Here is a 72,089-nt window from a genome sequence, read left to right on the forward strand (position 1 = left end):
GATGACCACTAGCTTTTGACCAAATATCTTGCTAAAAAAATAAACCTTTATTTATGAAAGTCTGCCCTTGCTAAGAACATGTTACACTCGCTAACTACAAACTTTAATTTTTTTTTTCAGATTTCAAAAATCTGCTGGGACACGTGCCTATACACATGCATGGGTGGCACGCATGTTACAAGCACACTTATGCTGTTTTCAAGACCTTTGCTGACCAGAGACCAGTTCTAGTGGCCACAGTCCTACCATTAATTTAGTAATTGAAAATTGCAAACTGATCTCATATCAGTGGATTGGAGTGTTTGTGTGATGAACTTGGCAACTACCTATCAAAAAAAAAAGTTACGAAAGAAAAAAAAAATACATATCATCTCTGAACTAGGATACATATCAGGAAAAAAATGTAATTAAAAAAATAAAATGAAAATAAAAAATAACATTTGAACTGGGGGGGGGGGGGAGGGGGCACTGGGGTGGCCAGTAAGATTTCAGGGGGGGGGGGGGCGTTTTTATTTTCGCGGGGAGCTTGCACATGCATGCACAAGCATTATTTATTAAAAAAAAAAAAAAAACAGGGGGCCCCACACTAGGACTTGAAACGGGCCCCCAGATCGTTAAGGCCGCCCCTGTGATAATGACAGGACTGGACTCCTACAGTACTAAAGACGACAGGGCAGTCATTTTCAACAATGAACATTGTGTGCACTGCCTCACACACAAACTCTCAGTTCAACCAAGTCCACAAACAAAAATATAACAATTTAAAAAAACGTTTTTCTCTTACTAATGCATGTTGCTTTGTGGGACTTACTTTTAGCATGGAGAGAGCTGAAGTGGCGCCGAAGATTTGAAGCCTTGAAATGCGCAAATGTCTGGCATATAAGGCAGAATGGCCTGCCATAACGTTCAACAAAAAATATGAACTCTCCCACTCTGTTTCGGAGCGAACTTGACACAAATAGTTTACTCACGGAAAACCTCCCTCCAAGCTGAGCGGGCAGTTTTATGTTGCGTCCGCACCAAACGTTTGCGAACGTTATGTTGCGTCCTCAATTAAACATTTGCGAACAGGCATACACATAGGGCCTACACATTAATAAAATAAAAAATGAAATAATAGACAACATGTAAAACAAACGTAAGAGCCGCATGAAACATTTGCGAACATGCACACACATAGGCCAACACAAAAAAAAAGTATAAAAAAAAAAAAAAATTATAATCACATAATTTGATATGAATTGAAGAGCCGCACGAAGCTGGGCAAAGAGCCGCATGCGGCTCGCGAGCCGCGGGTTGGCCACCCCTGATATAGTGCCTTTCCCATATCCAGCAGAATAAAAAGGCCATTCAATGAATGGAAAATAAAGAAAATAACTAGATGAAATCTGGATCGAATACAATGTCAATATGTGTTCTTACTTTCATTACTACATTTATTATTACTTTTCCTACCTGCCATTTGTCAGTGGTTGTTTTGAATTTATTTTTAGTTTCACCTGGTAAGGTAAAATGACCTGAACCTCCTCAAGAAAGAAAATAGATTTAGCCTTACGTACATCACAAATAAAGGAACTGTCCTACATTGCTTGATAACTACAGAATGGAATGTTCAAGAGAGTGGGTTTTCCAGAATATGTATGTTTGTTTAGTGAATGTTGTAAAAAAGAAATAGAGAGAGTATATTAACATGTTGCACTCTTCAGCCCACTGGTTTGAATTTCCCCATGTCCGCAAAATAAGGAAAACTTCTGCCATCTTGTGGAATATGGGGGAAGAGAGTCCAATAATTTAACCTACAAGGCACAAGCTATACATGCATATGAGTTACAGATATAACCAACCGTATTCCAGCACTTTACTTTGCTTTCAATAGTTAAAACTAAATACTTCTGATCTTCAAGCTGCATTTGTTTCTTTCTGATAACCATTCACCTTAGTCAGTGACATATTCTGTTTGATCCATGTCATATAAACAGGTCTAATGGAAAACGTTGTGTATGAAGGCAAGTGAATGAAATGTTATGAGTTATTTTTATTTGCGGATAGAATGTTATTTGTGCAGAGGCAGCTGCAGACATTAATTAAGAAAGAGTGTCCAGTAATATTGTGACAATCCGGGAAGAACTATGTGGTGAGACTACAAGCTCAATATTCCATCAGATGTTGAAGACTGTGCCATGTTTGTCAATCCTGGGCTCTTTGATACCACTGTGGTATGGTGTTGATCTTCGTATGATGAAGAGAAAGTCAACCTCTTAGACGCACCCTTATAAAAGCTTATACTTTTGCAAAGGGGAACTGCACTGAATAGCGTGTGGCCAAGTACAAGCCCTCAGCATTGTTGTGACTGATCAGCTGGTAAGAACATGCTTCAAATGTAGCTATACAGGGGGAGTGTACAGGCAACCAGAGTGCTGAAGTCTTGAGTGTTTAAAGCACACAGATTATTTGTCAGTGAAGGGAACTCATCAACCCTGGAGCCTTTGGAGCTGTAAGTAATGAGGATGGAGATGGGCCACCAGGAAGATGGAATTACGATTTAGAATGCAATTCACGACGGGAGAGAACCCTGTCTCAAAGATATGGTGGCATTTTCTTCCTCCTCTTCCTCTTGCCAGTTGACAGAGACATATCCCTTTGCTGTTGATTTATCATACAGAAGATCTTCCAAGTTAAAGGAGTTCTATTATCATGACTTTGAGGGTGTATTCACACTGGGAAAGTCCGCTAGTTCACTTGCTTTGGTCCAGACCAAATAGAGTTTTGATTTTTTTTGTTTGGTGTGGTCCACTTTCATATTGCCCCTTTTGCAAGTGAACCAGCATTACGAAGCAAAACCACACGTGATCTGAGGTTATTCATTCATTGGACAGACATTCTGGGGTGGAGAGAAGCAGGAAGCACGAAGTTAAAACTGCGAAATATATATCATTGATATAATATGGGGTTAAAAATAATAAAATGGCCTACATCTAACCTATAAATAAAGAGGAAAAACATCAAATTGTTGTTGTTTCATATGGTTATAATATGTAGCCCTATGTCAATGCCACGTTATGTGGCTTGTAGCCTACAATGTGAAACATAATTTGTACTGTATTGTTGGTGCTGGACGCGCGTCACACGAGAAGAATAGGCTCAAGCTGACACTCAGCTGATTAAGCTGTGTATCAGCTGGGTCGGCGCAGTTCAGCTCCAAACTGACACGGGGATAGTATTGACGGTCCCGTACATGGGAAGCAAAATAAAAACACACACTTCTTGCGCAGCGTGAACCTGTTGGCACTGTGCGGGAGACGCTCCCCTCTCCTTCATCTGATCGCTGAACACATTCAGCATTTTTACGCGTCCTCTCGATCAAATGTAATATATTGTTCTGGGCTCCCGGTCAAACCACAACTTATCGTCCTAACAATGGCGACAACAACACTTTCCCATAATGTGAAGCTGACGGCTATTTATTAAAAAAGAAAATAAAGAAAAGGCACAGTGCCTCCTGCATTTGGGTCGGATCGAGTCCGGACAAATTCACACCACAAACGAACTGCAGCAGAGTGCGTTTTGAAGCGCATCGAGACTACCACTTCAGCTGGGTCTCGGAGCGTTTGTTTGGTCCGCCCCCGAGTGCGATTGCTGTATTCACACCTGCCTGAAAGATGCGCACCGAAGGCAGAAGTGCATCTGAGTTCGTTTCAACCGAACTAAACACGGCATGTGTGAATACACCCTGAATGTGTTGAATAAAGTACATGACAGGACAAAAAACCCAAGCCAATTGTCTGAATTATATACTCAGCTCTTCTGCATTCATCTACAGTGAATGTTGTAAAGCCTAATGTAAAAACTAAATGCAAATTATCTAATTGCCGTTATATAAATAGAAAAGAGTGACCGTTTAAAATCAGCATTGCAGATGCTTACTGCACAAGGCTAAGTGATGTGCCGCTTATAGCTTTATTATAATGGAGTAAAGGCTACAAAACCAAAAGCTTAAAATATCCTTTTTAAGACTGACAAAAGAGGAACCTTTACTTAAAATGTGTGCCGTATTCATACAGCTCTTTATCTTGCACTACATTATTGGAACTGGTGTTGAGCAAAGATGCCTGGGCTGCTCTGGTCTGCAGCCCAGAAATAATAAAATTAACCAGAATACAGGGTACCCATTTCACCCACAGCCTTTCTTAGCAAGCACCTAAAATGGCAAAATACACAATCCTTACGGCAATTCCTACGTAGGGAATATGCCAATACAATAAATGTGAGTTTCACAATTACATCACCTTCACTGCTGTCTCTTACACATCCTGCCAAGAGTTTACTGTGATTTATAGGCACCACTGGTCCATCAGCATTGCAGTGGCCAGGCGAGATGCATCCCATATATCCAGGCAATCGCAGCTCTTTGAGCAGACATTCTCTATAGCAATGATGAAAAGGTGACAGAATATGGAGTATAAAGTGGGATGAAGTGTCATGCAGCTGTAATAGGATCTGATTGCTATAAATGTGCCGAGGTTAGAGCTCTTGAGACTATATAGAAGCAAGTATGTCAATAAAAACATTTAAAAAACGTATTTCTTCAGAGCAAGAAAATATGACAAATCCAGCCGATTCTGCTGACAGAATGACTTGATATTTTTTAAATAACTCCCGACCAAGCCATCAGCTTACCTTCAAGATCAAATTCTGCTTTAATTGTATCATAAGTATCTCTAACTAGTAGGGCTTGAGAAGAGCACAATGTTCTCTACACCCTTGTGATGTATTTTTTTTACAATATACACTCAACAAAAATATAAACGCAACACTTTTGTTTTTGCTCCCATTTTTCATGAGATTTTTCTGTCCACAATAAAAGGCCACCCTGAAATGTGCAGTTTTGTCTCACAGCAAAATGCCACAGATGCCACAAGCATTGAGGGAGCGTGCAATTGGCATGCTGACAGCAGGAATGTCAACCAGATCTGTTGCTTGTGCATTGAATGTTCATTTCTCCACCATAAACCGTCTCCAGCAACTTCGCACAGCCATTGAAGAGGAGTGGACCAACATTCCACAGGCCACAATTGACAATCTGATAAACTCTATGCGAAGAAGATGTGTTGCACTGCATGAGGCAAATGGTGGTCACACCAGATACTGACTGGTTCTGAGTCCCCAGACCCCCAATAAAGCAAAAAAATGCACATTTCAGAGTGGCCTTTTATTGTGGACAGTCTAAGGCACACCTGTGCACTAATCATGATGTCAGATCAGCATCTTGATGTGGCACACCTGTGAGGAGGATTGGATTATCTCAGCAAAGCAGAAGTGCTCACTATCACACATTTAGACAGATTTGTGAACAATGTTTGAGAGAAATGGTACAATTGTGTATCTGGAATGAATTTTAGATCTTTAAGTCCATCTCATGAAAAATGGGAGCAAAAACAAAAGTGTTGCGTTTATATTTTTGTTGAGTGTAATTCAATCCTGTCGCCCTTTGTAGTGAAAATGAAACAAAATGAGTGACTGGCCGCTGCCACCAATGTTCATGAAGCTTTTGGTGTGATCACAGGACTACAAGTAGGCCTATTACAAATTGCAAGCTTTCTTTTCTGTTCTTTCAACGTGTAGTCCCACACGCAAAACATGCTGCCAGTGACTGAAGCACAGCGGGGCTGGGAAGCTTAAGTTCCCGTGGCTGCGTTACGCCAGTTAAATGTTTTTAATGTGAAGCGGAAGGAAATGTTTGAATTAGCAGTAACTTCACTGTGCACTACAAATAGTTTTTCCATGTGCCAATCAGTATAATGATAGTAAAGAGTGTGATTTGCAACACAATGAAATAAACAATATTGCATAAAACGAAGCGATAGACGTTTTATTTAGTCAGACGATATATATTGTCCTATCCCACAGCCTTACTTACTAGTATAGTAGTTTCAATATAGATTTTTATTATTTTGTTGGTCTTCATTAATTACCTCGTGTTTTTTGTAAATTGTGTGGATTATTACAACAGCAACACTGAAATTTCCCTTCGGGGATAAATAAAGTAACTCTAAATTCAACAATCAGAAATCAAATATCAAAACTGCCAAGCCATCCATTCAAAATCTCAATCAGTCAGACCATAAAGGCATGACAAAGTTGTAGTAAAGATTAATAAGTGACTTAAATACATATTACCGAAATCTTTACTAATGGGATAACAGTAATGCAGAGCTCATGTACTGTATGACAACAGTAACACCTCCTGTCAATGTAAATTTCAATATGGCTGCAATTAGGTTACTTACTATAAGACACGCTACAAAAATCTATGAAAGAAGCCTTTACTTCATTCAATTTAAACATGTGATTAACGTTAACCTGTCAAATATTTCAGCTGCAGGGACATAGGTCTATTGAATAGTAGCATAATGGTAATGCCCAAGGTCTCTGGCAGCTTGCCTGGATTTTTTATATTGCACCTTATCCATAATAACCAAAATGGCTTTGTTAAGTCATTGCATGCTACAGACATAATGAGAAACCATGTCAACATTTTGATCCTAATAATGCTAATCAGTCATTCAAACTTTACCCTTTACTCCAATATAAACAAGAGGTTCTTGTGGGTTATCAAGTTAATTTTTACCCTTCCATAAATAACTCATCGCAACAGCAAACTGTATTTTACAAAACCTTAAGACATCTATCCCACACTTACCATGTGTTGTTTATGAAGTTTTAACTATATTAACCATATTTTTGGGGTATGAATTCAACTGGTTTCTCAGGTTCTAGGGGCATAGGAGTTTTACTATCCAAACTACAGTATGTATTACTTCGAACATTTTTGGGAATGTGCTTTAGAGCACAGGATGTTCACATACATGTTGACTCACACTCACAAAGGGAGGCATGTATTTAATCAAGATGAATGTCCTCCAATGTTGTTTTTTTTAGATCCTGGCTTAATTTGTTCAGCCCCAAGAAAATCTGGAAGAGGCTATCATGGACAGATTTACACTGCTGTAATTAGTTACAGCTTATTTTTAAATAGTTAAACTGCAGACATTTTCCAACAAACCATTTTGTCCTGCATCCATAACCCTTTTCCATCTAATCCTTTTGAGTAACCAATACTCAAAAAGGCCAATAGCTTATTGGGACACATTATTTCTGATAATTTAAAGCAAGGCCTTACTGTGAGTGCACCTAGGGAAGCCCGATATAGAATATATTCTCTCCTTGTTGAAGAGTGAGTGACAAGGCCTCAGCTGAATAACTGTTGAGGTTTCCCTCAAAAGAGCAATCTACACTACAGGGAAGAAGGCCAGGCTGTCTAGTTAGCACCTCTGTAGCAGCTCTCTGTGGTTCCTCATGACTGGAATGAAAGCTATGCAGCATGACATTTCATCAATATAAGGAGGGTAGGCTGAGGGGGTTTATTTCCTAATCCAGCTGGTTTATGTGGGCTCAGGCCTACTCAAGAGCCTATTCAGATGCATTAGAGGAACTGCAAGTGGAAGGACAAGCATGACAGGACACTGGCACCATTTGGACTTTGTGCTAATAGATTCTATGAATGTCCTGTTGAGACCGACATGTCCGCTGTGTCAGAAGCCTGTATTCCCATTTATTATTAAATCCACAAGCAGTTTCCATGGTGTGCCATTTCGACCTTTGGTGATACTGTCAGACAAGTTTATACAAAATCAGTATTTTGTTGGGACACATGGTGTACGTTTGTGTGTGGTGAAATATTGGTTTGCCCTCAGGTTTAAAAAGTGGTGTTTGAATTAGCTGGGGGATTCAGATTCTAATAAATATTTTAAATTACACATTTGCCACATGAACGACTCTAATGTGATTCAAACACCAGAAAATTATATTGTTGGATGGATGGCACGAGGTAAGCCTGTGTTGTTTGCAAAATAAAAAAAAGGTTGTATCCTGTGCACAGCTATTTTAGGATATCCGAGATTCAACTTCACTTTTTCTGCCTCTGCTGAGCTGAATGGTAGTAGCCTATGAGCATGCTAACATGTTTATGCTAGGCATCATGTAAGCAAGGTGACATGCTTCTGGGGATCATGGATGCGTTTGTCACACTTGCCATAACAGTCCATTCAGTAGTTGCCATCTGGATCAAAGTGGTGGATCAATGAAACCACAGACAGACAGACCAAACAGCCTTGCCATTTCTTGAGCCATGCTGCTAATGTGACAAAAACAAACTGGTTTCTATGGAGAGAAAATAACAGAAATTAAATATAGTTACCTCCCATAAGGTAATTAGATCAGAAACTGCAAAAACAAAGTAGGTTTAAGTCAGCAATGGATGTTTATCACCTGCTCTTTAATGTAAGTATTTTCTTATTTATGGCACACATTACACATTATAAAATCAGAACATGTATACACTTTGAACTGTTATGTGATGATATAATGGTGATTTTGGTTCTTGACCTTGAGACCATTGCTGCCCTGTTTATCATTTGATATTCCCTCTTCGAAGACACAACTGCAGCGTAAAGCACATAAATGCCATAACCTTGATTATGTAATATGCTGTAATATAAGAAGAACACAGCAGACAAGGGGATTAGTGCCTTGTTCACAACATTTGATCTTCAATAGCAAGGGTGGGGTTCAATTCAGAATCAAACTGTGGAACCGTGTACAAGTTCAATAGAGTATGACTTGCACATTCTTCTATTAGATCCAGTCAACATTAATAGCAATCCCTGTCTAGGGCTGGGCGATATGGACCAAATCTTATATCACGATATAGGTAATTTTATATCACGATATGGATATATATCACGATATAGTATTTGTCCTTTAAATTCAATGGATTACAATAACCGTACTGAACTGTAATCACATTAGATTATTTTCATCTTTTGCTTGGAACTTAAATTTCCATACAAAATAAAAACTGGTGCAAAATACCACATCAGTCTGGCTTTAGTCAGTCAGTGCAAAATAAAAATGACAGCATCAACCAAATAGCCTACATTTTCCAATTGATAGTAGCCTATATCAAAATATTGAAAGACTTTAATTTTCCTGAAGTATTTGCTCATCTTCATTTAAAAAAGCTGTCAAAATTAACTAATGAGCAAATGTCTGGTAATACTTTAACTCCAGCTTCAACACAAATAATATTTTCAAGTTTGACATGTTTTAAAGTTACATAAAACCAGCCTTGCTGGCTGTCTCCAACAATAACAGCACGGGGGTGAAGCCCCGAGTAGATGCTAAATATGTCATTATTAGCCAGCTAGCTCACGAGAGCTAACCCATGTAGTTTGCGGCTTAAAACAAGCCAACTCTGCGTCACGGCAACAGCACGCTGAAGCAGCAAGCAAGTTTCCTTTGCCCGATGACATTTTTGACCGTTAATACCAGCTGCTCTGCCACCATGACACGGAGTTGGTTTGTTAACTGTAGTGATGGCGCACCGGAGCTATAGCTAGGGAGAGAAGCTGTATTGCAGCCCAGAACTCTGCTGCAGAGCCCCCGTGTGGCGCGACGGTGTAACTGCAGTGTAACTGTAGGGACTCGGAGGGACAGCTGCCTCCCGCTTATCCATGCTCCCGCCACATGAACTTTTTTTCTCCTCGGTATAAACGGTATGGCCAAATCTCTCCCGGTAGACAATTTCATATCGTCCACGATATGATATCGTCATATCACCCAGCCCTATCCCTGCTTCTTCCCCCACCTCCACGCCCCATGCTCATAATGAAATTCCCAGAGTTTAAACAGCTCCGGGTTCTGAATGTTTGATTACAACCAAGGTAAAAGCTAAAATGTGTATATATATTTTACAATATTAAGCAATTTGCCTGTATTTTCAGCAATTAAGAATCTACTACAGTTATACATGAATGGTATCTGCAATGTGGTATCTGTAAGAATAAGACACAACTCACACAAGATGAACACAACCATCATACAACTGTTCTGTGAAAGTTGAGTACAGTGTCATCAGTAATTACTGCAGTGAGATATACACTTCACCACCAATGTGTCATTGGTAGCCCTTCCCTCTCCCTCAGGCTATTCATCCTTCTTTACCTTATCCAGTGTCCGCACCATCCAACCACCCAGCCCCCCTTAATAATAACCCTCCCACTTTGAGTATCAATCTGACTACACAGAAGAAGGATCTCCTTGACAGTCACCGGTCTAGGAGAGAGCTTGCAGGCAGCATAATCAAATGTGTTTTCCCAAAGGATTTAATATCTAGTGATACCCAGGAAGCAGTTTTTACCACATCTATAAACCAGACTGGGAGTCTCAGTCAGAGTGAGGACAAAGCTGTAGACAGGTAAACCTTTCTTACTCTCTGTTTGTTTGGCTCCTTGTGTGACCAAGGTTACATCCTGATGGGTCAGCCTTTATTTATTTTTGATATAAACATGGATTACAGTTTATGAAATGGTAGAAGTAGGACTTGGGGGTTTAAAGGAAGCTCTTGAGAAGAACACAGTTTATATTTAAAAGGAAGATTGGACCAAATAATTGATTTAAAATGCGTTTGTTTGTTCTGTACTGCAGGCATGGTGGTATGATGGACAGATTATGTCTGTTTCTCTGGTTTGTTTCCTTTTATTACTCTCTATTTTCATCCATGATAAAAACACAAGCTTGTTCGACATTGTATGAATTGATCATTATGCCTTTATATATGAACAGATAAAGGAAATATTCTGCTGTAATAAAGACAAATATTGCTCTTGCCTCTTGCTATTTTCCTTTCACAATCTCTCCATTTGACAGGTTATCATTATATTAATCATTGGTGTACAATGATTGTTGACAGCATCTTATTCTGAACATTTTAAATTCTCCACAGAATCTTAGAGCAGCAATAGTCTGCAGTTATGCTCTGTGCAACCATATGAAGTTAAGACTAACTATTGCTTGAGAGCTGTGCAACATCAGTGTTTGTCCTGCCCTAAATATGACTTGTCCTTTCAGTGACCAGTCTTAATTCTTAAAGACCTCAGATCTGTCCTGAAAACAACAACAAGCATCATTTTTGTAGTAAAAAACTGCTAAAATCCCCTTATGAATACAATTGTAAAGACATCCAATATAGCCAACAGACAACATCTCAAAAAACCTTTTCACTAAAAGTTTTTAACTGCAGTACCCCGTTGAATCAATATATTTTTTTTTTATTATCCATATGCACACATGGAATAGGGAATAAGGATTCCCTAGGGAATAGTGGGGTGTTTTGCAGCCCATTATATGTAATTATCACAGAAAATATTGTAACTGTTTTGAATGTTTTTTTTTATTTTTATGTCATTTTGTATGTCATCTGTCCAAGGATTGTTTGGGGTGTGGGGTGGGTGGGGTTCTAAATGTTTTGTATGTTTGTTAAAAAAAATAAAGATTTCAATAAAAATCGTTTATGGAAAAAAAAAATATATATATATATATATTAATAGATTTACCTTTTGACCTTGCTTAACATATAATCCACAAACCATAGATAAACATGGGTAGATACACAGTAGGGCTGGCAGATCTATACAAGTAAATCATGTATACATTTATAGGAGTTTAATCTGACTGTCAACTTCATAGCAATATATTTGATATATTCAGTCAGTACAGAAATTAGGGGTAAAAAACAAAACAACAACAACCTTAAATGAGTCGGTCCAGTTGCGCATACGCAGGCTTTTAATAGTACAAAAATGCACCACACAAATCTTTTTTCAAGGTTTGCAGTGAAAAATTAGAAAAAATATTTTTTGTCATGTTTTTGATCTCTGCTTGCAATTTGATTGCACTCGTGGGGTCCATGTGTGCAGGGCCGGACTGGGACAATCATTCAGGCCGGGAAATATACAGTAGTGCAAAATAAAGCCCCAGACAGGCCACTTTTTAAGCAGGGGCCTATATACAGGTGAAACTCGAAAAATTAGAATATCGTGCAAAAGTTCATTTATTTCAGTAATTCAACCTAAATGGTGAAACTAATATATTATACAGACTCATTACATTCAAAGTGAGATATTTCAAGCCTTTATTTGTTATAATTGTGATTATTATGGCTTACAGTTTATGAAAACCCCAAATTCAAAATCTAAGAAAATTAGTATATTACATAAAATCAATTAAAAAAGGATTTTAAATACAGAAATGTCGGCCCTCTATAAAGCATAATCATGCATATGTACTAAGTACTTGGTTTGGGCCCCTTTTGCACAAAGTATTGCCTAAATGCGGTGTGGCATGGATGCTATCAGTCTGTGGCACTGCTGAGGTGTTATGGAAGCCCAGGTTGCTTTGATAGTGGCCTTCAGCTCGTCTGTATTGTTGGGTCTGGTGTGTATCATCTTCCTCTTGACAATAGTCCATAGTTTCTCTATTGGGTTCAGGTCAGGAGAGTTGTCTGGCCATTCATGCAGAGTAATACCATGGTCAGTCAACCAGTTACCAGTGGTTACAACTCTCCTGACCTGAACTCCATAGAGAAACTATGGACTATTGTCAAGAGGAAGATGATACACACCAGACCCAACAATACAGACGAGCTGAAGGCCACATCAAAGCAACCTGGGCTTCCATAACACCTCAGCAGTGCCACAGGCTGATAGCATCCATGCCACGCCGCATTTAGGCAATAATTCATGCAAAAGGGGCCCAAACCAAGTACTTAGTACATATGCATGATTATACTTTATAGAGGGCCGACATTTCTGTTTTTAAAATCCTTTTTTTATTGATTTTATGTAATATTCTAATTTTCTGAGATTTTGAATTTGGGGTTTTTATAAACTGTAAGCCATAATAATCACAATTATAAAAAATAAAGGCTTCACATATCTCACTTTTTATGTAATGAGTCTGTATAAGATATTATTTTCACCTATAAAGTTGAATTACTAAAATAAATGAACTTTTGCACGATATTCTAATTTTTCGAGTTTCACCTGTATATTTGGCAGATTCCGTCCACCATACCTCCATCCTGAACACATGTAAATAAAGGCAAAAACTAAAATGAAAATTAGATGACTCACTTTAATGTGTATCTGTTATCTATCACATACTTTTTTTTGTTACTATAATGGAATACAATGACCTTTTGTATCCAAATTGGGCCTGCATAATACCATTACGTGTCATCATTAATAGGGGTGTAACAAATACATGTATTCATATTCGTACCGAACCGCACAGGCTATACAGTACCGAACTGCACCGTACCACAATACGTAGTTATGGCGTAAATAGCGTCAAGATGACGTAAATATGCTGAATGTAACAGACTTGATTTGATTGCGGTGCGGAACTTGCACTTTTATTTGAGAAGTATTTTATTTATTGGAGACCATGGTTGTTTGCGGCAGTATCTTCTTTTCTATACTGAAAAATACCTTTAGGCTGCAATTGTACAGTTAATGCTGCACAGTCTTTTTAAAAATGTTCCTCTTAACTAAGAACCGTACCTTACAGAACCGAACCGTGACTTAAAAACCGAGTTACATACTGAACCATGACTTTTGTGTTACACCCTAAAAGAGATCCTATTATACTACTTTTCTGGTCTTCTTTTCTTGTTATAAACTGCTATAGAGCAACCTGACATGAATCACATCACAAAAAACTATGTAGATTTTCGGGACACTCTTCCTCTTACCCTAGCGAGCACAGCAGTCTCTCTCTACACACTGCTTTGAGCTTCTCCGCCCCTCCCCCCCCTGCTGCAAACCCCACTCCGTTGTGATTGGTTACCTTCCTTCCAGCAGCAGGACATTTTAAGGAAGGTGGGGGCATGCAGCCGGAGCTTGCCTGAGCGGCAGCATTACCATATATGGAAACATGACAGAAACGACCCCAGCGTGACAGACACAACCTGGAAATTTGAACAAGTTCGGCTCGACCGGCTGCCATAGTTTTTAGTGCTCTGCATAGCCACCCCTGACGGTCAGCAGGGAATACGTCGAAATGCATGTACGTAATTACTTGATATACTCTAGTATGGTTAAACATGACTATAAATCATTATAACAACGTTTATATGTCATAAAAGTCGAAAAGTATCATAGGTCCTCTTTAATCATAATAACCAAGGTTTTTCCTGCATAGAGAAAATTTTGGCGCCCGCCAAAGCGGATTTATCCAGCGCCAAAGGAAAATCAGGAGCGCCAAAATGATAAATATTGAGAATAAATATAGCCATTTAAAACCTCTCCAAATTCAGCCCAATTTGAGTCATCCTTCTTGAGGGACTGGGCAATAACTTGAATTTAATTTTCGATTACTATTACGGCTTCCCTCAATCATGAAAACAAAATAATCATAATTAAACTATCATTGTTCCGCACGCCGGGGCATGCAGGCTTTTAAATGCAGCGAACCCTTTCAGCCGAGCCATGCGCTCGCTCTGCCCCTCCCTCACCTGAAAACTTCAGACTCACAACAAACTAAAATAATGTGCAAGATATGTCACGCGACATACTCGACTGAGAGAGAGAGAGAGAGAGAGAGAGAAAAAAGGCATGTACGACCTGATCTGCACCTCTAAACATCCCGACCAATTTGTTTATTCACTTTAAGTCGAATCATAGTGGTCTATGATTCTATTACCAAGCAATCAATGAATGGAAATCAGGAAATGTAAAGCTCTTTGACTCCTGCCACAACTGTCAACACTACAATGCAACTGCCTATCCACCCTGCTCCTTGACGTAAATAAATCATGCTCTTACATTTAATGCTATCAAAAGACGTGCCCTATCAACAGCATTTACAACTGGTTATTTTTATTTTGACATATTTATTTTATTCAATTATTAAAAATATGTTTCACTTATTTAGCCTATTTCTATTCTCCCTGTTTTCAGTTCAATTAGACCTTTGTTTAAAGTCCAAAGTCATGGTGTTATTAGAAAAAAACCTTGTTAAAAGTAAAATAAATGCATAATGTTCTTAAATCAATGATTAACTGTCTTTAATAATCGAGGTAAAACAATGTGATTACTCAAAATAATCATGATTATGATTTTTTCATAATCGACCAGCCCTACCTTCTTGCAATTTCCATGGTTTAGATCAATTAGAAACAATAAGTATTAAATAGGTAGGCCTAGTCATTATTAGTATTTTGACTTCATATCTACAGGTTGTTTATTGTGATTTCATAAGCGTCAGTGAGCTCCATGGTTACGCAGTGATTGACAGGCTGACTCAAATGCTCTTGAGCTGGACAGAAACTACCCTCTCCTTAACCCCACACCCCTCTTAAAATACACAAACCGTTTGCCTTTACTGTTGCACAGTCGCGACTCCAAAAAAAGTTGTCGCGTACTGACCCCCCAAAGGCCCATTCTGAGCCAGGAAAAACCCTGACCCATCAAAAGTTAACCACACCTGCTAAAAACATATTTTACATGATTTAAAATAGTCTATCTTATATGAATAAAACATAAAAGCATGTTTTGTACCTTCAGATTGCTGTGAAGTAGCCATAACACTGTATGATACAGGCAGGCACAGCACTTCCGATATAACTCGGCTATATCAGCTCACCAGAATTACACTGTGTCAGTGATCAGCAAAGGGAAACAGAATCTTTCGAAAGTTTCACTAGATTGACACATTTATCAATCCGCTAGAATGCACACACCCGATCGCCCGAGCAGGCCAGGCCATCGGGAAACATCTACAGTATGGTAAATCAGACCCACTTTTTCCCCCTCTGTGTCTATGTTTGTGCAAACAGCGGGGTACTGTGCCTGCTTCAGGATATGCAGCACAAATGCGCCACAGAGATCAAGCAATTTTTCAACGTTTGCAGTGACAAATGTGAAAAATGGCTATGCCAGTGTCTGGCCAATTATATACTGAGGGGCCATGTGATATTTCAGCATGATAGGTTAACCCGTTGAGAAGAAAAATTAGGAATGACACACAGACTGTCTGACAGACTTTCCTCTATTTATATAGTTAGATAAATAGTTAGATTGTACTTATAATGCAAAGGAACATTTCTGTCTGGTCATATCATTGGTACTAATGGTTTTGTTCACATCTATTTGCAGGTTACAGGTTCCATTTGACAGTTAAGTCTTGGCAAAATGTGGAAAACGGACAAGAACGCGGGTCCCAAGACCAGCAAACGAAGTACAGTACTGCAGTGCCTCTTTTCTCGTCAAATAACTTAATTTTCTGCTTCGTCCTGTTTGATGTCACTGATTTAAGCAAGAATAAATTGGCCTGGTGTCCATCTTTACATACATAAAATTATGCATTAGCAGATTGAAGCAAACCATTTAACAGATTAGGACAGATAGTGTGAAATTTAGTCTGTTGTCTTGTGAAATTGAGTCTGTTGTCTTATTTATGTTTGATTTTCTGAACGTAAATATATTGATTTTTTTTAAAGCAAGCATTCTTCTCTTTTTTTTAAATGTTTGTTTACCTTTATGTAAATTCTTCCATTCGTAAAGATAAATCTAATGGAAATGGATTTTACAAACTGCTATATCACTAAATATTTTTCTGCAAGGCTTAAAGTCACATTATTCATATCTTTATAAGTTTATTCCTAAATAATAAAAGTAAACAATTATGATTAAGCTCCTATTCTGTAGGTACTGCTGCATTGTTTTGTAAAATAATTCATCACATTGTATTACAAAACTATTTGGCAGTGATTATCTGTAAATTGGGCAATTGTCATGAGCAAACTAGTTTAATTACCATCTAATAAACTGTGTTAAAGTAAATTCATCATTCAAAGTGGGAGAAAATTAGCTGCCATTTATCCTGTCAAAGCATAACATGACATATTGCTGGAGTCAATGAGCAATTTAGAAGGTCGAAAAGCACTCCATGTTGTAGGGGAGAACGGGGTAAGTAGGCACACTTTTTACTCTAGTGAGAATTGCTCATCACCAAAACATCTGTCAATAGCCATTCCTACATTAAATTGAAGCTTAAGGTGTTGGCTAGAAATATGTGTCTCTCTTTTTTTCCAACTTATTGTAATGAAGAAGTAATTTACCATCAAAGACACTCTGACACATTGTGACAACCAACCCCATCAAGGGGTCGGTTGTCACACACTATGGGGTTGTTTGTCACAATGTTATCTTAATGGGAAAAATCTTAAAAAGAAGGCAAGGAGGCAGAACCAAATTTGAATGTTTAATTGCATTGTCAAGTTGACAAATAGGCCTACATAACTTAATGTAGCCTTGGCAGCTGGTCTAGTTTGGGATGCACTGGGTTGTTTTGATTTTGTTGCCCTTTTTTCTTTTGCTTGCTAGCTGCCTTTTCCTGCTCTATTCTTTCCTTCTCTGGGGTGTCAGTGAGGATACAGCTTGACAATTTCTTTCGTTATTGGGTTCCTTTTCTGGCTGCAGCCTTGAGATAACATGTGACAACCAACCCTCCAAAAAATTTGACGACCAACCCCAACTTGAATTTCTTGCTAGCATCAAGGCCAACAACCATCTGACAACTAATTAGCTTGCTAACCACAATCTAAACTATAGTTCACCCTTCACACTTTCTGAGGGTAACAAGTGTTTTGTTATAAACCCATTGTGTAAAAGCCTAGAAGAAAAATACTGAGAAGCAAAATATTTTGAATTTGACATGAAAAACACAAAACATCCTCTCACCTGAAATGCAGCTGTCTTCCTCCAAGGAAGTCTATGTATGTGACCTCTGATCCCAATTCTGGACCTTTTTTATATCAACATTTCAGAGCTAGCGCGCTCTGGTGGCGAGATATAACGAATGTGACATCCAACCCATGTGACAAATTACCCCGTTCTCCCCTATATATTTACAGATTGGTAAATCGAGGCAGTGGCTTTGAAACATTAAGTGTTGTGTTGCATTATCAACATAAGTAATGTGCAGGCTTCAACAATACTTTATATAAAAACTAAAGAAATATTAAAACATTTTAAACTTAAAAATTAAAGTCTGGTCCATCTATCTATTCTAAAAAGCCCTATAATGCTTAAACAAAATAACATGTTAATGGTAGTTGCAATTAAATTAAAATAAATAAAAAGGTATTTAACTGGATTATTAAGTCTATACCTTAAACATGTCATCCTAAGGCTGTGTTCCTGCTACCAATATGGGAAAATGACTGAACATGTATTTGTTTACTTTGGCTACATGTGAAAACTATGCAATACTCATAATGATTAAAGAGATAAAGAGAGTTTGCCGCTGAATGTGCAGCTCCCTTTGACTTTAGAGAGCTTAATCGCAACATAAAAACATTCACTCCAACAACATAATAGACAGTATCTCCATTAAGTTGTACGTTTCATGGGAACTATGCGCATTATACTGTAGTTTTCTCAACTCACAAGCACTTCAACAGCCAGTTGACTCAAGTTCTTCTATAACAGGCTTTTCTGATAAACTGAGGATGTGAGAAAACATCCCTGGATTAGGGTTGTCTTCCTGCTGCCCTTTACTGTGATCATCTGTGACCTTCAAGCTTCCATGAGCTTTCTGTTCCTTTGCTTTCCAAACTAAGTCTGACAGGGTCTTTGGGTTAGCCAGGGTGTACAGATGGGTTTTGAGCCTTGATTTAAAGGCAGAAATGGAGGGGGAATCACATGTCAGGCGGCCGTTGGTTCCACAGCTAGTGCAAAGTAAATTTCTGAGAGTTGTGCCAGTGGCATGGCTGTATACGCTGGTCACCAAAAAGAAAGTGATTGTCTACAGTAGCTCAGAAGAGACTGACATCTCCATTCCACTTAACGACACCACTGATGAGAGTTCAGATGGCCAGAAAGATGATGATGGTTTCTTTGTCATTGTGAGCTTTGCAGGTAAAACCACCTAGACCTGCTAGGCCTTGTTTAAGAAAATTGACCTTCGATCTTTTTAAAATATTTACTTTAAATAAACCTTAAATAAGTAATTGTCTAATGGATTTTTCTTGCTTTTCAGTTTATGAGATATATCGATGGCAAAATGTACTAGGGCCCGACCGATATACACTCACCGGCCACTTTATTAGGTACACCTGTTCAATGGCTTATAAAAACAAAAAGCTAATCAGCCAATCACATGGCAGCAATGTAATGCATTTAGGCATTTAGATGTGGTCAAGACAATGTACCGAATTTAAACAATAGGGAAGAAAAGGGGTTTAAGCGACTTTGAACATGGCAATGTTGAGGGTGCCAGGAGGGCTGGTATGAGTATTTCAGAAACTGCTGATCTACTGGGAGAGAGAGAGAGAGAGAGAGATATATATATATATATATATATATATATATATATATATATATATATATATATGTCAAACGATTAAAATTTTAATCAGATTAATCACAGGATTCTGTGGATTAATCACGATTCATTTTACCATTCGAAATATGCCCGAAAAATTCGAATTTTCTCTGTATGTTGTTGTGTGGAAATATAAATGACAGAAGGTGGATATGTACATTTAAAATTACTATGTTTATTAATTGAAAATCCAAACGATGAGTTTTAATACTGAAAATACATTTAAATCAAACTAAAATATATAGGCCTACCTACCAAACCATAATTCAATTGGTCTGTCTCTTTACTATGTCTTTGGGCAAATATAAGATAGGCTATAGAATGCCATTTATTTGGTGAATCTATAGGTTGTGCATTCTTGAATACAACTTGATTACAGTCCGCGGTGTGTGTGTGTGTGTGTGTGTGTGTGTGTGTGTGTGTGTGTGTGTGTGTGTGTGTGTGTGTAGTGCGTGCGTGTGTGTGTGTGTGTGTGTGTGTGTGTGCGTGCGTGCGTTTGTACGCGCGACCACGTCCTAGGGGACTGTTCATGTGTGCCAGGAAGCAGACGTTAAGTTGATGTCTGACCACACACACCGCTGAAAACTGCAGACGTTTGTGTCCTCGCGGGCTCTGAACAGAGCGGACAATGTTTCTCCTCCTGCTGCTTCGACATCAACTGCCACCCGCGGCAGTTGAATTTATATACTATCAATGCCCCCGACACAGACGTGGCCGTTAGCAGTTTAAAACACGGCACGGGCTAACGTGCTGCTATGTTTGGCTGCGCGCAGCTACTGATCCTGGTTCAGCCACAACGTTAGAGTAGCCTCGTTTGAGCAGGAGCCGTCTTGCTCAGACCCTCGCAATTATGACGCGCGTCTTGCTGAGTGCACAGCAAAAATGCTGTGCACTCAGCAAGACCAGCGTCTGCGCAGGTCTTAGCTAGACGGCTGCCTCTCAAACAAGGCTAGTGACTGAAGTGCAGAGCCGGTGGGATGTACGGGGCGGATCATTCTGCACATGCGTTAAATGCGTAAAAAAAAATTGACGCCGATAATTCCAGAAATGAATCACCCTGCGTTAACGCGTTAATTTTGACAGCCCTAGTACATATATTTCAGTATGTTGTGCATCCCTGGCAATACAAACTTTGGATCTGGAATAAATTGTTTAAGAAATATAGCTTTCGGAAAAAAAGTTGTCTTGTGGCACAACTTGCCCCCGGTGTGGTGTAAGTTGTGCCACAAGAGAGAATACCATGGGGTAAATTGTGTCATTGATATATATATATCATAAACTGTAATGCAAGACAAATCCATAAGACAATTACTTATTTAAGGTTTATTTAAAGTAAATAAAGTAAATATTTTGAGTGAGTTTTGAGTTGACTTTTGACTGAGTTTATTTAGTCTAAGATGCTGATGTTTGGAGGGAGGGAGTTCCAGAGGGTTGGGTGCAGTTACATAAAATGCGTAATGTCTGAGTTTAAAAATGCGTCATGTCACTTTAGACATATTTGTAACACTTTCTTTTTTTTAGATAATGCATATTTCAATAAATAAAAAGTTCCTGTACACCTATCGACAGTAACAAGTATTTATAGGGTTCAAAAAAGTACATTTTCTCAATATATATTTTGGGGATAAAAAATAAAAAAAACGGACGATTTAATAGTTATCGTAATTTTTCTCTGAAAAGCATCAGCACTCAAAAATCCATATCAGTCGGGCCCTAAAATTTACACCATGATATTCTCTCCAAAGGCACAACTTACCCCGCACCGGTGGCAAGTTGTGCCACAAGACGTATTTTTTCCGAAAGCTATATTTCTTTAACAGCTTATTTCAGATCCAAAGTTATTGTTGCCAGGGATGCATCACATCCTGAAATATACATACATATATTAGTTGGAGACTTTACTGTCAAGGCCTCACTTTAAAGTAACTTTGAGTAAAAGTGGCAAAGCTCCCCCCACTCTCCCCTATATATATCCCACTCAATTACTTTGGTTTGTTTCTCTCTTAATAAATACTTGGTTGCTGGTACCAAACTCCAGAAATGTGTTTGCCGCACACATATTCAACTAAACTGAAGCTTGCACAGACTTGCATGCATTAGATCTTGGTAGGTAGTCTAAATGTATTGTGTGCCTCAAAGGCAGGAAGTCTCTCTTTCTCTCTCACATATTTTAATATCTTAAAGCTACCATCCACTCATGTACTTTTTACTGATCTAGTGTCATTTCCTCTCACCCAGATTTCTCCCTCGTTCATCAATACATTCAACGTTTTAATGAGGTGTCTGGCAACAAGACAGGTGAAGTAAAAGCCGTCTTATTTTCTGGTAGACATAGAAGTGTTTTGAGGTCTCCATGCACCACTGTACTGTTTGAATACAATGCTGACCTACATTGAGTATTATGAATTTTATACTAAATATTGAATAATACATTAGGTATTATTGACTGCTGTGTCTGTTTGTGACATGTCTTGTCATTGTGTTGATAACCTGAAACATGTATTTACTACCATGTCAAATCAGTCGGCCTCAGTTACTTGTATGACAGGGTGGCGGTTTTCCTATGTCAGTCCTTGTCATAATAATCATTAATCAGGATTAATGTTGTTCTTCATCGACTACTCTGTGATCCTCTATCTTTGCACATGATAAGAAAAAATCTGCAGCAAAACAGGCAGGCACGGGATCACAAAGTGGATTTTGTGCACTTCTGTTTAAATTGCTTATGTGACTTACTGTGTATAGTGTATTCATTTATCTTTGTGGGCAACATATTGAATATGTGTACTAGAGCTGAAATGATTTGTGTAGTAGTAGCAACAAAAATGGAGAAACTGATTCATTGATAATGGAAGTGATCGTTGATTGCATTAATTATGTGAAAATCTATACATGTGCTATGGTTTTGTATCAGAGAGTACGTAATAGTGTGACACTTATACATGGCAGTATCAGCCAACATGCAGCTGTGTGCAGTATTTCCTTTAAGTTTAGTTTCTATCAACACAGACACACAAAAGCATCACTGGGAAAACATTTGTCACTACTGACATCTGCTGGTAGCAAAAAATTATTCTGCACTCCCTACCCAGTGAAGTATTTCAGTGTAAAATAGATTTTTGTTTAGTTTTTAATGTTAGCTTGTACTTTACAATGCTCAAAATTAACTGATATTAGTTTTATTCTTGCTGGCTTTTCCTTAGCTGCCATCCGAAGAAAATCTAAGACCCCTGGAGTAATGATCACTCAATATTTAGTAGACATACCAGATGGGAAAAGCACCCCAGATTTCGAGAGTGGACCACCACCAGTGACTATCAATGCAGGTAGGTTTTAATATAATACAGCATTACAACTGCATGCCAATACATGACTGGTGAAAGAAAACATGATTGGTTGTGTGTCAAGGCACAATCTTTCCAATTATGAACACCGACTGAATATCATACAGTAGATGTCAAAATTACAATGAAATATTTTCTTATACATTTTAGGGAAATTGGTTGTTTTCAAGGCAGTGGTGAATGGGGATCCAAAACCAAAGGTGTCATGGAGAAGAGCTAAAGGGACTGTTTCGGAAAAGAAAAAATTTCAGAGTAAATATGACGAATCAACTGGAGAGTATATATTAGAGGTGAGTGACTAAATGATTGAATACATATGTATTTAACAGTAAGGAAAAACACAGTGCTGCATTAAAATATGTGACAGCTGCTGTGTGCCTTCAATCTGTGCATCTAATAACTTGCCATGTCCCATATTGTTTGCATTTCTAGATTTGCAAAGTGACTGCAGAAGAAGCAGATACATACAAATGCTACGCTGTAAACGATTATGGCAAAGCTGTCTGCACAACTATATTAAATGTGATTGATGGTAAGAGTCGCTCACTCAGTACAGTTCTAAACAGGACTGTGAGCGTTTTGATCGTTAGAAACTGTAGCAGGCATAGTAATTTCTTTCAAAACATATTCCTGTTTTTTACTTAATGGCAAGTTTTTTGTATGTTTTTAATTATTTAAAAAATCCTCATTATCAATCATTTGTAGTTCCCTCATAGCTTTATATGAGTTAAAATCTACTGTCTAGCTTTAAAAGACATTATCAAACTTGAACTGAACTTGCTACTTTCAGCTTCAACAAATCCATCAGATTTCAGAAAATTGCTGCGAAAAAAAAGGTAAATAAGAAAAAATTATATAAAATAGCCCTAACCATATATTTCTGCATGTGTACATTTTATCGTTGATTGTTTTTTGGTTATATTGAGAATTGTCAATCTCTGCCTAACACCCATAGTGCAGTAGTAGAAAACCAGACAGAGACAGCAGGTGGGGAAACAGATGAAAAGTTCTGGGATGCCATGGTGAAAGCTGACAGTAAAGACTACGAGCGCATCTGTGCTGAATTTGGGGTCAGGGACTTGCATTCGATTCTCAAAAAACTGGAAGAGAAGAAAAAGGAGAGAGCGCAAAAGAAGTATAAGGTATGAAAACTAAGCGCTTTCAAAGAACATTGGATGCATTACTTACAGGTCAATCATCAGTATAGTTTAAAAAAATATATTATGGATCTGTAATTTCACTTAAGATGTTTGTCACTGACTTAAGATCCCCTTTTCATTCTAGTCCTGGTACTGATAGTATTCGAATAGAGGTATAACTTTGTAAAAAAAAAAGAAGATGGCTGTTCTAAATTAGAGCAAGGAAACTGGGGGTTAATGATGTGCAGTGTGACTGATTAAGATCTCTTTAGATGTTGAGTACTGTACTACATTGACTGTGCCCCATTTATTTTATAGTGCATCATGTTTACCCTTCAACATTGGATTGGAGTTTAAATTATTAAATATCTATTATATAAGAGTTTCCAACTTATTAACATACATATTGTAAATTAATATCTAAATAAATAACTGGAAAATGTTATATTCAACCTTTTTATGTTTCTTTTTTTAAATTGCATATGTCCTTTGACATCCTTTAACATGCTAAATGCATAAGATTGAAATTAAATTGTCCAAAGTGAAAAGATGAAAGTTTTATCTTGTCAGCATTTCCTCTGTAAACGTGTTAGGATGGTGTGATACCGTTTGGTGAAGATGCCACAGAGAAACACAGCCTTAAGAGTGCTTGGAGGACAAACAGCCTTATGCAAAAGGGCACAGGGCTGAATCAAGTGGATGAAGAGGATGACGTCCTACTAACAGACTATAAATGTAGGTTCAAGAAAGGAAAGATTTTAGAAATAAAAATGTATATTGCTGTGTATCAAATCTCCATCACATAAAGGCAAAATTACCTTTTGAAAGACAGTTGTCTTCATTTACCTTTGTGAAACATGTATTGCTGTGTCACAAACAGTGGAAGGGCTTCCGCTAAATAACTTAATGGAAACGTGACCATGATTGGTTTTCAATTTTCATGAATATGTGTAAATGTATCTGGTTCCAAGGTGACATCCCTCACACACTAGGAGGTTTTTACGTCTGTCCAAATAATTGTATAAGATTTGTGTAACAAACTAAATACATGGCTATTTCACTTTTTGTTTTGTTTTTACAGTTTCCAATGTGGACTTTGTTATTAAAATTCAGGAGGTGATAGCTGAAGAAAGGGAAGATGCCCTCTTTGCATGCGTCTTGACACACCCACTACCCAGGATCAAATGGATGGGCAATGGCGGCATCCTGGAGGATGGAGAGAAATACAGCATAAATGTGTCAGACCACAAACTGATCCACAGGCTACTAATCAAGGGGTGCAAACAGCTGGACAAAGGCATCTATTCAGCTGTTGCTGGCAATACAACATGCAGTGCCTGGCTGGTTGTGGACGGTAACTATTTTCAGTATAATGCACCAATAATAATTTTGTCAGTTTCTATTTATATCAAATCAAAATCAAATCAGTTTTATTTGTATAGCCCAAAATCACAAATACATTTGTCTCAGTGGGCTTTACATTTCATACAATATGATACAATATGACACCCTGCCCTTACACCCTTAGCTCGGCTGAGAAAAAAATAATTTACTGCCTTAATTACGGTAGCTGACTTTCACAACAAATGCACGTGTAATGTATGATGTATTTCATGTCTTCTAAGTCGAAAGTGACCCCGCATCTGCTGGTAAAAGGACAGCTCGCCAAACTCACTTGACTGGTGGACCAGAGATTGACCTTGAGAAAGTGGCCAATGAGCAACAACTTAAATGCCAAGAGGAGATGAAGAAGATTTTAGCAGCTGTAAAAGCAAGACAAGAAGAAGGCCTGAATGAAAAAAAGACATTAGCCATTGGTAGAAGTGAGGGTAATATAAGTGCAGTCCCTGGACTGGGTATAAACAGCGGAGCAGAAGGGAACAAGCCTAATGACGGAAGTATCTTGTCTGAGCCAACAGGGACCAAAGGGGAAGCTAAGATAAAAAAAACAAAGAAGCACAAGGTATCAGGTAAAGTTGATCAATGCCTAACAAAGCATGTTCACTGTCAGCACTGTGGTGAGTAGTCTGTGGTGGTTAGAATTTGTTTTCATGATGAAATCATGCTGACCTGCTACTAATCCACCAGTGCACTAAAGATTAGAAATTGGTACATCCATTTGTTATAATCGACTAGACCTCAAATTGAGCTTTAATCTCAAAGAGATTAAATCTGAACTATTTTACTATAATTGACACAACAGAGAACTAAAATACAAATGAAGGCAGGCATCCTGAAGAAAATTAAGAATCTATGGATGTGCCAATAATTCAAGATATGTACACATGGCCAAGTGACAGAACATGAAGAAATTGTATGGCTAACCTTAAGCAAATATACTGCTTTAAATATCCAAAGTAATGTGAATGTTCCATTTCCTTTTAATTGACAGCCCTTTTTTAATTGTTGTCATTGAGCATTCATTCTTAATTTATATTTGAATGTGTGTTGTATCTGTGCAGAATCCAGTTACAAAGATGTAGATTCAGAAGGAATTGAAGACTCTACTGGCTCTGCCAGACGCACAAAGCACAAAAAGAAGGTCCACTGGAAACAACATACATCAGGTAAGAAACAACAGGGAACATATTGACTACATGGAGGAAACGTACCTCTCAAGATTAGTCACATTTATATCTAATGTGATGTGTGGTAAAGTACTGACAGAAGAACTTCAGTCATTATTCTCCATTTCTGTGCAATGAAAAATATCAAAAGAGGATTTCTTTTTGTTTAAATTAAAATCAAGAATTAGCATGATTACATAGTTTGCATTGTTTGTAATACCTCCATGCTCAAATTTATGGAGTGTATAGGTATTTTTTCTTTAACAGCTTTGTTGCAGACAGTGAGACCCAAACAAAAGAAATAGGCTGAAACTTCTTAAATTATTCAAAGTGTAAAGGCCTGAGTGAGCATCTTGAACATTTCTACTTTATCTTTAAAGAGGACCTATAATACTTTTCGACTTTTATGACCTATAAACGTTGTTATAATGAGTTATAGTCATGTTTAACCATACTAGCTTATCAAATAATTACGTACATGCATTTCGACGTATTCCCTGCTGACCGTCTGGGGTGGCTGTGCAGAGCACTAAACACTATGACAGCCGGTCGAGAAATAACTTGTTCAAATTTCCGGGTAGTTTCTGTCACGCTCCCGGATGTTTCCATGTATGGTAATGCTGCTCAGGCAAGCTCCGGCTGCATGCCCCCACCTTCCTGAAAATCTCCCGCTGCTGGAAGGAAGGTAACCAATCACAACGGAGTGGGGTTTGCAGCAGGGGGGGAGGGGCGGAGAAGCTCAAAGCAGTGTGTAGAGAGAGACTGCTGTGCTCGCTAGGGTAAGAGGAAGAGTGTCCCGAAAATCTACATAGTTTTTTGTGATGTGATTTGTATCAGGTTGCTCTATAGCAGTTTTTAACAAGAAATTAAGACCAGAAAAGTAGTATAATAGGATCTCTTTAATTAGCGTAATGTAGTTTTATATTATATAACTTATTGGAAACCCACTTTGTAAAGTTTGTACCACATGAAGTCTGTTTCTCTAACTTAGATCCAAATGAACTAGCAAGTGATAGTGAAGCAAGCAACATTGATGGGAGTGAAGATGCTACTGGCCAAGACGAGCATTCAGAGAAAAAAAGACGACCACGGAAAGCAGGCAATGCTAAAAGACATGCAGGTGTTGTATGGGTCGATGGCAAGAAAATATTTTTTCATGGGGGGATCTTTTCATATTGTCCAACAACTCATTAACTTCCACAACTTGTATATTGTTGTTGTGTATGGGCGGATATAGTTGTTTTAACTTTATCTGTTTGGTTTGCTGTCTGTTTCCAATGTTTGAATGTGTATAGGTAATTTTCTTTCCATATAAAGGCTGTTATGTACGTGAGACCCAAACTAGAAAATTAGCTGAAACTTAAATCATTCAATGTGTAAAGGCCTGAGTCAGCATCTGGAACATTGCTCATTTCTCTTTAATAAGCATAATTTAGTTATACATGTTATTTCAATAACTCTAGTGGAACCTATAATATGGACGGCTGTGGCTTAGCGGGTAGGGTGCTTGTCTAAAATCGAAGGGTTGGTGGTTCAATTCCGGCCTCCTGCCACATCTCGAAGTATCCCTGGTCAAGACACCCCAAGTGTATGCGTGTGTATGAATGGCTTAGTGAGAGGCAAACAATGTAGCTTGATCAGCCTTGGAATATATTATCGGCAGTAGCAGCCTCTGCCATCAGTGTGTGAAAGGGGTGAATGTGTCACAAGTGTAAAGTGCTTTGTATAATTACAAGTCCATTTACCTATTGTAAAGCTGAGTGTACAACGCCTGAATTCTGTGTATCCAACTTAGAACCAAATGAGCTAGCAAGTGACAATGACGCAAGTGACAGTGATGGGAGTGAAGATGCTACTGGCCAAGACGAGCATTTAGAGAAAAAGAGACGACCACGGAAAGCAGGCAGTGCTAAAAGACATGCAGGTGTTGTATGGGTCGATGGCAAGAAAAGAAAATATTCTTTTTAATGGGGGGGATCTTTTCATGTTGTCCAACAACTCATTAACTACCACAACTTGTATATTGTTGTTGTGTATGGGTGGATATAGTTGTTTTAACCTTATCTGTTTGGTTTGCTGTCTGTTTTGAAGTGTTTGAATCTGTATAGGTAATTGTCTTTTCATATAAAGGCTATGTTATGTACGCGAGACCCAAACAAGAACATTAGCTGAAACTTAAATCATTCAATGTGTTAAGGGCTGAGTCAGCATCTGGAGCATTGCTAATTTCTCTTTAATAAGCACAACTAAGCCATACATGTTATTTCAATAACTCTACTGTAACCTATATTGTGGGCGGCTGTGGCTAAGCGGGTAGGGTGCTCGTCTAGAAATCGAAGGGTTGGTGGTTCAATTCCCGCCTCCTGCCACATCTTGAAGTGTCCCTGGTCAAGACACTGAACCTCAAGTGTATGAGTGTGTATGAATGGCTTAGTGAGAGGCAAACGATGTGGTTTGATCAGCCTTAAAATATCTTATGGCTAGTAGCAGACTCTGCCATCAGTGTGTGAAAGGGGTGGATGTGTCAGAAGTTTAAAGCACTTTGAGTGGTCGAGTCTGACTAGAATCGTGCTATATACTGTATAATTGCATTATAAAGTCCATTTACCTATTGTAAAGCTGAGTCTACAATGCCTGAATTCTGTGTATCTAACTTAGATCCAAATGAGCTAGTAAGTGACAACGATGCAAGTGACAGTGATGGGAGTGAAGATGCTACTGGCCAAGACGAGCATTCAGAGAAAAAGAGACGACCAAGGAAAGCAGGCAGCGCTAAAAGACATGCAGGTGTTGTATGGGTCAATGTTAAGAAAATATATCATTTTTGGGGATCTTTTAATATTGTCCAACAATTTGTTAGTGTATGAGTGTAAGGCGAGGTAATCACTCAAAGTCTTTTTGGTAAGTATGGGGGGAAATTGTTGTTTTAGCTTTCTCTGTTTGGTTTGCTGTCTGTTTTCAAGTGTTTGGGTACAATGTGTTTGTTATGTAGGGTTACAAAGGGGTGGACAATTTACATGGGAACTTTCTCTCTGGAATTTGGGGAATATTCAAAATTGGGAATTATAGGAGTTAATGGCGGAAATTTAAATGATCTGTTTCATATCCAAACATAAATCTAATCATATAAACATTATGTTTCGTCATAGGCAGACATCCATGCAAAATAATAAATTAAAAACAGATTTATTTGTAAGTAGAACTTCATCAAATTTTGATTATGTCATGAACAATCAATAATTTCACTGAACAACAACACGATGAATGTTGTGTAAAATATTACTAATTTATCTGATCCCAACCATTCAATAAATTAAGTAAAATTCTCCCCCCCCTCCCATGTGAAGAAAGAATGCACAGTGCATGTAGGGGGCATGGCCTCAGCACCCCTGCAGTAAGCAGTGTGCTATGTGCAACTTGCCAAATGTACTTGCAAGAAATCTGGTTGTTTTAGTCAAGATTATGCTAAAATAATTTTCCCCACCTATATTTAAAATCACTGTTTAAGCCTCTGTAAACCTGGTCTAGTAAAAAAAAAAAATCAATAAATGATATCAAGTTGGGTGTCTCAATAAGCTTTTACAAAAATCTTATTGAAATTAAATGTTCATAAATATTATAAAACTTGATTGAAAAAACTACTTTTTAGTCTCTAGAACGTTTGCCAGGACTTAAATAACATAGTTAAAAGGATTCAGTGCGGAACTTCCGGTAAGATGGCGGACGGGTGAGACGCTTATTTTTGAGCTCGCCCAGGTTGGTTAAATAAACCCACTCAAATGCAATAACTCGACATACAAATGTGTTAAAGCGGGTAATGGGTGGAAGCCGAGGCCGTAGAAATACCAAAAACTCGAACAAAACTCAGGAAAACATTACTTTGGAAGAGGTTGAACCTAACCAAATGGAACACGAGGGTGACGCAGCGGAAAAAATGGACCAAGCTGAAACACTGAGAGAAGGACTTGCTAGCATCGGTAAGGATATAAGAGAGCTCAAGCAACAATTCCACAAAAAACGAAAACGAAAAACATATCTAAGTATCAAGAAGACACTGAAGGAGAGGGCCATCCGTTTCCAAACCCCATTCACGAAAATAAGAATCCATTGGAATAACGGCGTGAGGACCTACGACAGTGCGCGAGAGGCAGCGGAAGATATGACAGCCAGGGGAATATCTGTGGAGGTGCTGAGAGATGACGCGGAGCCTGCGGAGGAGTGGAGCCAAGGTGAGCGGGGATGGAAACGAGCAGGACGCCCGAGAACGGTGATGGATGCGGCGGCACAGCGAGCGAAGGAACAGTTACAAGGCTACCAGCGTAGAGCCGACAATTAATGCCCCAGACAGAGTGAAAGATAGCAGCGCTGTAAGGTAACAAGGCCGGCTTCATTTAATTGAATTCATCAACATATGATAACGCCGACATGGCGAGGGAGAGCCATCAAAGTTGGACAGTTCTAGGCTGGGGGTATTGCCGTTTTACGGATATGGCTCCGTGTCTAGGGATGGGCCCTCACAGGAGAGGTTCTCATCCACCCACCAACAGGGACTTGGGGGAGAAGAGAGCAATAACCCCCATTTGGAAGTTCAATAGTGTTCACACTGTTCTTATTTCTGTGTATGTTCATGTTCACGTAAGTTTTAGCTGCTTGGGAAAATATGTACACGTTACTGAAGCAATATGGTAAGTCATGACTTAAAGATGATGTCTTTAAATGTAAATGGTCTAAATTCACCTAAAGAATTGGTCTTGACAAAATTTAAAAAAGAAAAACAAAATGTTATATTTTTACAGGAGACCCATCTGTGCCAAACAGAACACGAAAAATGTACGAAATTTGGCTATAGAAATTCATACTACAGTACATATAAACAAGGACGTAAAAGAGGAGTTATGATATTAATTCCAAATTCAACTACATTTGTTTCTGAGAAGGTAATTAAGGATAAGGAGGGAAGATATATAATAGTGAAGGGAAAACTAGACAATGACACGGTAACATTGATAAATGTATATGCTCCTCCAGAGAGCAATAAGCAATTCTTTAAATCACTGTTTAATGTCATAGCAACAGAATCAGAAGGAGTTTTAATTTGTGGGGGGGATTTTAACATAATCATGAACCATTGTCTGGATACAACAAGTTTGAAAGGGAGCAAAAAACAGATGTCAATGTGTAAAGCTATCCTTGGAAGAGATGGGAATGATGGACGTATGGAGAAACCTTAACCCTCTTAAAAAGGATTTCACACATTATTATGTCCATTCAAGAATTGATTACTTTTTTATAAATAAAGTTGATGGTTATAGAGTGACCGAGTGTAGGATTGGAGGGTCAGATGTATCAGATCCTAATGCCCTATTTCTAAATATACATCTTAATGCCAGGAAAAGACAAACAATCTGGAGACTTAATGTGGGAATGCTGAATAATAAAGAGTTTAGTGGAGGAATTTAAAAAAGAAATTAGGCAATATATGGAAGACAATAGTAATGGAGAAGTTGACCCGCACATGGTTTGGGATGCCCTGAAGGCGGTTGTTTGAGGGAAAGTAATAGCTAAAACATCTAAAATAAAAAAACTTAAAGCAGAGGCGTACCAGAACCACTCTTTAAGATTAAGAGAACTAGAGCAACAATACCAAAAGACAAACAACCCAAATATAAGTAAACAAATTAGGGATACTAAAACTAAGATAAACGATATATTAATGGACGAATATGGAAAAAAGTATATATTTATGAAACAAAATTATTATGAAATTGGCCCAAGAGCAACTAAGCTCCTAGCAAAACGTATACGAAAACAGCAAGCAATTAATACTATACATACAATTAAGGATCCATGCACCAATGAGACGATACACGAGCCGGAAAATATAGAAAGAGTATTTAGGGGGTTCTATGAAAAATTATATACACAACCAACTGCTGCAAACGAGGAAGAAATGAGAACCTTCTTAAACAAATTGGATCTACCGTCGATCGGCACTTACCAAAACGAAAGATTAACAGCAGACATTACAAGGGAAGAGATTATTCATGCTATACAATCGTTGAAAAACAATAAATCTCCAGGGAGCGATGGTTATCCTGCAGAGTGGTACAAGATTTTCAAGGAAGAACTGCTACCAGCTCTCCAGACTTCCTTTAATTGGACTCTAAAAGGAAACAAAACACCACCAACCTGGGCAGAAGCAATTATATCAGTCATTCCAAAGCCAGGAAAGGATAAGGATAGATGTGAAAATTATAGACCGATTTCAATACTAAATTTAGATTATAAATTATATACGTCAATTAACTCTAAAAGAATAAACACATTCATTACAGAATTAATTGACGAAGATCAAACGGGATTCATATCGGGCCGACAAACCCAAGATAGTATTCGACGAACCCTACAAATAATTGGCAAAGCACGAAGAGAGAAACAAAGTACTATACTGGTTAGCATTGATGCCAAGAAGGCATTCGACTGTGTGAATTGGAAATTCCTTTATCAGGTGTTGGAATGATTCGGATTTAATACTAAATCAATACAATTGATTGAAACACTTTATCATAAACCCTCTGGTAGAATTAAAATTAATGGAAGTTTGACCAAGGAAATATATTTACAGAGATCAACCAGACAAGGATGCTGTTTGTCACCGACCCTGTTTGCGATTTTTATTGAGCCCTTAGCTCAGGCAATCCGACAAAATAAAGAAATTAAAGGGGTCACAATTAAAGGTATAGAACATAAATTGGGACTTTTTGCTGATGATTTGATTGCTTTCCTCGAACAACCTAACACATCTATCCCTAATTTGATGAAGCTACTACAATCATATGGCCATCTGTCAGGATATAAAATGAATGTCTCCAAAACCCAGATTTTAACATAAGCGATCCTGGAATTATATGACCTTAAATGGAATCTAAAGTCAATTCAATATTTAGGCGTTACGATCACTAAAAACTCCACAGACCTATATAAAGCAAATTATTACAATTTAGATCAAGAAATAAAAAAATATATATAACAAGATGGTCTACCCTCCCACTGGATTTAAACTCTAGAATTGAGATAGTTAAACTTCATATATTACCCAGATTTCTCTATCTATTCCAATCTTTACCAATAGAGGTACCCCAAGGTCAATTTACAAATTGGGACAGAATGATTTCCAGATTTGTCTGGGGGGGGGGGGCAAAACTCTTCAGCTAACAAAAGAGAGAGGTGGTATGGGTCTTCCAAAATTAAGGGAATACTATTATGCTGCTCAATTGAGACCTGTGTACTGCTGGTGTAAGTCAGAATTTAGAGCTAAATGGAAAGACATAGAAAGAGAAGTGAACCAAATTCCAATTCAACATTTGATTGGCGATAATAAACTATACAAGGAACTCAAAAATAAAATGGATCCAATAACAGTGCACACACTAGGTTTGTGGTTTAAAATATTGAAAATACACAAGATTCAGAATGACATAAATATATTAAAATGGGTAGCATATGATAGAAATTTCAAACCTGCAATGTATGATCAAGGATTCAAACATGGGCTAACAAAGGGAATAACAACTTGGTGTGTTTTGGTAAAAGATGGGAGGCTGGAGAGTTTTTAAAATATGAGAAGAAAATACGAATTGGGAGCTCATGAATTTTACAGATACCTTCAGCTACGGGACTATTTCAAAAAGGAAATCGAAGCAGATTCTTCCAAGGAGGTGAACAGTGTCATCCAAATTATAATAAAAGCATATCAAGAAAGTAACATAAGAATAATTTCGGCAATGTATAAAGGTTTGAATACTAACGACAAACATTCAACTAAATATGTTAAGATGAAATGGGAAAAAGAACTCAATGTACACATTTCAGATGAAGACTGGCATGATATGTGGAGGACACATTACTCATCCACCAATTCACGAACTTGGAGGGAATTCTCATGGAAGAATGGAATACGTTTCTTTATAACACCAAAAATGAAAGGTTAACAGCTACACAAACGTCAGAAATGTTGGCGGGAATGTGGGTCTTATGATGTTGATCATTCACATGTTTTTTGGAATTGTCAGAAAATAACTGGGAAATGGTTTATGAGGTATTAAAGCAAATACTAGGATATGAGGTCCCCAAAAGTAGTTTGGTGCTCTATCTATGTAAATTTCAAAAAGAGAATATTATTATGAGTGATGTATATTTAATCAAAATACTGCTAGTAGCGAGCAAGAAAGCTATCACCAGACATTGGCTGAAAGAAACACCACCAACAAAAAAATCAGTGGCTTGCTATTGTTGAAGAGATAGCTTTAATGGAGAAACTGACTCACAAACTGAGACTTCAAGAAGCACAATTCGACTGTAAATGGGAGAAATGGACACTTTACAGGACTCAAAATGAAGACATTGGACTGGAACAGTAACTTATAACTAACTACAACCTCAGGATATAAGAAGGTACTTCCCAGGCAGTTTGTTCTTTTTCCTTGTTTTTTCCTTTTTTGTTTTTATTTTATTTTTCTTGCCATCACCTAATTGCAGATGTTGATATAATGCCCGGGAAGCTTCCTCGTTATTTAACAGAAATGCTGCAAATTTCCGATGGGCTTTATCAGACCCGCTCCACTGACATGCTCATGCTTTATGTCCCACAAGCCCGGTCTGAGCTGGGAAAGACAGCTTTTAGCTTCAGTGCCCCCGACTCCTGGAACAACATACAGCAACAAATTAAACTAAATACCTTCATATCCTTTAACCAATTTAAACAAACTATCTTAAATCTGCCAAACTCTACCTGTAACTGTTTTAATTAGGCTATATTGTACTTTCACCCATTTAATTTTAATTGCTGCCACTCTTCACCACTATGTAAATGTTTCAATTGTTTCTTTTCTCTTCACCTGTTGTTGTGTATTTGATGTTTTTGCATTGAATATTGTTTATGTATTGTTGTTTTTCCTTTGAATTTGTTTTGAACTCGACGTCATTGAAAATGAGGGTCACCCCTCAATTGGTCTCTCGAGGATAAATAAAAGTTAAATAAAAATAAAATAAAAATAACTGGCATGTTACAGTGAAAAAAAGTCAATAAAGATCTAAGTGTAAAAAAAAGGATTCAGTGCATTTGGGTCGCCAGGGCCAACCTTAAATTGAGTAAATTCCCATTTATTCCCCAAATTCCCGTTAATCCCCATAAATTCCCAATGTGGAAAGCTGAGTGTACAACACCTGAATTATGTGTCTCTAACTTAGATCCAAATGAACTAGCAAGTGACAATGAAGCAAGTTACAGTGATGAGAGTGAAAGTGCTACTGGCCAGGACGGGCCTTCAATGAAAAGAAGACGACCACGGAAAGCTGTCAATGCGAAGAGAAATGCAGGTGTTGTATGGTTTAATGTCAAGAAAATATTTTTGGGGAGCTTTTTATATCGTCCAACAACGTTCTTTAATGAGTGGGAGGCGAGGTAGCACTCATAAACTTTCACAACATGTATATTTTTGTTGTGTATGGGCGGATATAGTTGTTCTAGCTTTATCTACATGGTTTGGTGTCTGTTTTCAAGTGTTTGTTAGGTGACTTAACTGAAGTTTAATTATCCCCACATGCAGTATAATTCTATTACTGTAAAAAATCACGTGTGCATATTCTGACACTAATGATATAATTTGGAATCAATTTTCAATACCTGTAAAGTTCAGAGTTGATTGTTGAAAATATATTTTTTAAAGATGAAAATACAGGTCCTATAGACCTAAATCAGTGTGAGGAGACTGCAGATGGCTCCGAGACTGGTTCTGCCACACATTCAAGGTGTAAAAGACAAGGCCCATTGATAGAAGATGTGGTGATTGGTAAGTAACCTACAAGGTGCCATGACTGAATCATAGGAAGGGGCTCCTTCCTATGATTCTCCTTCGGTTTGTATTGGAGTATTACAACACAAAACATTATTCAATTTAGTGAAAAGGCCAAAAGAAATATAGCCTCCAATGCAATAAATGATTCTGCTCCTGATAATGGTATTCCTTTATAGCTAATACCCATGTATTTAAAATGATCCCTGAGCTTGTTTATCAAGTTGTTTTATATACAGCAGCACTACACTAAGCATAGAAAAAAAAGTGTGTCCTATTTGCTAAATGACATGAATTTTCCTGACGGATCTATATTTGTATATAGTGTCAATTTGCTAATTTGTTTTGAAAATATTGGAGCATATGTAAGAACTGGAGAACAAAAAACTATTAAAAAATAAATGAATACAATAATTCTGAACAAAACAACAAAATCAAATGTTCTATCATCAGCAATTCTTCCTGGCTTAGTTTGATCAAAATGGTCTTAGTACCTAACTGTTTACTGTTGTGTATGTTTAGATCCAGGGGTTCAGTTTATCTGTGGTTTGTCTGATGTCAGTGCTATCATCAATGAGACTGCAGAGCTCACATGTAAGCTCAGCAGTGAAGAGTGTGAGGGAACCTGGTTAAGAGACGGCAAAAAGGTCAGTCATGAAGATCAAGCTCATAATTGTATGGTTGCTGTGTTGGTGTCCATCAAGAATGTGCATTATGGTGGCCAAGGGATCAAAGGGCACTTTCCGACCTGCAGTTTGGTTCATTGTACATTATTGCCTTTGAGTTTGGCACAGTTCATGTTAACTGAGTATGTATCTTTTCTTGTGTAACCAAGGAATAACTGATTATGATCAATATTATAATATTATTAATAGTGATGGACAGAGTAATAATTAGGGATAGTTACTGTATGCATGAACTGCTAAAATACATATGACTTTTAAAGTAATGCTAAACTCAGTCACCCATAATGTTGGAGAAAAATATGTGTGACCTCTTCTCATGAAATGATTGTGAAAATGTGAATTATTCTTGATAGATAAAGTGTATATCTTCTCAAAACTGTATTGATCAATCTCATCCAAACATATCTGAGTGAAAATTAAATCAAAACCTTTGCAAACTGTGTATTCAGGATTAAACAAAATTGGGGCAAGCAGGCCATGGCATCTTTTTCACCCATTCTGCATCAAGAAATTAAAAAAATTCTGTCCCCTAGGGGGGGTATGACAGAAAATAATTGAGAACCACTGCTGTACACAATGGTGTTGACGTTTCCATCCAGCACCACTGATGGCGTTTTTCTTTCATAATGAAAACTGGCCCATACCATCACTTAGGCGCCACCTGCTTGAGTGGTTTCCTGGATGCAGTCATCACAGAGGTTCTAACCACTTAATCGCTGCACCCTTTGCCTTACAGTCAAAGGTAAAGGTCTCATCCATAAAGACAACACGTCGCCAGTGCCCCAACCGTAATGCCTGCCAGGGGTGGCCATACTTAATATTAGTGACGAGTGCCATTTGAAAGAGTAATATTGGACATTCCTATGCATGAAATACCCTCAAATTTGTGTTTCCTGTTAAATTGACCAAAGTTTTAAAAATCACACAAAACCCTTCCTTTTGCTTTTGCACTATTAGCAATTGTTGCAAGAATCAGCTTGAAAATGGACAGAAACCCTCTTTTTAAGGCAGATTTGGTCTTGGATTGTTGTATCACTTTCTTGATGGAGGAATCTGTTATCGACTGATGGTGACATTAAGTACCACAGGCTTCATAGGTTATGTAAATCTGTTATTTACCAAGCATATTGCCAGATGCCTAGAAACTATTTGGGACACAACACGCAATGTTGGTGATTTGATACTAAATTAACTTATAACTGTTCCTGCCTACTCTGTTTATTTTCATCTGTCTGCCACTCAGATATCTCCAGATGACAATTTCATTATCACGAAAGACGGTGCAATCCAGAAATTTGTCATAATCAGGTGCAATGAAGAGCACTCTGGGAAATACCGTTTTGAGGCAGACGGTCGTAAAACAGAGGCGATGATCAGCGTCAAAGGTTTGAGGATGTCACGATAACAACAATGATTTTTCTATATTATGCAGTATATGTGGAAAGGGAAAATAAATGTGTCAGCCACAGGACAGAAGCAGATCACAGCTAAATGCCAAATTAACTGCTCCCTTTTTTAGATCCCCCAAGGTTTGACCCTGTAGATCTCAGTGCTTTCACTGAGCCCTTGACAGTTAAAGTGGGACACAACGCCATCTTCAAACTGAATTTTGTCGGCTTTGAACCCATAAAAATTCAGTGGTACAGAGAGGGAGAAGAGCTCCAAGAAGATAACAATACAAGGATAGAAAAATCTTTGAGTCACAGCCGCTTGCTCCTGAGCAGGTGTCAGAGAAAGGACACAGGAGATATCAAGATCAAGCTAAAGAATGAACATGGCTTCATCGAGGCAATTTCACAGCTAATTGTGCTTGGTAAGTAAATGAAGTGTAAATTTCACTGTATCGACACCAAATTTCTCACGGAACCTCAAGGGACTATGACAGACATGTCCATAAAAGATTAGTAGGATAGCTTGAAAACATGGCCGCCATTGACCAAAACGTTTACTTAGTTTCGGGGCTTAGCAGCTCATTGGCCATAACTCATTAACCATAGGTCCTATCATCACGAAACTTGCTGGATATGTGCAGAACACGTGTGGTAGCATGTAAAGCGGGGCTTTGAGATTAACCCATAGGGGGCGCCACAAATGCAAAAACCATAATAAAAAAATGCAATGTTTGACAGGCCACGCCCCTTTCCCCCCCGACTCTGATTGACTTGAAATGTCTTACACATGTACAGCTCATGGTGCTCTACAATAAAGCCTCTTGGACCATAGGGGTTTTTCCCTAATTTGCAAAACCTGAAAAACAGTCACGTGACATTTCCTTTATGGATTTCCAACCTATCAATCACCAAATTGTGTACAAGGCCTTAGGGGACCGACATACACATGTGTAAAAAGTTATAGCGAGATAGTTTGAGAAACATGGCTGCCATTGACCAAAAAGTCTTCGCATGAGTGGGCCTTTGCTGCTGATTTGCTACGACTGCAACCTTCAATTGGCCAAAACCAGCGGCGGTTCGTAGAAGGGTTTGACCCGGGCCGACGGATGGGGCGCCGCCGATGCGGGGCTGGCGGTCGGTGCCGGGGGGCCCATACTTTTAAAATCTCTGCAGGATTTTCTAGTTACTTTTGCTCCCCTCTAAGCGAGCTAAAATGATTTATCCGTGGAATTTACACATTTCCCATTAACACTAGAACCGCCAGCATTCTATTTATACCTAGAACCGCCAGGCGGGTCAAATTGACCAGTGCATTTCTAGTGTGATATAAAGTCATAAATTAGTTTGTTTAATAATCATCTGTGTTTTGGACCTCTTGTTTTATAATCTAAGTATCTTTAAGAACACTAATCACGTTTCGTAGCGACTCAGTAGGCTAATGAAACTGAAAGTAGATATTATCGCAAGTATAGTCATGAAAACAGAAGGTCAAAACAGCGTCCAAATGAGCTAAAATCCTAAATACAATAAACAGTAACATGGCAAACTTATTTTTAGGTAAGCTCTAACTGATTATTCATTCATTTTCCCCCACGTTGACATGTTTTGAGGCGGAGGATCCCTCCGACGCTCTCTGTCCGGCTCACAGACAGCACTCAGCTATCTGTCAGTTGAGCTGCGAGCTGTGGTGTGTGGAAGACAGCGCAATATTTCGTAAAAGTATAGTTATGGGCAGTTGAAAAACCGCCATGGGTCAAATTGACCCCGTGGTGGTTCTAGTGTTAATTCAGGATGTTTCCTAGCAATGGTCATTATCAGAATTTATTCAGGACGAAGGGCAGTGAAAATATGATTGTTTAGGGGTAAACTGAGACAGACCAGAGAAACTTACTTTTTCCACTCTGAAACTACCATAACAACACATGTTGTAACAGTGAGAATCCTGACAGCTAGCTTGAAACCCACATATTCCAGAACTAATGTCAGACTAGTAACATAATCATGGGTTTTTTTTTCAAAACAGTTGAAAGTAACTTTGATCAAATACAACATATGATTCATAATGTTTAATTAACATTCAAATAACAGAAAGAACCAGTTAGATAAAAACAAAGTCTGGGGGTCAGAACACAGGACCCTTAGAGCCAGCTAGTGTTTGGGGATCAGAGCAAAGGACAATCAGAACTACTTAGAACAGCCTGGGACTCAGAACACAGGACTGGACCCACCTGTCATTTTCCATCTTTTGAGTCTTTGATTAATATTTTTCTGCATTTGTATTATTGGGATCATTCATTGAATAAAACATATTACTTAAGAGTCCATTGATGTTAAAGGTCACTCTTCTGTCCCCCACATACATACCTGGCAAACCATGCCCTTGCTGTGACACCCATTCACCATTCAACCCCCACTTCCGGACCGCATTGTCTTTTGTCTTATTCAAACTAGTCTCCTTGCTACCTTACATATAATGGATTCATTACTGTAAAAGAGGGCACAGACACGGTATCACTTTACCCCACAGCATTTGTCTCACTTTACCCCACTGCCACAATTTTAGAAAAAACTCTTAGCAATTCAGGTTAATCTTCAGATAGCATCATCACATGGTTTTATATGTTGGTAGTTCATCAACATGTATGATAGAAGTTTTTCTACCTGAATCAATTTGCTTTGGCACAACAGTTGATAAAGTTGGCAGCAAAAAAATTTACATGGACATGCAAAAACGATATTTTTATGGGAAAAAATGCTTACAACAGCACCATGAGGTCCTCTCATTCATGGCCAAGGGGAAATGAGAGGGGCTGGAAAACATAATTGTCACATGACCAAAAATGTGTTCCATTACCTAGATACAGGGGGTGTCTCATATTCTCCCATTCTCCCCTACCATCCATGTTTTTCCTTCTGCCCTACAGTTAACACAATAATTAAAAATATTAACATCCTAATACTCATAGATTAAAGCCACTACGAGTAAAATGGCCCGTTGGTGGCCCCTTTGGACAAAAGCGGTAGTATTTTTACGAAGCCAGCTGTCGTGAAGCTGTTTTCTAGCCCGTGCCGGGCGTGCGAGATTCAAATGATCAGGAAGCAATATAGTGCATGTCCGTGTGTTGAAAGTGTGAGGGCACCGGACTCTTTTCGGCTCCGTGAGAGTGGTTAGTGACACAGCATCAACTAATGCCAGTCAGTGCTACAAACACCTGATTGCAATGAGTTGATGCAGTGTCACCTCTCACGGAGCTGAAAGATTAGGCTACGTGTCCTCACAGAAAGCGAATGAACGAGAGACGGCAGTTATGGATCACGATGAGGTAATGTGTTGTAAATAATGACTATTTCAGATGAATAATGGTCATCTGATGATGCTGGTGAGGCAAAGTAAACTTTGTTTTAGTAGGCTACCGCTCATTCATTTAGGAGTAAACACTGCAGTCTAGTTTGCTCCCTTGAAATTGTGTATACGTTGCTTGGCAACGCCCTCCCGCCCGCCTATCACTCTCCCTTTTAGCTTTTCTTCATTGCATTTTCTTTTTTTTTCTTTGATGGTTCAGCCCCGTTATCAGTCATTATGACGACAAATAACTGTCTCAAACAAGGCTCCCGCTCCCCTTCCCTCACCTGGAGGGACAGGCTTCTCAAATCGCGTTGCTGCGCCACACTGAAATCTGCGACCAATACGGATATGTGACCATAGAGCATGCACGCGTGAACCGAAAATCGGACTGGGTGTGCGACCAGACCAAACGCAGTAATAAAAACTATATAAAAACGTATTTCTTTGCACCGATGGTCTCGTTTGCTGTTAAAGGTAATTTATGATTATGAGAGGAAACATGAGGCTGTTTAAAAGATATTTAAATGTTACTCGTAGCCGCTTTAATAGATGCCAAATGGTGTGCTTTGTGGGGCAAGTTGTGCAGTAAAAAGGGTTTGCTCTTTTAAGATTCAAAGATGTTTCAAAGCTATTTTACATCATGGTAAGAATCAGGCCATTTATTTTTGCAACAGGCGTTAAGGGTGCTACATGCTACATTTCACCGAAATTTCCCTACTATAAATGCAGCATTCACCCTCTCACATACAGAAATTTAGGAAGGGGTTTCAGACTTTAAAGTTGAGGTCAGCAATTTTGGAGAATGCTAGTTGTCATAATAAATTTGTCAAAATCAGCGACTATCTCCTCACAATCCAGTTACTGTGAAAGAAATACAGTGTCAATACACCTAGGCTCTGTAAACGGGCATGTTGCTAGCTACGATGGGCCCCATTTGTTTACATAACCTTTGTTTACATAGGCTGTTCATCAACAAAAAAATGTTTTACAGTGCACAAACAGTACGGACAGGTAGCGGATTGTGAGGAGATATTCATTGATTTTAACAAAAAGAGATTTTGACAACAAGCGATCTCCCAAATCACTGACTCCACCTTAAAATAACACTATATGTATGTTTCAGATAAACCCACTCCACCCCTGGGTCCTGCAGAGGTTACAGAGAGCTCAGCTTCTTGCGTTGAATTTAAGTGGAGGCCTCCAAAGGATGATGGTGGCTCACCAGTCATCAACTACATATTGGAGCGACAGCAGGTGGGACGAAAAACCTGGAAGAAATTAGGGGAAATCCGAGGTGTGCCCAGCTACCGTGATACAGAAGTGGACCATGGCCGGAAATATTGTTACCGAATCCGGGCTGTGACTGAAGAGGGTACAAGCATATTGATGGAGACTGATGAAATGCAAGCCGGCACACTAGGTGAGCCAAATACTTGTTTGGAGAACTGATAACTCCACACATAAAGACCAGCTAGCATATTCAAAAACTTGGATAATCTTGCTGTGAGGAGATGGAGCCAATCACTGGCACATCAAGATTCAGTTCATTATATATGTTTAAAATATAATTGAAAACATATTTTTGACCACCGTGGCCAGTCCGTGCAACCGCTGTAAGTGAAACACAATTATGCTGCAACCCTTTTTGCAACAGTCAGCAATAACGCGCAGCCAAAGCTAGGCCATAAGCAAAAACAACAACACATATGCCATATATGCATCACACAAATAGACTAGAGCAACACAACAGAGAGTGTCAACAATTAAAGTAAGCTGATGTATGACACGTATGCATATCCAAATGACAACAAACCCACTAAGAGTTTTGCATGATACATAGGTTCCAAACCTTTCACAGCAGTCATGACAGCACAGCTATTTTCCAAATAATCATACATCAACTCTTTTAAATAGCTACTATTATAATGATGCACATGTTTATATAAACAAAACTGTTGTGTGTGCAGCAAGGCACAAGCATACAGTTTATCATCATAAAGTTCACAACATAAAAACACTAAAAGCTTATCTTACCTTTCAGTAGTGAACACCTCTGGCTTTCTTTGCTGCAAAAGTCTTCACAGGTGAACTTGAGTGTGTCAATTGGTTTCGTTGCTCCTGGTCAACTGCACATAAAGTTCTTGCCCATCAACATCTCTGCAGTTGTTGTGTGTCAGACTATTTTGAAGTGCTTGTATTCTTCAAGAACGTCCACAACTTTTTTTTCTTCGATAGATGCAATGTCATAGAAAACCTATGTCCTGTTTCTTCTGAAGCAGAGGAAGCTGCTCCTCCGCAGCATTGATAGCACAGTCCAGTTTCCTGTTGAAGAAAAACACTATTATCCTATGGATTCATCACTGCATCAGTGTCTCCTTCATAGTGATTTTTCCCCCCTGTTTGGTTGTCGCTCTGCACTTCGTGGAGAAAAGGAGGCCTCTGTCTCCAAATGCTCGGCGAAAGATTTTGTATCAGACAGCAGTCTCAAAATTGTTGTCTTAGCAATAGTCCATAGGAACTGTTTTGTCACATTCAGCGGTGCCACTGAACGAGGCAGTTCGAGGCTAATTGTCTTTAAGAAATTCTAAATTCTGAGAAAATTAGCTGTAACCAATGGCTGATCAAAGGTGTAAAGCCCAACTTTAATTAATACTTTTAAATGTATCTTCATCCTTCAAACACCGCAAAGTGTACTGACACAGAGAGGTTATCAAGCGTGCCTTCCCTTTACAGTGAAACACCTTCTAAGCACACTGAGATTGTTTACACACACACACACACACACACACACACACACACACACACACACACACACACACACACACACACACACACACACACACACACACACACACACACACACACACACACACACACACACACACACACACACAGCCTGGGAGGGTGGTGTGGTGCGAAAATTTGCATCTAATGAGCATACATTTAATCAGTTTGTCTCTTTGTGATTATGTTCAATGTGTGTCCGCATGTGAGTGTGCATGAACATATTTTCAATGTTTTCACCCTAAACGGCCCCCAATATCCATGGGTTTTATATCTATGCATCTGTCACACAAGCAAAATATTTAAACCGTATACGTATTCCAGCCTTAAGATGGCACAACACCCAGATAGGCCTACTAAAAACCAGCAGAAAGGGCACAAGGTCCAACAAGCACGGCCCTGTAAGGCACGGCAAGGCACGGCGGCCGAAACACCACAAAAAAAAAAAAAAATAACACAGGTATAATGCAAAAAGAAATTACTTACTGATAAAGGCCTGCTTGAAAAACTCAATATCTCGCTCTTTCTTCGTGGGTTTCCTTTCTCAATTTATTCTGGTCTGAAAAAGTCCTCTCCAAGGACACAATCCAGTGCTCAAGTCCACAAGTTGTTGCTGTTGGAAAACACACATTAAATGTGGATAGCAGAAAACTCTACCACAGTGCTGGGTGCGTATCATAAAAATGTTGGTCTCCACTTTTCAAACATTTTTAAACATTTTCCTTTAAAAAATGTTAGTGTAATTTTTCCATTAACCCACTAGATAGGCTATTGGTCATTTGTTAACTAAAGGGAAAAATGATGAACACAGCAAAAAAGTCTGTTGCATTGATTTGATATCTAAGAACATCTACGTGGTAAGGAATTAATTATTCGTCTCGAAAACTTGCTTATTATAATAAAAGTGTCTACATCAACTCAGTGAACTTACATTTCATAGCAGGTGTAGCTACAGTAATTGGATATTCTAGAAAACTACTGTTACCAAATATCAACATGCTAATGATTATCTATGAAAGGTAGGCCTACTGTAGTTAATATAGGCTACTACAGATCTAACATAAAACAGAAGTGGTGCCTTTAAAACAAAATAAAAAAATACAAAATAAGAATGCATTCGACACCGCAGCCATATAATGAATTAATAAATGAACAGAGAGCTAAGAATCCCTTTTTTTCCCGCACTAACTTTATGGGAAACCCCCTTCGCTAAACAACACTTACCACCGCGTTGACTGGCGTTTTCGGGTTCGTCAAAGACGGTTGACCTGTCCAGAAAATTATCGTCTGCTTATCTGTAAATAACTTTTTTACTGCATTTCCCAATATTTTAAAATCTATAGTAGCCTATCTATGGTTAAAATAGGCGGCTCCATTACCGAACATCAGCTATGGATGATGAGTAACGCTCCACTCCACAGGCGAGAGAAAATGCAGTTGCAGTAACGGTCGCGTGCAACAGGTTAACTAAACTTCAGGGCAAAATCGAAGGGGACTGGTGAACGTGCATTTTATCACGTGACCTGACATTAGCCTACTGAAAGTAAATTGGAAAGCTCCAACTTCAAAGGGTCACACGGGTTCACAGTCACAATCGCAATGAACACAAGACAATTTACTACAGAACAGACATTTTCAAGGCAGTCGTTTGGCTTGATCTAGCAGAAAAAGCACAGGTGTTGTAATTAATAATATTGTAGCGTCACGGGGTTTCGGAGAAAGGAGCGGGCCAAGACAAATTGCTTCTGGTTTTTAGCCTCAACCCCAGAAATGTTTTCAGTTTTGCAATGATACAAGATAAGGCTTTAGCCTACATTGTTATGTTTGAGGGGAAAAAAGTTTTAAATTTTAACTTGATACTTTGCTATAGGCTATCATTCATCCATCAAAAAAATGATATCACTCGAACAATCAATTAATAGACTACTTATTTCAGCAAAGCGCTGATGTAAATATGGACACTGTTTGAAAAGCAAAGGATTCACCTTTAGAGTGCAAATGTTCATTAAAGGTGGTGTAAGCGGAATGGTTCTTTTAGCTAACTTCCTGTCAGTTACTGCAGTTAGCAGTCCCCTCGCTCATCCCTACGTCACCACATTAATGCACTGCGGTCTTCAAGCAGCGAGTTATCTAGCATCATCTCAGATCCATAAGTGTGATAAAACATGATACAAACCATCAAAACAGACATTGGGAAGGATTTTTACCTGCTCCACCATTGTAGGCGCATAAACATTCACCCATCTGTTGCACTGGCGTGCACCGGCAGTGAGACCATGAGTGAGACTGGAATCGGTTTGTAGCGTTCTCTCTTATCTTTGGATAAATATTTCGGGATCCTCCAATAAGTTTATTTGCCGATTACATGCAAAGCAGCTGACTGAGAGATCGGCTTTATGAAACGCGCACATTATGTAAGTGATCACTGTATGAATAAAGAGCAATTTAACACTTATATTAACATAAATAAACCACTTACTTCACCTTTAAACACAACACAGATATCTCAAGTCAAAGCAGTATGCTTCATTTATCACATGACCGGAGTGTCTGAAATTGTAGTATCTTATTGGTAAATTACTACGTATTATCAATACTGCATCAACAACCTGCAGCCCTTAGCAGCACAACCTATTTTGTTTCCACATGCTTCAGCTTTTCCTGGCCCTCCAGCGCCTCCAAAGGTGGCCAGCGCCTACGACGACTGCATCAACCTTTCCTGGGACTCTCCAAGTAACCGAGGGGGTTCGCGTATCCTGGGCTATATTTTGGAGAAACGCAAGAAGGGGAGTAATCTCTGGACAGTTGTAAATGCCTCAGATGAGCTAATAAAAGGTCTGTATTTTTATTTAACTTTAGCTCAATCTGCTGTGCAACATAATACTGATGTCTTGTTGTTGTTTCTCTAAAATGACTTCCAGAGAGGAAATATGCAGTGAAGGATGTTGTGGCAGGTATGGAATATGAATTCAGAGTTACTGCCATAAACATATCAGGAGTTGGTGAATTCAGCAACCCCTCAGAGTTTGTCTTTGCACGGGATCCCAAGAGTAAGTGTTGCTACTGTTTTCCATACAACACACTGTGATAAACAATAAACCGCAGAAAATATATTGATGTCTTAAAATTACATAATATTTAAAAACGATTGGCCTTCTAATGTACAACAATGTATTTTAATGAATAAAATGTTAAGATTAATATGTATTTTTATTATACATTCAATTATCTGTGGTATTGATTACATCGAAAACATTTGATTTATGGCAATTCATGACCTTTAATCTTGTACCCCAGAGCCTCCTGGTAAAGTTATAAACCTAAAGCTGACAGAAACTTCTTACACCCACTTGGTCCTGACTTGGACCAAACCTGAGGATAGACCAGGAATACAGGATGAAGCAAGGGGATATTTTGTCGAGATTCGGCAGGCCGATTGCATTGAGTGGTCCCGCTGTAATCCCATCACAATCATCACCACTTCATTCAGTGTGAAAGGCCTCAGGTCCATGGACATGTACTGGGTGAGAGTGATCGCGACTAACGATGGAGGAGAGGGTGCTCCCGAGGAGCTGGCCAACTATGTCACTGCAATGCCCTCACCTGGTATGTCATCTCCTGTTAGAAATCCAGGAAACAATGTAGTGCTAGTAAGTTGCAGCCATGCATTAACATTTTGGAGACATTTTATAAGGCGAAATTCCAAAAGTAATTCTGTTTCTTTACAATCTATATTCTTTTAATGCTTCTCATTATGATCAGTGTGTTGTGTAATGCTGTCAGAAATATTTTTGAGGTAACTCAATCAACAACCATTAATTTCTTACTCTTTAAAATGTAGTACTTCTGGGGAAAGAATTCCAGTATATAATTCCAGTATATCATTTGGACAATGTAAGAACCTCCTAATGTCTTATGTTGTTCAAAGCTCTCTTCGGTACTTTTGCTATTTATTCTAGTGAGGCCAAAGTTCACAGACTACAAGATGAAGAGTTTCAGGGTGGTGAGGGCAGGAAATTCTGTCAGGATCACAGTGACCTTTGAGGTGAGATCTATACACTGTAAAGCTTTATTATTATTGACATAATGAAAACAACTGTGGTGTCATAAAACAAGAGGGAAATTCAAAAGATAGCACTGTATATCCAGCTCTGATATGCTCACATTAATAGTACTGTTTTTTTTTTACAGGCCTCCCCACGGCCAAATATTATATGGCAAAAAGACAATGGGCCAGTGACAAAGCGAGTAACAATCAGCAACTCAGATGGCTCATCACAGCTGCTGATCCCCTCCTCTGAGCGCTCGGATTCTGGCATCTACTCTATTTTGGTGAAAAATTTTGCAGGACAGGATACATTCAGTACAGAGGTCAGGGTCACAGGTAAAACTAAAATCAAGATGTGTGTTTGCTTTTGCTACATATTTGTCAATAACATATGTTATCAGCTAATAACTCTGCTCGTGGTTTCAGATGACCCAAAGCCTCCTGGAATGGTAGAGCTGGAGGAAAACGTGCCAGGCACAGTGACAGTGACCTGGCAGCCTTCTCCTGATGAGAAGCGTGACGACCGACTTCACTACACAGTGTCCAAACTGGACTCTACAAAACGCTCATGGACCGCGGTGGCTGACAGACTCTTTAACAACAAAATCACGGTGTGCAACATCATGCTTGGGAGGGAATATCACTTCCGTGTCTATGCCAAAAATGACATGGGCATATCTGCACCCTCAGAGTCACCAATCTGGGGGGTGGCGAAAAAGAAAGGTGTGTTTGTGAGCCTGGAAGAACCTCTGAAAACTAACCAAAAGGCTCAATGGTCAATTATTCTGAAAAATATATGATCTTGCATGTCCTTTTTTTGCAGATAAGTTTGTGGTGAGCAAACCAAATATAAAGGAATGTGATTTGCGATGTGCTCCGATCTTCATTGTCCCTCTGAAGCTTCACACTGCACCCAAAGGCTATGAATGCTATATGAGCTGCGCAGTGAAGGGAAATCCCACACCTCGTGTCACTTGGTATCGAGATCACGTCAGCCTCAACACTAATACCAACTATTTAATCTCCAACACCTACGGAGTCTGCTCCATGTTAATTCTCCACGTCGGTCCAAAAGACATGGGAGATTATACTATTACTGCAGAGAACGCCCTTGGACGGGCCGAATGCTCCACCGTCCTCAGTGTCAGAGGTGAGAGAGAAACATACCTGCACTTTGACTCTTTAGATTTAATTTAAAAAAACATTCAATACAAAATACAAAACATATTTGATGATTGCTGAATCATTTAATTTCTCTTCCATACAGAGTGAAGAAAGTAATGGAACCACAATATGAGCTACATTTATTTGAAGGTTCGATATCTAATACATGTTTGATGTTTGAATCGAGGTGGATGTAATGCACCAGTTTCAAAATGAAAAAGTTATTGGACTGCTACTGAAACTACAATAAAATAAATTCTCGGTATATCATTGACCTACTGATTTGAAACTGTTGGATTGGTTATTTCTTAATCAATGCAGAACATGGATATGTTTGTGGTTTGACATTTACAAATTGATTGTTAGAGGGGACAGCTTTCAACAGCTTGAGCAACTATATTTTTCTCACAACGATGAATTTAAACTGGTCAAAGCAGGGAAAGATAAGATAAGATTAACAAATGAATCTGTTTTTTAAGCGTCCATGAAACCAAAGTTAAATGGAATTCAGCAACCATGCAGACGTGCGCGGTCAGCAAATAGAAAAACTGATGCACTGTGTTTGGAAAAGAAGAAGTTAATTATAGCATGTTGTATCACGTCCAATATTACACCTTAGACTACAACCTGCAGCAGCACCCGGCTGTGGGTGGAATGTTGATGTGTGGGCCGCTTTTTAGGAAAGTGCTGTAAGTCTCCTGCGGGTCTAAATGGCCTGTAGGTGTGAATGTGAGTGATTGTCAGTATATGTGGCAGCCCTGTGGAGGACTGGCAACCTGTCGAAAGTGTACCCACCCATTGCCCAACATAAGCTGGGAATGCGACAGCCTACGCTCCAGTCCAGCCACAACTCCGCAATGGAGAATGGATGAATTCATGGTTTATTTGCACTATGCACGCAGTTTTAGAAAGAAAGTAAAATTAAAATTAAATGAACTATTAATTAGACCGTATTTGGATTATCAGGATGTAAGTAAGGAAGCTTCAGATTTGATTGAACATTCAACCCCCTAAACTGAGATGGGATTTAACAAAAATTAAATAGCAAAGGCCAAGAATAATGTTAACACCTTAAAGCCTGAAGGTGACCTCTAATTGAAATGTGCCCTTTCCACAGTGCAAGCCCACTGAATGTGCCAGTCTCTTAGTGCAGGGGAAGAAACTACTGGGTGAATTGATTAAGAAGGTCACTGTAATTTAATCTATGCCTGCAATGGGGTTTGCTGTCATGTCGTGTCAGGTCGTTGTGGTGGCCTACGACAGAAGTGTGTAGCCTAATTGCTGCACAGGCCACCCGCAGGCCACCCGCAGCGCTTGCCTCAGCTGCAGTAAAAAATAGCGCAGGGTTAGCCATACGTGTTGTTTTCCCATTTGGTGACAGCGGCGCACATGCCGGCGGAGAGACCCTGCCAGCTGCCACTCCCAGTTGCCCGCCCCCTCCCCCTACTCCTCCTTCCTTCATTGAAAACGTTTCCTGCGGTCCACGCCTCCTCTTTCTCATCTCCTACTCTGCCTCTTCACCAAGACCTCGCTGCAGCTTCTCGGTACTTTATTGTGCGGTGATTGAAACCGGGTCGATTTGCGCAGCGCCACTCACAGGAGCCATCCGAATTAAATCACCGCACACACCTCCACTGTTTAGGGCAACCGGCTCCTTGGATATCACATCTCTTCTCGGCCAGAACATTGTGTCCTTTCTTGAGGGAAAATGACAGCCAAGCATCGGAGAGGGAAAGGCAACCACAAAAATGAGGACAACTTTTTCAAAAATGAAGATATGGACACAGAAGTTCGCGGTGGAGGGAATAATTACGCCCTTCACTTGGTTTTATTCCTGATGTTTGTAGTTGGCGGTGCCACTGGCGCATGGTTCTCTTTCCAGCAACACCAAACTTTAACCCACCTAACAGACAATCTCATGGGCATGAATATGAAAATTGTGAAGCTGCAGTCCTCCCACGAAGAAATGCGACAGTCAAGTAGTAAGGTAAGGGATTGAAGAACAAATAAGTAAGGTCTATGATTAAGTAAGAATACGATTAATCACCCGAGTTTGCAGCCATCAAAAGAACAACACGCCACCTGGGATGGCCTATATCCTATCATAAATTGCACAATACATATTTTGCTGATCTTATGATTCACTTTCACAAATTAAGTAAAGGCCTGACCACATGCCAGTTACAAGCAAGGAAAGCTAAGACCTGCAGACCTATATCAGATTTCAAAATGCCAAGAGCCTCACTGGAGTGAGTACAAAACGCTGCTATTTCTAACATCCGCACAGCTGCTGACGTTTGTAATGTGGATTATTCCTGACCTGCTACTGCAGGGACACTGCCTTTATCACTGTCTAAAACACACTGAGTTTTTCTCTGAGGAGCATCAACCTTCTGAAAGTGGAAAATGCCAATATTATAATTCCACTCACTAACCCGCTCTCGGAGCTTTGCAGAGGATGCTGCCAAAATAATAATAAACAAGACTCTAGTGTACCACGGCTAAATTTAGTCTGTGATTTTGTTTTTGATATTGAACACCAGTTCAGAGGCTGCCATTGGAAAGACTGCAGGAGAACACAGTGATGACTGCTGTATATCACAATATGTATAAATGCAGTATTAGTGCAGCCAGGAGTCCATAGTATTAGTGCTTCTGCTGAAATTGTCTTATTCCTAAAGCTTTGTGTCAGTTTGAATGAACTGACCCTGTTAGGTCACTGCAAACTGAGGTTCATGGCTGCATTGGGCCATGATCCACTCTACCGGTGAAGTTCAAAGAACAGTTTAATAAAGTTGCTGCAGGCAACAGAGCAAGATTCTTAAGGACAAATGTAAATCCACTCCTTCCGTCTCCAATAGGACTCCACCTGCGTTTCAGGCAAGCCAATGTGGCAGAAACTTTGCACAATTACAGCCCTGCTAGCTCAGTCTTGTTTCAGAAATATTTCTTGCACCAGTGGTAAATAGTTTTTTGTGACTCATAAATGTGCCACTGCAGTTGCAAGTGTTTTACCAAACCAATACTGGGAGGTTTACTGTCCTGAGTTTGGCTGCTAAAGAACAAACTGTTCATGGCACTGAGAAAATCCCTTTGGTTTGTTTCGTGGCACGTTTTGTAAAGACATAAGATTTCACTGAGCTGTCAAGACCTGTTATGTTTGGTTGTTTCAATTCCAATACTGGTAAGCCTAGTTGGAAGCGCTCAGACTGTAATTCTATAGATTCCTCAGAGCATTTAATGATTGACAAAAAATAACAACAGATTTAACCAAACTGTTACTAACAAAATGTCTGCTGCTCATCGGCGAGCTTGGCGATGAGTAGCTGAGATGTTGGGTAATTAAAAGTTAAGGTTTATATGATCATTTTACACATAGTTAAGAGACTATCAAAGCCCTAGCTCAGTAAGAAACAACGGTCTCTCCAAGTGTCCAGCTTCACTCAACAATAACTCCTGCATGTCTCGTCCAAGCAGCAAATCACAGAGAGCCTGGAGGACCGTCTGAATGCCCTGGAAGAGTCCAATGCACTGGCCCAGAAACAGGTGGGCATGGCCTTGGCCACGGCCGAACAGCTCAGGACGTCAGACCTCCCCGCTCAGGTGCTGTCACTCCACACCGAGATGAAAACCCGCCTGGCCGAGATGCAGCAAGCCACCGTGTCCCTGGAGCAACTGAGCCAGCTGCAGACCATGCTGAAGGGGAAGAGCGAAGAGTTTGAGGGCGTCCGTGTCCAGGTGGAGGGTCTGGCCACCCTCAGCGCTGACCTGTCCCAGAATGTGGCGGTCTTGACGGGCAGCATGGAAGTCGCGGAATCGAAGGCGGAGGACCGAGTGGGACAGGTGGCCACCCTGAGCGCCACCCTGGACGGACAGGCGGTTGAGGTGCTCCGACTGAAGGAGCAGCTAAACGCCTACCAGGCTCAGCTCCTGGCCAGCACACTGGAGATGGCCACTGTCAGGTAGGTTGTGGGAAAAAGAGGCAGCTTTTTTATGGAGCTGTGGTACAAAATAACTGGCCTCCTCTGACCCATAACTTTTTATGTTGTCTTAGTCAAAGCCCTGTTGGCTGCCACTGTCTGACTCCGTTACTCTAGGCCAGTGTCAATGGCTTCATTTTCACTGTAGGATATCCATTGTAAGATTGCCCTGATCTGTACTTATGTCTATTGTATTGAGGAATTTTGGAGCTGAATGTTTTGCTGTAATTCCCTTTATGCAAATCATTTCTCTTTGAAGCTTGTGTAAACGTCATGGAAATATAGTTCACAGGCCATTTTTCTGGAGCCCTTGGGTGACTACATAATTGATACTATATTAAAAATATATATATATCAAATGTCTGATGTCATTTTAACATTGACACTTAGAGTAATCCGAGTGTATTCTGTCTTTCAGAGAGTTGCTTGAGAGTGAACATTCCGAGCAGGCCAGTGTGGAGGAGCAGCTCAATATGGTACGAAGACTGTGTTCTGTTCTCAGGGCTCAGCTGGAGAACGTATAGATGCACGTTACCCATCTCACAAGACAATCAGATTCAGCCTAATGATCAATCTGCATTGCCATTGCAATTGAAACATTTTCGGATTTTCAGTTGAAACAGAAGCTGCTAGGAGCACTTTATTAAACTTTTCTTAAATTGATCAAAATCGTACTAGGGCTAGATATTTTTGTATTTGCATATGCAATAACTCATACTGTTGTGTCAATATCTTCATTGGTCGCCCCTCCTTCTCTAACCCGGCTGAAATAACCATTAGAGGGTACAGTGCCAAGTGTACCTGAATCGCTGAACAAATAAAGAGAAGTGTTTGGCCATTAAATTAGATGTTGCTTCATAACAAGATAAGTATCTAATTGGGTCACAGATGTAAAATCCCTATAAAATGTTTCAATCTTGATGACTCAAAATAGACAGTTTGAGAAGCAGTTGTGTATCATTAAGATTCTATTTGAGCTCTAATGGCGGAACATGCCTGACATACATTAACGCACACTCTGTCAGCGCACATGGTCTCTTTACTATTTCTGTCTGCTGTGTGCCCATAGGGAACCATAATGAGATTTTCCTCTCATTAATTTGAAGGAGCTAATTGCCTGCCATGGAATCTCTGATGAATCTACACTTAAATTAATACAGTATACGACGTAGATTCTTTTTTTTTGTGTTGCTGTTTGTTACTCTGACACCTGGATGTTGCGATAGCCGACCTGTACATGATTTGTTGTGCAGATTCCAGTATGCTACAAACTAATATACACTATATTTCTGTTTACGTCGGAACAGATAGAGGAAGAGGCTGTTCCCGTCGCTGAAGACGAAGCAGCTGCAGCGACTGAAGCAGTGGAAGATGAAGAGGCAAGTCCCACAGCGGAGGAAGAGGCTGCAAAGGAGGAAACAGTAGAAGAGGCCCTCCACCCTGAAGAAGGGGCAGAGGAGGGAGAAGAGGAAAGTGAAGGAGAGGCAGCTCCATCCGTCGAGCAGGAGGAGGACTCTGTGACGGAAGAAACTGCTCATGCCGAGGACGTGGAGGAAGTTAAGGAGGACGAGCCTGCTGCCTTATCGCTAGAGGAGGAAGTGGTGGTGGAGGGGGAGGAGGTGCAGAGTGTTGAAGAGGTGGTGCCTGTAGAGGAGGATGTGCCTGTACAAGAGGCATCTGAAGGAGAGCAAGTTCAGGAAGAGTCGGCGGCCGAAGAGGAGGAACTTGATGTAGAGGAGGAAGAGCAGCAGGATGTAGCCATGGAAGAGGCAGAGGAGGAGGAAGCAGAAGAAGAGGACCCATTAGAAAATGATTATTTCCCAGAGGATGAATGTAAGTAAGAACATACTGAAGAACTTTCTTTTATTTTTATAAATTAATTAATAGATATATTTTTTAATTGAAATTGCTTGCATTGGATGAAATCAAATAGTGTCTTATCCCTCATAATATGTCCTATTTTTGTTATGTTTTACAGAGGGCTTGTCACCAGAAAGGGACTTTATTCCACACCAGGCGAATCCCCCAAGGAGAATGGGCACTCTCTCAGTCTAGAGTCAAGGTCCACAACATGATAAATACTGTAGGAGGTTGTTACTGATTGGTTTTTTTTAGGTGCGGTATTTCATTATGTGGTTGCTCTTTGAAAGACAGACCTCGTCAGAAAAAATCATTCACCATGCTGGAGTCTGAGTTGACACCTGTACCTCAAAATATGAGATGACTGTTGTTATTTTTTTAGAAATAAGTAATTCAGGGTTTACCTGCCAATAACAACCTCAGAGGCCTTAATCCATTAAAGAATTGCTGTCTTTCTACAGAGTGTTTTCCACTCTTCATAACTCACCCTTTTTTTGTTGCAAAGGTCACTGTCTGTACCAAAATGGAAAACGAGAAGCTAACGACACAAAGCTTATGGATAAACTGGTTATCAATGCACTTCGAGCCATAAGTTATGTCTGTGTTGGTGATGCTACAATGTGTTTGTTTTTTTCACTTTCTGAAATTTATCGGAAGACAATATTTGAGAAGAAAATAAAGGTTGCAGTTACTTAAAGGAGCTGTAAGCGGAATGGTTCTTTTAGCTAACTTCCTGTCAGTTACTGCAGTTAGCAGTCCCCTCGCTCGTCCCTACGTCACCACATTAATGCACTGCGGTCTTCGAGCAGCAAGTTATCTAGCATCATCTCAGGTCCATAAGTGTGATAAAACATGATAAAAACCATCAAAACAGACATTGGGAAGGATTTTTACCTGCTCCACCATTGTAGTCGCATAAACATTCACCTATGTGTCGTTCTGGTGTGCACCGGCAGTGAGACCATGAGTGAGACGGGTGTGGACGGGTGTCGGTTTGTAGCGTTCTCTCTTGTGATTGGATAAAATTTCGGGATACTACATAAAGTTTAATTGCTTATTACATGCAGAGCAGCTGACTGAGAGATTGGCTTTATAAAACGCGCACATCGTGTAAGTGATTACTGTATGAATAAAGAGTGATTTAACACTTATATTAATATAAATAATCCGCTTACTTCACCTTTAACATCCCAGTTGTTTACACAGGCAAAACAGCCAACTGAAGAGCAAGCAAAAATATAATAAGAAAAGCATTTGATAGATAATTCCTGAATGCTTTTTTTTTTATATATATATTGGACAAACTTTAGTTTATAGATTTTTTTTATTTGAATTACTGGAGTATTGTAAAATACAGTGGTCTAAAAGTCTGAGTCTTCTACCAAGAACTGAGTCCTTTTTATATACAAACTCTTCATTAGACAGTTCAGACAGTCAGCTGTGGGTCTTGTAACAAATAACAGATATTCTATGCATAAAGTGCCAACCTTTGCTTGATTTCCACAGTCACCGGATCTCAACACTAGAAACTATTAAAGGGCAACAAAAAAGAAGTTTGTTTCTCTGCGATGCACTGAAGACAACTGGAAAAATGTGAATTCTGAAATAATGATCTGCTACACAGTGCAAGCTGTTGATAGGTCAAAAGTTGTACACATAAATATTGATATTAAACATATTATTATGGAGGCATGAAAAATGTTTGTGTAGCTAACCATGCTTCATAATTGATGGAATATGTTTCTGAAAAGTTATTGGTTATATTGCCAGACTTTTGTTCACCACTGTACTTTTATGCTGGTATTCACTTTTACAAAATGCACTGTTTTTTGCCAAGGCACTGGCACTGTCAAGTTTTTGAAATAAACCCTGGTTCTTTCACTTTTATATACTCAATTGTGTGCTTAAGTTTCATACACGATTCATATTGATTATATTACCAAGTATCAACAGTGCTGGAGCATGGCTCAAGTACAGTACAAATGCTTCTTCCTACTAGGATATTGTATTTGGATTACCATTCAAACCCCATCATCCAGTCATCGGTCCACACAATAATCATCAAAATATTATTCAAACTGTAAAACATACCTGAATCACGTCACGTTACATTTTGTTTAGAAACAAATATTTTTATTGCATCACAGATAGGACATATTGTGTATGGAAAATTCTAAATAAATACAATAATTCTAAATAAAAATCGATCAAATACTGAAATGCTATTGCTTAATTCTCTGTGCCATAGAGCCCATTTGTTGTCCGAAAACTATTACAACACATCAATGTGCAACAATCATAATGAACATGGACATTATTTCCGCACGTGTCGGACACGTTTGCTTAAAACTCCACACAGCAGCTGTTGTTCAGCGTTTCTTAGAAATGCAAATATATGTGTGGCCTTAGTTAAGGTCTTAAGGAAGAATCAATGGGTTTGGCAAGTAAGCTGTAGGAGGCTCATGTTACGCATTAGTGAATGAATAATTGTGCTTTATTCCAACATTTCAAAATACTATGGTGGCAGAGGCACTTGGGACATTTCCATACAATTTATTATTGAATCAATAACTCATACTTGTTTGCTGTTGCCAGAATCCAATGTGTTTGCTCTTAACATGCTCAGATGAACTGGAACGTGCACAGACTTGCTTGCATCAGATCTTGGTGGACAGAAGGCCTAAATTGATTATGTGTGCATCATCCTGAGAGGCCGGAAGTCTCTCTCTCTCTCTCTCCCCCCCTCTGCACTCTCGCCTGTTAAAGAGTCATTTTCTCCATCCTCTCCCACACATCACTGCTGCAGTGGCTCAGTCTCTGACCTTCCACCGGTGGACCATGCACGCGTTTGTCCCCAGGTAAGTTTCAGAGACACCGAGTCATGCTTTTCTATTCCTGGATGCTCACTTCAACACATTTTGTTTTTCAGTCTGACCAGCCACCATTTTGGCTACATGTCTTATTCCCCATGTGTGTTATCTTAATGTGTGTCATATGTGCTCTGTTATGGTGGTCTAAGCCTATTTGAACTTGATGTGAGCTTGCAGTTGTAGTTGTAATTTTGGGACTGAAAAATTAACTACCCTCTTTGATCTGCTTGATGAGCTTATTTATGTACATTACTCATTACTGGCTAAAGGATATTATTTTAAGCAACTATTTAAGCTTATTAATTATTCACTTTTTGTTTTTTAATTGTGTGGCTTGATAGAAGCATTCTGTTGTATCTTGTTTGCCGAGATATTGAAACAATTCAGTGAGTGTAAGGGATTCTTTGTTCCAGTTAATTCAATTTATTTGCAAGCATCTGTAGCAGCTAGCTCTAACTTGCTTGGTGCTTGATTACTGTATCATCTATTGGTATCCGCCTATAGAACCGTGCACAGTCATTTAGTCCATGCCCTATACTTTGAACAATATTCAGTAGAGTGCTACGGACTAAACTGCTGACTGTCATTTAGGATTCAGGGTGACTTCGCAACTGAAAAATCAATACCAGTAAAAGCGTTTAGCAGCAGGGCCAGGCAGCTCTCTAGGCTAAACATGATCCTCCACTGATGCTTACTCAGCTCTCTCTGTGTGTCTGTTAAGCCGGTGGTGGAAATTGTGCTCAGGTCTTGGAGTCAAAATGAAAACGCATCATCTTGCTTGATTCATTTGACATGTTTCCTGTTCAAATGATAAGTCAGAGTGGTGTACAATGCAGGGGAAATGGTTTAAATGTGTAAATCGTTTGATTGCCACACCTCCTGATTAAGCAAGAGTCCACAATAAAAGATACACGTTTGAGAAATGTGGCTTTTGGACATTTCTGCATTAGAGAAATGTACATTTAGTGTTTTAAATGGTATGCAAAAAGCAAATACAATAGAACTATTCCATTATATAATTAATTTAAATTTATTTGCTATTGTTCACTGAGGTTGGATTGGGTAACTGCAAGAAAGACATACACACAGTAAAATAGTTCCGATAGTATTTAAAACAGGTCCTGTTTTTTTACTCAATCTTGCTTTCCCTATGTCAAAATGAAGTTTTAAGACCTTTATAATTTTAGTTTATATTTTGCTTCCATGGGAAATAATCCTAAAAATGGGGTTTGGGGGTGGAGGGGTGCAAGGTCAATAAGAGCCTATTAGGTTGATATAGCCATGCCACACCTAAAAACAGTACACTTAACATTCAACGCAGTTTCATGCAAGCATCATTCAGTCAAACTTTGTTGGTGCTGTTTTTAAATGATTGAAGTTCAAATGCAGACCCTGCATTTACACTATTCCCCAACTGAAATTGTGATCACAGCTGTTTTGTATTAGTTGAGAAAAATAGATATCCTATCAATGGAAAATCTCACAGTAACAAGCACTGTGTAAACCTGCTTCATATATAAAGTAAACATTATTAATATTATACGATATATATTTTTGTCTGCTACATTTGCCCTGATCAGATATTATATATTCTGTGTTTGAATGGTTTGCAGGGCCCTGTGTGTTCATTCGTGTGACAGTGCCCCAATGTAGCCTGTTTTTCTTTGAATCTTCATTTTAACTTCATGTTACTTTTTTTTAACTGACCCAGGTTGTATCTGACCCCGGTCAGGGATGAAGAGGCAGAGTCTCAGAGGAAAGCAAAGTCTCGTCATGCCAGACAGACCCGCAGGTCGACGCAGGTAAAGAACAAATGACAGACAGAAATGAAGGTTTTATTTGGCTTGGTTTAACTCTGTTGACTGGTATGACGCTGTCTGAATGTCCTGCAGGGTGTGACTCTGACAGACCTGAAAGAGGCTCAGAAGACTCAGGGCAGACAGACAGAGGAAGGAGGCTCTCTGGGTGAAAGACCCTGTCTGAAGAATGGCTTCACAGATGACAGGAGACTCTCGATTGGCTTGACAGTAGCCACGGAAACAGCAGAGATCAGCCCCAAATGGAGCAAAATGGACGAGGTTTGTGAGATAAATATTTAATGCAGAGATCTGTTTTGGCTTTCTGCTGAAGTAGCGGTTGTTTTTTTCATTGTTGAGAATCTTTTGGTTCAGATTTTTTTTTTTTTTATGCATGTACAGCAGGGGAACGTTGAGCCCAGGCTAGAAACTCTTGTTGAGTCCCCGATACCGAACATTTCATATTCATCTATTGCTGGACCTTGTGGCCTGCCTTTGTGCAACAGCTCCTTCAGAGGTAAGAAAAGCATAACGCTTATTTCTTGTGTATGTGAGTGTGTTGTTGTTGTTGTTGTTGTTTGAGATTTCAAACTGCTGTGATTTAATGTTTGCTAAAGATTTTAGATAATTTTTCCCTTCTTCTAATTACCTCTTTACCACAAAGTTGATTTGTGCATTTTAAAAAGCAACAACATACAGACATACATATAAAGCATTTTATTACATCAAATAAGTGAATATTTTGTGTTGTATTAAAGGCCTACTTCACCAGTTGGAATATGAAGGTGTATTGAACTCGGAGATCCTATTTTGTATAAATGTGCAAAAAAAAATTAAATCGGATCATCTTAGCCTGAGAAAAGGCAGAAAGAGTGTTTTATGATCTCACTGTCTAACCCTACAGTTTCCTTACTGTGACATCACAGTAAGGGTTAGGATTAACAGGACAGCTGGGCCAAGGGAAGACTAAGGGAAGACTGAGGGAAGAAAAACCTCATTCATTATATTATAATAGTTATTTTATAATGATAGAACGCTGGTTCCGTATGGGTGAAGTATTCCTTTAAATGAGCTGTTCGTGCATAGAAGGTTTTCCTTGAGTTTGAAAAAAAGATAATCATAGACCAAGAAATATTCAGTATGCTACATAGTATCAATACTCATGCTTGGGGTCAAGTAGACAACAGAAAGGTCTAACTCCTTGAAAGTGCTATTAAAATATAAAATAAAAATAAAAATAAATAACACCAATTCAATCAAATTGAAATCCTTTGTATTTATCAGCTTTAATGGTGCAAAAAAATAAATAATGCTTAATTTGCGTCATAGTGACAGTCTTAATCGTAGTAGTTAGTCATATTATGGGCAATATTTGTAAAAATAGGGGAAAGTAATTACGATCAAGGCAATAAAACAACTTTGAGTATGTGTTTGAGCCACAAAAGTAAGTGTTTCATTGTTCATGCAGATATTAAATGATACGTGCATTTGTCATATGTACTGCAGTTGGTGAGCTATGGTGGAGTGATGAAAATCAGAACCCAATTGAAGATGCAGCAGAGTCGACCTTCACTACCAAGCCACAGAGGAGACGATACCACTGTGATGTCGAAGGTTCAGATTACAAAATCGCAGAGGTATGTGGAGAGCGGTTGTGTTCTTTTTAACACTGACAGTCATATAAAAAATAAATAAATAAGATGATTTGAACTACTTTGCCTGATGTTGTCCCGTAGTGCCACTAGATGGAGCCAAAAGCTTTTTTCATATTTTATTTTGTTCAGGCCTAGTTTTACCATGGAGAAGTGTGTGTTTACTGTACACTTCAGTTGACACAAACTACGGACTAATACATTGAGAAACCCTTGAGAATATGTAACTAAGGTACAGAGCGTTCACGACATATTCTGGTTATCAAAGAGGCAGAGGCATCTCTAGACAGTTAACACTTCACAGCTGGGCATCTCACTCATTCAACAATCAACTTATTGTTCAGTAGGGTCATTGTCTCATATTCACATCCTGTTTCTCCCACCACTGGGCGCTTAGTTATGCTTCAAAAGCCTCCAAGCTCTGATACTCTGATGCAACATTTTGAGATGTGCCGCAATCGCAAACGTGAAGCATGTGTACGGAGATTCTTTTAAAGTAGAAGCGCTGGTTAATGTCTCACAGAAAGACCCCCACCATACACACACACGCACGCACGCACGCACACACACACACACACACACACACACACACACACACACACACACACACACACACACACACACACACACACACACACACTCCCTCTAAGTCGCTTTGCCTCTTCACATCACATCACATGGCCGTGGTGTCTCAGCATTCCATACCATATTGGGAAAAACTGAGACGCTCTCTTCTAAGTCTTAGCCTCGGATTGAGAGGGATTGACTTTCCTTTCTCTTTCTCTCTCTACCCTAATACTGTGCTGTGCTCCCTCCATCTGTGTGCTGCATGTGAAAGACTCTGAACCTGAACCTTCCGATTCATTCCTCCTTCTGTGTGCAACCCTGCAATTCGCTTCTGCAAGTTTCCAGTGTGGAAATTCAATTCATTTGTGTTTCTGAAAAGGAGATAAAAAACGGACACCACAGTGAATGGCCAGGTTAGGTGACACACGGAGATGATAAGGCAGTGAATGGTGAATTTTAACCCTGTGAGCTGACTCCAGGCCAGCGATTCAGCTGTCCCCCATGGTGGAATCTGAAACAGAAATCCGATAGTAACATGAGAGCCTCTTAGCCTTACTGAGAGGACTATATCTGTCTGTGATAATCATACCGAGCAGCGAGGTCTCATCTGAGGCATGGCAAGTGGCCCATTGCCAGAGCCGACCTTTGCATGACTCCATGATGAACTGAGCAGATTTTCCACATTGATTTTCAGCGACTGAGAGAAAGACAGGTGTAGGGCTCAGTCGGCGGAGGGAAGAGAGATTCTGCTACTTTTTTAAGACAGTTGGCTTTCCTATAACAGTATCACTTTATATACAGGCTGGGATCCAGAAATTCCACATGTACTCCAAAAATCAAGTAAACTACTTTAAGTGCCTCACTTTCTGTTTTCATAAAATGCAGAATAATACCCTATGGTATAGCATAGGGATTGGACTGGGGGAACTCCAGCCGGGATTTACTTTTAAATAAAATTCTCCAGCAAGTGTAGTTCCCTGCCATCAAGTCTGAAGAAGAACATGTATTACAAAAATAATGTACACACAAGATGGTTACTCATCAGAATAGGCTACTTTATGAATCCCAAAAGGGCAATTCATTTCTACAGTTTATCCCGCTCCACCGTAGCCAATTTTGTACCTCAAACCCTCCACCAAAATAGCCCACACAGTCCATCTCTGATGTACAATTCAGAATAGATGAGAAGCCATGGCTATGAACATCAACCCGTCAAGAGGGGCTCAAGAGACAAGTGAGGGTCATTGGGGGTAAATTAGCACTTCTATGTCAGGGTTATGTGTGCGGATGGTTGTTCACCATGCTGCACTGAAAGCCACACCACGGCATCACAGCCTTTAATGTTGTTATTGTCAACCGTATCTTTTTTTATCTATCTAGTCGCACTGAGCCAGAATGAGGGAGTTCAGGAACAGTGAGGCGCTGCAAACCTCACTATAAAAGGAAGATAGCATGAGCTTTGGACAGACAGTATAGGGGGGAGTTGCAGGGTTGTTTAAAGGCGCAGTTCGTCATTTTGGGAAAACACTATTACAATTCCTTGATGGGAAGAAGATTGGTGCCATTCTCTCAGACAAGTCTTTATGGTACATACGAAGTTACAGCAAGCAGCTGGCTAGCTTAGCTTACCAACAGTTAGCCTGCATCAGTCCAAAGTTATCCAAATCTGTTTTTTATTTGTATCTAGCTCTTTATCAATTTGTCTGGCTGCAGCTTTACACAGTATGTATTGTAGTATTGTAAGCAAATAAGCACATCCACTAAACCTACGGTATTTGTGGTGCATTTTTAAGAAAGATGGTACTGTAAATGAATATTCAAGGCAAACCTAAGGCCACAGGATGAGCCACAATGAAAGCATCAGAGCTGTTGGTAAAAAACAACTAAGCTTTGCTAAATATGCAGAGCCCAAATGTGAAATTAAAAGGAAATGTGGCACAAAGTGCTCGGTGTTAACACTGTGAAACACTCACACAACATCTCCCTGCCATCACACTGTAGGGTGTACAGAAATACTTGACACCTCTCTGTTGTTGATGGCTCCTCAGGTAATTCTGTGTGTTGACCTTCCAGGACACAAACTGCTAGAGCCCTCCCTCACCCCTCCCTCAACCCTTCCTTTGTGCTCCACCTCCCCTTATCCCCGTTCACATCAGTGGACAATTTTAGCCCTCAGTGCCTGGTCCTGCCATAGCAGAGCCACTGGCAGACTGCCAAAGCCGAAAGACAGCAGGGAGAAGCAGGGGGGTGGAGGGACTTGGAGGGCGACCGAGCAGTGAAAGGAGAGGGGGAGAGAGAGAAAAGCGAGGGAGGGAGATGGAGTGAGAGTGTGTGTATAACTTGAGGAAACGTAGGAAGAGGCAGCACAGGGAACAAACTTTTCTCTTGGCTGCTTCCTTTTGGACTTTTTCACATTGCATCAAAGACATCCGTGTTTACAGAGCGGAGACAAGTGATGGTCGTTTGTTTACTTTACTATTTAAAGAGTGATTTATCTGTGTTTGCGATTTTTTTGCATTTTTATCCGATTATTGCTTCACTGTCCGAGCCTTTGAAGAAGGCGTGACCGCACATGTGCAATTCTTCCAGTTAGCTGCAGCTCTCTCCAGCTCACAGGAGTGGGAAGCTGGACTGACACACACATACACACACACATACACACGCATACATAAAAACACACACCTGTTGTTTCTAAGAATTTCCCTGGAGCGCAGTCATGGGCATCTGCGTCACAGTTGCTTGAGGGAATCTGTGCGTCCGAGCAGCTGTTATCTGATGGTGGCCTAGGTGACTGTTACAGTAGAAGTTTACCTGCTCATCCAGGCCAGAGGAGGCAGAGGAGATGTCAACCTACTACCCGCGCACCAAGGACCTGACTCGCACCAGGAAGTCAGTGACAGAATCGCCACCGTCCTCTCCGTCCGCCACAGACAAAAACTACAGAGTAAGACTAGACACTTTCCTTCTTGAGAAACACACCTTTTGGATCTCAAACTATCACTTTTATTCTAACCAGTGCAACAGGATATAAGTGTCTAATTTCATATGTCTGTATGTTGACTCCATTTCCATTAAGCTGTTAAAGTTTACTTGTAGGATCTGTAGTTAAACCCAACTTGAATTAACTTTAACTTCAGGTGTAAATGATTTATCCATAAACCAGATTTAAACTTTCCTGGATTCAAGTGTAATAAAATTATTGGTTGATTAATTGGTTAGTTGATAGACAGAAAATGAATTAGCAGATATTCATTTATTTGACAATGTATTGTTAATTGGTGATTTTTTTTAAGCATAAATATCACATATTATTTCAGCCTCTTAAAGTAGGAATTGCAACTTTTCTTTGTAATATATTAACTTTCCTGTGTCATATATACACTGAATATATCTGGGTTTTTGACATCCGGATAAAACCATTTGGATTACAATTGGCCTTCCTTTATATATAAGAAATTTGATCCAGAAATTAAAGGAAGTAATAGAAATACTAAGTTAAGTGTGCATATTTGCATGGCCATTAGACAGGGTGAATGTGGTCAGTAAGACAAAATATTTGAGTGTTTCACTAAGTGATTTCCTCATTTCTACATAATTATTCGCATTTGTATGAATAATCAGCCGCTCCTGATTCTCCAAATGAGTTTATCAAAATGGTCAAATAACTTGTGAACCACTCATCATCTCAGTTTAAGGGATGAGAGGCCACTATAAGCTCCCAAGAGTCTGACAACACTGTAGAAAAAGGACTTTTGAATTGAAACATTCCTTCTATCATTTCCTGTTATTTTTTGTCTGTCCAAGAAGTTCATTCTCATGGGCGTTGTGTGACTGTTTGTTTATGTCAGTGCACCACAGTGAGCTATGCTCTGTGTGACAGCCACATTTAAAGGGACGACAGAAATTTGGAAAAGGAAGGCAAGATGATTCTGTTTATTTAGAGATGCAAATCACTGCAGGCGATCTTGTTCTAGCCCAGTTGTTGCTAGCAGTGAATGCTACTAGTGGATGCTGTCATTTCCTGCCCTCTTTTTTTTCAAGAATTGTCACTCTGAGCTGTGCTATATTCTCTGAGAAGTGCTGTATCCTCTGAGAAACCCAGGCACTTATGTCATCCCAGTCTGACTTGAGTTGAGATATCGTGGCAGAGGGAATGCGTTACAGAGGGGCGTGGAAATAGGTTGATACAGTATTTTTAGCATTTGTTTAGCACAATGTTTTGATGAAAACCCGTTCCTCCGTAAAATACCAAGCATGTTACGACCTTGAGCAACAGGGAAAAGTGTAAACAGGAAAACACATTTGCATTATTGGATGATGTGTTTGGCAGTCACTGAAGATAGGTAGATTTAGTCAAGTACTGTTTATCTGAGATACTTGTCTTTTCTTGACTATATCCATTTTATGCTTTTTCTAATACTTTTATTCCACAAAATTTCATAGGGAACTTTTTACTCCACTACAATTATCAAACTATAGATACTTCTTTCCACGTTAACATTTCCATTAAAGTAAATATTAGCAAAAATAAATAGCTAAGCTTATGAAATACTGTACATCACATTATTAAAGAAAAATCCAGTGGTTCCCAATTTATTTTGGCTTGAGACTTTTACAATGAAAACAAAATAAAAATAGTCTCTTTGAGTTCAGATGTCTATGGGTTATTAGAATCCCCAATGAAACTCTTTACACTCTAAACTTCTAAGCTGAAATGGTTTAATTGCCTGTTTCAGGATCCTAACCCAACCCAATATTTCATGAAAAGCAAAGATTCAAGAGTAGTCCAAAACATTTATACAAATTTGTGTGACAGAATTACATTTTTTTTCCTCTTTTCGTACCGTACAAAACAATTGTACTTTAACTTTTATTACTTTTTATTTTGCTGCTTATACTACATACTTTTACTTCAGTAAGGTTTGAATGAAGGCTTACATGTAATCCGAATACGTCTACCACCGTGGCAATGATACTTAAATACTAATATTCCAGTGAGGCATCATACATTAGTAACCGGGACTTTCTTTCTGAAGAAGGAGCACATTTATTTTGATATTTGAAGTACTCTTTGTTATTTTACGTAGGCCTATGTACTTTGATCCCCCAAAAAAATCAACAATGATTTCAAACACTTTTACCTGTAATGGTTTATTTTTACACTGTGGTATTAGTACTTTAACATCAAATCTTAGATCACTTAAGATATATCAGTACTGTTTCTACAGCTGGATTTGAGTCAGTGCTCTTGAAAAAGAAAAAGAGGACAATGCTATAGACAGGCTCAGATGTACTGTAAAGAGTTAATAGGGAAGGGGGAGCGGCTGAATTGTGAAAAGGTGAGTGAATGTGGAAGAAACGTCTTTTATGGTTGTGTGTGCCGAGTTGATCGGTTCCAGCGGCGGGGGTGGAGCTGTGTGTGTGTGTGTGTGTGTGTGTGTGTGTGTCTCAGATTTTCCTAATGCAAAATCTAGTCATCTCTGAAGGAGTGATGCTGTGAAAGAGTGAGGGGAAGAACTCAAGAGAGGTGAGGGTGAAGAGTCTCCTTAATGATGATTTCATTGGCAAACTGCTGTTAACATTATCCTTTATTCTCTGCAGCAATGAGCTCATGCACCCACATCCCCCCTGGTGTGCATGATGTCAGTCCCGGCAAAAAAAAACGATAAAAACTGTAGGCAGTTGTGTTTACACTGCGCCTGTTGTTCAAGCATGAACGTTCGGATGCTGTTTCCATCAGTCTGACACCCTGTTGTTTTTCTCTCCCAGTTGATTGTCTCCTCCTGCATCTGCTCTGCCTCACATAGTTTGCTGAGCTGAGCTTCATGTGCCACATTTGACTGCCTCTATTTTCCCTAACAAGGGATTCACATTGGAGCAGCATGCTATCAGAAGTGGAATTTCACCTATGATTCAGTGTCTGGCTTTGGCTCAATTTGGACAAAAAGGCTCATGATTCAGACATACATGTAAAAGCTTAGGTTACTGTTAGGATTCCTTATTTGACAGATTATCAGATCCTTTAAATTCCAGCAGACCCTCTGAAGATTCAGCTGGAATTACTTGTAAAAAATAAATAAATAAACTCATCTCACCAATTTGCTAATCCTTTTGGTGTGAAATAGGTTTGCACCCACAGCAAAGGATAATCTCTAAAGAGTTTGTTGACGGGCTGCTAAACATTTCATATCTCCAAAAAACAGACTTAATGGTTATTTGGCATAAAACAAGGGGTTGCAATCATCCTGGGTCTTCAACGAATGTTCACAAAATCTGATGGAGGAATCCCCTCAGCTTGCACAAAGAGATGGCAGTGAATGTGAGAGCTCTCCTAGACTCCATCCTTGGCCCTTTTCATCTGAGGTCAGGGAGGTCTGTTTTTTCCTGGATGGCTCCGCTTCAGCACATGACCACATAAGGACAGGCAGCGCTGGCTCAGTTATGTAAACACTTGCTGAGGAATAGCTTGTTTGACGCTGCGTGAAATATCCCCCAACTCTCGAAACGTGAGCTCAGGACTTACTGTGCGCTTCGTTCCTTCTCCTGACATAAATTCTCCTCCCATAAAGCACATCCTTTTAATGCAGTCTACATCTGCTTCTTGTCTCAAACAGCTCGGAGCGCCACACACAACGTTTATTGCATTGAGGTGTTTAAGGCCCTCTTTCCCTGACAAGATAGCAACTCCAAGTCTTTGAATTTGGGAGGATCTTTATGAGACTGCATCTGATATTGCAAAGATATCATGGCCTCATATTTCTACCTCCTCTTTCTCCCTTTCTGTGTCTCTTTTTTTCTGACAGTAAACACTCATTTACCATCTCATGTGCAAGGTTTATCAGCTGATGGCACTGAGTCATCTATGTGTACAGTTTTGTTCCTTGCAGAAACATATGTATGATTAGGTCTGATGGATAACATTTTTGACAATGTTGCCCCTGTGAACACATCCTGCTGTATATGACTTGTGCATTAGCATTAATAATTTAATTATAAGGAGAATCATGGAAAATAAATACATATTTTAAAGGTGGGGTCAGCAATTCAGGAGAACACTTTTTGCTTGTTGTCACGCTCACTATTCGTTATGTGTGTAAACTGTTAAAAAAATCTGGTGTTAATTCACAGCCTAAGCTCTGCAAACAGGTATGTAAACACAGTGGCTCGGAACTACCCACTGTAGCCTGCAACAATGCTATCGATATAGGCTGAACTACTGATCCTTATACCCAATGTGTTCTCCAGAATCGTTGACTCAACCTTTAACTCCTATGAATACAGTACAATACACAGACTCGTTGGTCAAATGGAAAACAAATTCAGCATGTGATCCCAACAGGCAACTTGGCAGCCGTGTGCACTGGACTTGTCATTGCACGAACCTGCCAGGACAGTCTGCTATCAGTCTGTTGTCTGAGGTCATACGTCAACCCGTCACATAGCGGATACTTAGCTTCTGATGTCATCTTTATGCTGCAGGCGTTTGTGCGGTAGCCGCCTGTTCAAAAAGATTAACCAGGCTCACCGGGGAGCTTTGACCTGCGTGAACCCTGTCGCTGCAGTGTGCAAGTGAATTATATCTCACTCCTGCATGCACTTCTTTCCCATGGGACTTCAGACCACTGAACACGCTGTGATAAGTCACTTGGAACTTGTTTGTTTTTTGTTCTCTGCTGTCTCAAAGTGGAAGCTATCTCCCTGCCAAGCCTCTGTTTGGTCTTATCAAATAAATGAATCTGGATCTAACCAGGACAAAAACTGTTTTTTTCACAGTCAGTGTTGCTGCTATGCTGTAATGCTGAGTGATAAGCATAGCGTAGACTAACACGTTTTTTTCGCTTTGTTTTTCAGCATGAAAGATTGTCAAGGTAAGGATTTAAAATGGATTTTTACTGATGTACTATAAACATTTTTGAAGAAAAAATAAATAAATTGAAAAAGAAAAATTGCTCTTTGTACTGAAGCATTATAAACCCAATGTTTTCTTATAGATATGACTCCAGTGGGGAGAGCGCGACAGAAAAACCAATGGGTCGCACTAGCTCCTACACACGGAGAGAGACAAGGCTGGCCGCTTTGAATAAACAGGAACAAGACTCCACTTCCAAAGACTATAAAAAGGTTTGAACATTTTCATGTTTAGGCTGGAGTTGATCTGAAGAAACTCATAACTTGACACATATACCTACCAAATATTGCCCCTTATACTTGTAAATGTTCTGTATACCCGTCTTTGACTTACACAAGGTGAAATGTTCACCTTGTGTAAAAAAAACGCCTTGCAAAAAATCTTTCAGCTGCGAGATTGTCCTTGCAGGTACGGTACATTTTGGGGTTTTGGGGGATTTCCTTTATAATTATAGGGCCTGCTCTTGGACAAACAGGCATTAGTTTGTTCTCTACTTGCAGATGTTCTTCCACAATGGAGTGATTGAGTCCAAGTATCAATGATATAATATGTTCCGAATGACATGTACATTCCTCTCATAGACATCTACATTCTTCTTTTTGAAGGGCCTGAGAGAGCTCTGGGATCTGTGATGATACAAAAAACTAGATTTCTGAGGTTTGAATAGGATATGTTCATCTCGGATACTCACTGAGATTTTATAATTGTTAGCATCTGATGCTGATTCTAATTTTATGGATTCAGAGTTGTGATGAATGTAAGGGTTGAACCCTACTTACTTTATCCTTAGAAATATGTATTTAAGTTTACATTTCATTTCTATAAAGGGCCAAATGTCAATTCTACGAACCATCAAGTGTATCACCTTATACGTATATACTGTAGGTCCTTTTAATAAAGATCTGATGTCTACAGTCTAATACTATTGTCACAATTCTGATTCTGATTAGCAATAGAAAATAAATAAAGGATGTATTGCATTAAAAGACTAGAATCTCTTTACAATAAAGATATATAACTTAATCCTCCTTTCGTTACTGTTTCAGATGTATGCAGAAGCTTTGCATGAGAACGAGCGGCTCAAGTCCAGGTTGCAGGACAGCAAACAAGAACTGGTCAATATACGTTCCCAGCTGGAGAAAGTCACTAAGGTACAAAAAACTGTAAGATAAAAACTCACACTACTCGAATTGAAAATTCAGTCATCTTTTCACTGCTCCGCCATCATCATTTGCTGAATAATAAAATTAATTCTTCAGATGTTTATTATCCCAATACTCACAATAACAACACCATTTTCACTTGTAGAGACAGGACAGAATATCAGAGAGATCTACAGCACTCGATTCAGAGAAAAAGGTAACTGTCCTTTTGGCCTGTCGGTATTTTATTTCATCATGCTTTTCTACACTATCACGGATAAACGTTTATGTCTCTTCTTGGTCTCTTTTATTCTAATTCTAAGTCTACTTAACCTTCTGTTCTATTGGTGCTTTTCACTTTTTGAGTTTGCAAGGCACTGTGGCAATCTATTCATTTCACTAGTTTCTTCTTCTTCATTTACAGGAAAAACAAGCTCTTGAGAAAAGAGTGTCAAACATGGAGGAGGAGATAAAGGTCAGTGCATGCAAAAAATACATTATGCATGCTCACCGGGAGTTTAAATGGCATTTAACAATGTGATATAATTTGTGCCTCATTTATCCCAGTGATGTTTTCCCCCCAAACTATAATACAACTAACAGCTCTTGAAGGTATACTCACCTCCAGCTAAGCCCCTCACCCATGCTAAATCAAGCATGTCTAAAGTGTTTTACGGAGCCAAACACTCACATATAGCACACT

The 72,089-nt window shown here is 39.3% G+C and overlaps 3 protein-coding genes across 5 annotated transcripts in view; all 3 read left to right on the plus strand.

Moving 5' to 3' along the window:
• Nucleotides 1-16,091: 16,091 nt before the first annotated feature.
• LOC307252896 (immunoglobulin-like and fibronectin type III domain-containing protein 1) lies at nucleotides 16,092-50,482 on the plus strand (the record flags this gene model as incomplete). The annotated part of the gene is made up of 23 exons (XM_080030720.1): nucleotides 16,092-16,137; nucleotides 21,526-21,585; nucleotides 22,491-22,613; nucleotides 22,782-22,921; nucleotides 23,064-23,163; nucleotides 23,592-23,773; nucleotides 24,364-24,505; nucleotides 24,852-25,124; nucleotides 26,233-26,337; nucleotides 35,587-35,715; nucleotides 36,066-36,188; nucleotides 36,714-36,838; nucleotides 38,121-38,262; nucleotides 38,397-38,690; nucleotides 42,738-43,034; nucleotides 47,054-47,233; nucleotides 47,320-47,448; nucleotides 47,696-48,004; nucleotides 48,358-48,443; nucleotides 48,590-48,782; nucleotides 48,873-49,169; nucleotides 49,270-49,596; nucleotides 50,367-50,482. The coding sequence occupies 23 exons, from the start codon at nucleotides 16,092-16,094 to the stop codon at nucleotides 50,480-50,482; spliced, it is 3,918 nt and encodes a 1,305-aa protein (XP_079886846.1).
• A 649-nt stretch (nucleotides 50,483-51,131) lies between these two features.
• Nucleotides 51,132-57,334, plus strand: LOC307253302 (uncharacterized protein). The gene is made up of 5 exons (XM_080031284.1): nucleotides 51,132-51,597; nucleotides 53,088-53,572; nucleotides 54,009-54,066; nucleotides 54,898-55,423; nucleotides 55,569-57,334. Coding segments are annotated over exons 1-5 (1,350 nt in total). The 5' UTR covers nucleotides 51,132-51,318; the 3' UTR covers nucleotides 55,571-57,334.
• A 7,374-nt stretch (nucleotides 57,335-64,708) lies between these two features.
• Nucleotides 64,709-72,089, plus strand: part of ppp1r12b (protein phosphatase 1, regulatory subunit 12B) — a 15,030-nt gene continuing 7,649 nt past the window's right edge. For all 3 annotated transcript variants that reach the window (XM_080031785.1, XM_080031786.1, XM_080031784.1), the window contains exons 1-6: nucleotides 64,709-65,279; nucleotides 70,187-70,203; nucleotides 70,327-70,456; nucleotides 71,291-71,395; nucleotides 71,553-71,603; nucleotides 71,811-71,861. In XM_080031785.1, the coding sequence (XP_079887911.1) occupies nucleotides 65,178-65,279; nucleotides 70,187-70,203; nucleotides 70,327-70,456; nucleotides 71,291-71,395; nucleotides 71,553-71,603; nucleotides 71,811-71,861 (456 nt within the window). In that variant the 5' untranslated portion in view covers nucleotides 64,709-65,177. The remainder of the gene's footprint in view (nucleotides 65,280-70,186; nucleotides 70,204-70,326; nucleotides 70,457-71,290; nucleotides 71,396-71,552; nucleotides 71,604-71,810; nucleotides 71,862-72,089) is intronic.

Source organism: Ammodytes marinus (genome assembly GCF_949987685.1).
Source record: "Ammodytes marinus genome assembly, chromosome: 7".
In the NCBI taxonomy this organism is placed as follows: domain Eukaryota; kingdom Metazoa; phylum Chordata; class Actinopteri; order Uranoscopiformes; family Ammodytidae; genus Ammodytes; species Ammodytes marinus.

Bases quoted from the DNA above. Each gene is read 5' to 3' on its own strand.
- LOC307253302 (XM_080031284.1), top strand. From the start codon at position 51,319: ATGACAGCCAAGCATCGGAGAGGGAAAGGCAACCACAAAAATGAGGAC. The intron at 51,598-53,087 runs GTAAGGGATTGA...TCGTCCAAGCAG, and splicing joins TGCGACAGTCAAGTAGTAAG to CAAATCACAGAGAGCCTGGA. The intron at 53,573-54,008 runs GTAGGTTGTGGG...TCTGTCTTTCAG, and splicing joins CTGGAGATGGCCACTGTCAG to AGAGTTGCTTGAGAGTGAAC.